Source organism: Lacerta agilis, chromosome 14, assembly GCF_009819535.1.
Source record: "Lacerta agilis isolate rLacAgi1 chromosome 14, rLacAgi1.pri, whole genome shotgun sequence".
Taxonomy (NCBI): domain Eukaryota; kingdom Metazoa; phylum Chordata; class Lepidosauria; order Squamata; family Lacertidae; genus Lacerta; species Lacerta agilis.
Genome location: NC_046325.1, coordinates 3,462,212 through 3,520,478, shown reverse-complemented (window position 1 = coordinate 3,520,478; position 58,267 = coordinate 3,462,212). Strand labels below are relative to the sequence as shown.

The following is a 58,267-nucleotide window of genomic DNA, read 5'->3' as shown; positions in this document are numbered from 1 at the left end:
TCCCATAGAAAGGAACGCAAAACGGATTAATCTGTTCCAGACTTTTAAGAACAACCCCTAAAATAGCAATTTCACATGAATTTTACCATCTAACGAGACCAATAAACATTGTACTGCAGTCACACAGTCAATCAATCAGTGGCTGAACTGGGTTCCACGCGGTCACAAAAACAGAGCCGCGAAAACAAGAACGCAAAATAAATAGCAAAAACAGAATGACCTCAGCGTAGCACTCGAAACGGAAGTGCGGCACTCAAAACGGAGCACGTTTGGCTTCCAAATAAAGTTCGCAAACCGCAACACTTACTTCCAGGTTTGCAGTGTTTGGGTTCCAAGTTGTTTGGATACCAAAGCGTTTGAGAACCAAGGTACCACTGTATACACCTCGAGAGTAAACTCTAAATACATCACTTCTGGCAAATGAGACACCCTAGCCTCTAGAGGGCCATGAAATTTTGCGTCCCGGGCTTTTGAGACCCATGTGCTATCCGAAACCAAAGCAGCACATTAGTTGTCAGATGTGAAATATATTTGGCATTGCTTTCAGTTCTCCTACTCCAGGCATGTCCAACAGGTAGATCATGATCTACCGATTTACCGGTAGATCACCGGACGTCTGCGGTAGATCACTGGTAGATCACTGGCTCCCCCCGAAAGAAGCTGAACTGTGGCTCCCCTAAAAAAGCTCAACATTTTTATCTCCTCCCTGAAAAAAACTCAACAACTTTGACCTGACCCCCCCCAAAAAATGGGCCTAAAAAAAGTTGAATTTGACCTGAACCCCCCCCCAAAGGGGTAGATCACTGCCAGTTTTTAACTCTGTGAGTAGATCGCAGTCTCTTGGGAGTTGGCCACCCCTGTCCTACTCTACTACTTTGAACTACAAACCCCATCAGCCGCTGCCAGTACGATGGTGCACGATTTTAGGGCTGAACATCTGAAACGTGCCAATTTGGGTAGAAAGCTGCTGTTCTCGAGAGGTCTAGACCAAGCAGCTCTCAAATTCTTTTTTTGCACACCCCTCGACAATTGCTCGGTGACTGAGAAGAGCATTTAATAAGCTTTAAAGGTAAAGAGACCCCTGACCATTAGGTCCAGTCGCGGACGACTCTGGGGTTGTGGCGCTCATCTCACTTTACTGACCGAGGGAGCCGGCGTACAGCTTCCGGGTCATGTGGCCAGCATGACTAAGCCGCTTCTGGCGAACCAGAGCAGCACACGGAAATGCCATTTACCTTCCCGCAGGAGCGGTACCTATTTATCTACTTGCACTTTGACGTGCTTTCAAACTGCTATGTTGGCAGGAGCTGGGACCGAACAACAGGAGCTCACCCTGTCACAGGGATTTGAACCGCCGACCTTCTGATCGGCAAGCCCTAGGCTCTGTGGTTTAACCCACGGCGCCACCCGCGTACCTTAATAAGCTTTATCATTTGTGTGTTTTAATGACGGCACATACGTAACTCATAATTTAATAAAATATGTATATATCTGTTCTTCTGCAGTGTGGGCATCATTGATAAAAGCAACCTCTTCCTACGCGAGTTATTGATCCCTTGAAATGAAATTTTAAGGGAGGAATGATTAGGCAGACACAGTCTTGCGGAAACGGCAGGCTTATTTGATAATCCAGCCTTCGAACTCCAGCATTGATAAAACCATCATCATCATCTGCATGGGCAAAACAGATATTCTCAAATCTTCGGAAACTTTTCCAGTTTGTGGATTACCGCCTGAGAAACAGCCTTTCCCCCAGATTTAAGACATGTGGCAACTCTGCCAACTTTTTGGCCTCTGCGGTGGAAAACAGGCGCTCACGATGGAAGTTGAATTGTTATGTCAACGCTTGGGAAGCGAAGATGTGCTTCTTTTCATTTCTTTCTTCATACCTGCGAACATTTGCTCGTGAGGGGAGAAGGCAGCAGAGGGGGGACCGAGTCAAGTGTTCCTCGGGCCCTGGGATCGGCATCGTCCTTGCAGCAGCCGGGGCAGAAGGAGGGGAGGGCAGCAAAAACCCCACTGGCGCAGAGAACGAAGGACCCTCCGACCAGGAACGAAGCGGTGAAGTCTCCCGTCAGGTCCCTCAGGAAACCTGGAGAGGGAGAGGGAGATGGTAGGAGGCCGCCAGATCTTGCTTTCGCCAGAACTCAGAGACCTTTGAAGGCAAGCAGGAGTCCTGGACCAAACAGAACCTCCATATCCAAGAGCAGTGTTATGAGGGGAGGAAAAACCTGCTCCTTTTCCCTTATGGGGTACCCAAGAGCCCGTATAGAGTCCTTTGGTAGGTTCTCTATCGGTAGGAGAAAATAACAGAGGCCAACCAGAGGATATTGAGAAGCAAGCCTGATCTTTATAAAAACTAGTTACAGGTAGGTAGCCGTGTTGGTCTGCCATAGTCAAAACAAAATAAAAAATAAAATAAAAATTCCTTCCAGTAGCACCTTAGAGACCAACTAAGTTTGACTCTTGAGAGTCCCATGGACTGCAAGAAGATCAAACTTATCCATCTTTAAAGAAATCAGCCCTGAGTGCTCACTGGAAGGACAGATCCTGAAGTTGAGGCTCCAGTACTTTGGCCACCTCATGAGAAGAGAAGACTCCCTAGAAAAGACCCTGATGTTGGGAAAGATGGAGGGCACAAGGAGAAGGGGACGACAGAGGAGGAGATGGTTGGCCAGTGTTCTCGAAGCGACTAACATGAGTCTGACCAAACTGCGGGAGGCGGTGGAAGACAGGAGTGCCTGGCGTGCTCTGATCCATGGGGTCACGAAGAGTCGGACACGACTGAACGACTGAACAACAGCAAAGTTTGTTCTTGGTATGAGCTTTGGTGTGTATCTGAAGAAGTGTGCATGCACACGAAAGCTCATACCAAGAACAAACTTAGTTGGTCTCCAAGGTGCTACTGGAAGGATTTTTATTTTATTTTTTACTTTATTAAACTGTTGCAACAGGGTGCTTCCTCCCCCCCCCCACACACACAGGAGGGGGTGGGGAGGGATCCCGAGCCATGTGTGCAAGCCCTTATATAGACATTTTAAACTGCCCACCCTGGCGTCCAAGACCACCCCCAGAAACATCAAACATACACCACAGAAAAGGAGGTCTACAACAGAAATCTGAGTGTGTTGTTTTTATCCTGTCTGCCAGGTTTCCTGATCCTGGCCACTCTTTTGTTACGATAACTTCTCAATCCCTGAATCCAGGTCACAGGCTCACACCCTATTCATATCTTAAATGTGCCCTTGAGACAGGATTTGTGAGCAAAGAGACAATGGGGAGGCTCCCCAGTTCCTTCCACCTTGCAGTCGAATGGTAGGATTGCAGAGTTGGAAGGGACAAGGAGGGTCATCTGGTCCAACCCCCTGCAATACAGCCATCTTTTGCCCAATGTGCGGCTCGAACCCGCAGCTCTGAGGTTAAGAGTCTCATGATGTACCGTGCTTGGAGTGCCGGAATAGAACCTGAGAGGCTGGGGTTCGAATCCCCGCTCGGCCTCAAAGCTCCCCAGGCAAGATCTCGGGGGCCAGCCCCTGAGTCTCTCTGCCTAGCCTACCTCGCAGGGCCGCTGTGGGGATTAAACACAAGGACAGAACCACGTACGCCACTTTGGAGGGAAAAAATGGTTTGAGCCTATTACACCGATTCTGTTCCGACTCCACTGGCTGTCAATTACTTTCTGGGCCCAATTCAAAGTGCTGGTTTTGACCTATAAAGCCTTAAACAGCTCAGGACAGCAAGACCTCAAGGACCGCCTCTTTCCATATGAACCGACCCGGACCCTGAGATCATCTTCTGAGGCCCTCCTTCGTATGCCTCCTCCTGGAGAGGTCCGGAGGGTGGCAACACGAGAACGGGGCCTTCTCTGCAGTGGCTCCCTGTCTGTGGCGTGCTCTCCCCAGGGAAGTTCGCCTGGCGCTTTCATCACACACCTTTAGGCGCCAGGCAAAAAGGCTCCTTTTTAACCAGGCCTTTGGTTGATCTGTTTGACATCCTATACCAGGGGTGGCCAACTTCCAAGAAACTGTGATCTACTCACAGAGTTAAAAATTGACAGTGATCTACCCCCTTTTTTGGGGGGGGGGGTTCAGGTCAAAGTTGTTGAGCTTCTTTAGGGAGGAGGAAAGCAACATTGAGCTTTTTTAGGAAGGAAAGCCTTGTTTTTGCTGGTTTAGGTCATTTTAGGGGTGCAGGGCAAAGATGTTGAGTTTTTTAGGGGTGACACAGTTTTTTAGCTTCTTTGGGGGAGCCACTGATCTACCGGTGATCTACCACAGGCGTCCAGTGATATACCGGTAGATCACGATCTACCTATTGGACATGCCTGTCCTATACCATCTTGGGGGGGGGGGTTATTGGGTTGTTGTTTTAATTCTGATTATATACAGGTGAAACTGGAAAAATTAGAATATCGTGGAAAGGTTCGTTTCTTTCAGTAATTCAGCTTAAAAGGTGAAACTAATATATGAGATAGACTCATGACATGCAAAGCGAGATACCGTGTTTCTCCAAAAATAAGACACTGTCTTATATTTATTTTACTTAAGAAAATAAGCCTATGGCTTATTTTCGGGGGTGTCTTATTTTTTTATTAAGTACTGTATAGTTCTGGGCACCTGCCTCCTCCTGCCGCGGCCGGCATTGCTGCTGCTTGGTCCAGCTGTCTCCGGGCACGCGGCCCTGCTTGGCGCCGATCCGGCAGGCCACCTCCTCTTCCTGCTGGCTCCCGGAGGCTCGGGGCGGTGGGCGCCGACCTGGCAAGCCTCCTCCTCTTCCTGCTGCGGCTTGGCGCCTGGAACTGGCTGTTGCTGCTGCTGCTGAAGTACTGACAAAGTGCCCAGCAGCGCCGCACGGAGCACCCCGAGTCACAGCAGCAGGAGGAGGAGGCTTGCCAGGTCGGCTTCCAGCAGCGCTGCGCTGAGCGCCCCGGGCCTCCGGAAGCCAACAGGAGGAGGAGGCGGCTCTTGCTGGGTCCCGCTGGCTCGTGGCTCCAGGTGGCACGCGCTGCGGCTCTTGCTGGGTTGCTGGGCGTTTTGACGGGGCTGCACCAGCAGCAACATCCGGGTCTGGGTGCCAACCCGACAGGCCTCTTCCTCTTCTTTGGCGCCCTCTAGAACTGCGCCCAGCACTACGGCTTATTTTTGGGGTATGTCTTATATTTTGTGAATGCTTGAAAATCCTGCCATGGCTTATTTTATAGACACGTCTTATTTTATGAGAAACAGGGTATGTCAAGCCTTTATTTGTTATAATTGTGATGATTATGGCGTACAGCTGATGAGAACCCCAAATTAACAATTTCAACTTTGGGGTTTTCATCAGCTGTGTGCCATAATCATCACAATTATAACAAACAAAGGCTTGACATATCTCGCTTTGCATGTCATGAGTCTATCTCATATATTAAACTCCAGTAGCTAATGAAAACAATCACTTACATCAATGGACTATTCCACAATATTCTAATTTTTCTGAGTTTCACCTGTATGCTGTGATCTTTTCTGTGAACCCCCCGAGACCTCCTATTGTAATAATAATAATAATAATAATAATAATAATAATAATAATAATAAAGATGTCCCTTACCAGAGAGAGGCGGCCCCAGCAGCCCCCCGACGCTCATGGCCATCATGCACAGCCCCGTGGCGTTGACCACACGTGACACGCCGACGATCTCGGGCAGGACCCCAAAGGCCACCGTGGCAAAACCCCCCGCACTTGTGCCGTAGAGCAGGGCCAGTCCGAGGGCATCTGCGAAGGACGAGGCGAGCGGGAAGAGGAGGAGGCTGCAGGCGGTCAGGGCACTGCAGAGGACGAGGAGGCGGACCGGGGACAGAAGACGCCGGTCAGCCAGGCAGCCGGCCAGCAGCCGGGCCAGAGCGTCCGAGAGGGAGGCGGCCGACACGACAGCTGCGGCTTCGTAGGGTCCAAGGCCCATCGCCCGCCCGTAGGGCTCCAGGTGGACGTAAGGCGTGAAGTAGCCGGCGGCCAGCAGGGCGGCGCCGAGGGAGAAGGCCGCGAAGCCCCTCTCGGCGAACAGGCCCAGGTCGAAGCGCGACCCCGAGTGCGGGAGGTCGCCTCGCAGGCTCAGCGGGCGCAGGAGGGCCCCGCAGACCAAGAGGTGGAGGCCCAGGGCGGAGGTGGCAAGCAGAGCCCCCCGCCACGCCAGGGAGTCAGCCAGGAGCCTCAGCAGCGGGGAGAAGGCGAAGGAGGAGAGGCCGTTGCCCATGAGCGCCAGGCCCATCGCCAGGGAGCGCCGAGACGAGAAGTAGCGCGAGAGGGTGCCCATGACGGGGGCGAAGGCCAGCGCCCAGCCGAAACCTGCGAGGGGAGAGAGGCTTTGGGTGGGAGAAGGAAACAGCAGGCCCCTGGGGTGTTGTTGTCAACAATAAATCCCTCTTTCTTCAAAGATCTGCTCAGGACTGCCAGGCCTAATGAGCACAGCAACTCAAGGGCAGTTGTGGGGACTGAAGGTGCCCACCTCCCCACAGCTTCCTAAGTCCCCTCCTCTCCAGGGTTTTCCCCCAAGGAATCGGAGACTGTGCCTCCCTGCAGCCAACCGCTCCTCCACCCTTTTCATGCCTCTTCTGGTCCCTGGGGAGACCAAGGGAGAGAGGAGTGGGTCGCAGCAGGAGATGGATACATTACTACTACTACTACTAAAGGTAAAGGGACCCCTGACCATTAGGTCCAGTCATGTCCGACTCTGGGGTTGCAGCGCTCATCTCACTTTACTGGCCAAGGGAGCCGGCGTACAGCTTCCGGGTCATGTGGCCAGCATGACTAAGCCGCTTCTGGCGAACCAGAGCAGAGCACGGAAACGCCATTTACCTTCCCGCCGGAGCGGTACCTATTTATCTACTTGCACTTTGACGTGCTTTTGAACTGCTAGCTTGGCAGGAGCAGGGACCGAGCAATGGGAGCTCACCCCGTTGCAGGGATTCGAACCGCCGACCTTCTGATCGGCAAGCCCTAGGCTCAGTGGTTTAACCCACAGCGCCACTTGCGTCCCATTACTACTACTACTACTACTACTACTACTACTACTACTTTAATAATAATAATTTTATTATTTGTACCCCGCCCATCCGGCCGGGTCTCCCCAGCCACTCTGGGCGACTCCCAACAGAGAACTAAAAACAGAATAAAACTTCAAACATTAAAAACTTCCCTAAACAGGGCTAAACATCCCTAAACAACCGCATGCCCTTCTGGCTTGCCCTCTTTATAAAGACTTGAGGAATGAGATGATCACCCCTGTTTTATTGTCCGTTCCGGGTCACCCAGCCACTGCCACAGTAGCCTTTCTCTTGGCAGATCAAGATGAGCGCATGACAGCAAAGGTTACAAGGTTTTTAGCCGGGGCAATCAGAAGAAGTCCCACTATTTGACTATCGATTCAAAACCCTAAAACGTGTTTTATAGAATTGACTTTTTGTTTCTGTTCTTTGCATATCGTATTGTTGGTTTTATTGCAATGGGCGATGGCTGGCGCAAATAAAGATTTGTTCATTCATTCCCTAAACATCTGTGACTCTTCCCCAACCGGACTTCTCTCCTGCTTCAACCTCTGCCTCCGATTCTGGACTTCTCTCTGCCGCAGACTCTCCCAGCTCACTAAGACCTGTTGCCTCCTCTGTTGCTTGCCTCTCCTGGGTCTTCTCCCTGTGACCACTCACCGTCGTCCCAGACCTCTCCTACTTCCCCACACGGAAAAACAATTCCCAGAGTTCCCTGGAGATTGTTAAACCCTTCTGGGAGTTGCAGCTCTGGTATTGGGGAACGTGGGGCTTTCGCACCTCTCCGGCCGTAATAATATCGTAAATATTATTATTAATTTGGTCATTCATATGCAGTTTAGTCGGGGTAATCTCCCGGCAGCGTACAGGAGACTCGGTGATGATGCAAAGGAGCAGGCGCTATAAAATCAGAATTCAGCCGGCTGGGATTTTTAAAGAGAGTTTCCAGTAGGCGCCAGAAGTTCAACAGGGAGAGAGGCCTGTCCGCCCTCAACCGGAAAGGAGTTCTAAAGAACTGGACCCACAGAACCAGCAAACTGGGCAGGTAGGCTCTGGGAGGCCGGAGCAAGCTTTTGCGGGCTGGAGATAAAAGCGGAACTGTCCACGTACGTTAGACAAGTTCGTGGAGAGAGCGCTATCGATGCCTGTTGGCCACGGTGCTTATGTTCTGCCTCCTCCTTCATGCACTGTGTGGTTAGACTGTGGAACTCCCTGCCACAGGAGGCAGCGATGGCCGCCAGCTCGGGTGGCATCAGCAGAGGACCGGACAAGTTCGTGGGGCTTATCTCGCGATGCTTCTGAATCCCAGTTCCGGGGGGGGGAGGGGAGCAGGAGGGGAAGGTGGACCCCCATGCTCACTCACCTGTCAGAAACCCCAAGGTGAGATACAACTGGAGCAAGCTGGTGCTGAAGGAAGCCCAGAAGATGCCCAGAGAGGAGAGGAGGCCTCCTAACATGACCACCGGACGAGCTCCGAACCGCATGCTAGCAGCCGTACCAACGGGACCTGGGTGGAAAACGGGTGGAAGATGGTTGCAAAGGGTTAGGGCAGCCTCTTGGGGTTGTTTTTTGTTTTTTTTTGGACTACAAGTCCCATCTTCCTAAGTCAGCTTAACCAATATTTGTAGATGATGGGAGTTGTAGTCCGACAACTTTTGGGGAGCCAAGGTTGAAGAACATTGCCTTTTGGCAATATGGTGCCTTCCAGATTATTTTTTTTTTGGGACCACAACTCCCATCATCCTGAGTCAGCTTAACCAATTTTCATGGATGATGGGAGTTGTAGTTCCGTCAACTTCTGGGGAGCCAAGGATGGAGAACACTGGCTTTTGGCAATCTGATTAGTTCCCTGACGTCTTCTAGAGATTTGTTTGTTTGGTTTTATGTTAAACTGAAGATTAAGCCAAAGATTGAACAAGTGGCATATTCTGCATGCAAATCACACCCTGCTAGCCCCTTCCCAGATTTGCTCTCAACCCCCGCCCCCTTTAATTTCATTTTATTAAGTTAGAATATAATTAAAACATAACAGTGATGTGAGATTAACAATAAATGAGGAGCATTGGGAGATTTTCTCCATTAGAAATAAGCTCAGATAGCATCCTAGAGTTGGAAGGGACCCCAAGAGTCATCTAGCCCACCCCTTGCAATGCAGGAATCTCAGATAAATGTGTTGCCTGAGCTCCGGAGGCAGACCAGCTGATTCACTCAAAAATGAAGAGTAACAACAGCCCTCTTTGTCTGGACAGACTTTGTACGGCTTACTGTAATTATTTACCATTTCACCTATGTGAATCCAGCACAGTTTTTGAGTTGCGTTCCAATACAGTTAAAAGGTTTGTTGTTGATAAATATATATAATATTATTCTGTACGTGGCTGTGGCATCACTGATACAAAACTGGGATCCGGAGCAAAGGCGTAAACAGGCGTGGCCTTCTTGGTGGTGGCCCCACCTGGAAAACTTACTAGCCAGCTGCTTTGTTGCCAAGGCGATGGATGTCACCCAGGAGACCTGGGCAGCGCTGGCGTCGAAAGCTTCCACCAGTTCTTCAAAGAGGATGCCCAGAGATCTCAAGACCCCGTAAGTGAGGGAGTTGACCAGGAATCCGGAAAGGACGATCAGCCAACCCCAGCCCCCATCTGGAGGGTTTTCCAGAGGCAGAGACATCTCTCAGGGTGGGATTCCTAGAAGAGTCGAAGGAGAGAAGAGAGCGTTTGCGCAAAACACGGCCGTGACCCACTGCTCTTTATAACTTCCACAAGACTGTCTAATTTATTTTATAGTACAGTACATTATAGGGACACGGGTGGCGCTGTGGTCTAAACCACTGAGCCTAGGGCTTGCCAATCGGAAGGTCGGCGTCAAAGTGCAAGGAGATAAGTAGGTCCCGCTCCAGCGGGAAGGTAAACGGCATTTCCGTGCGCTACTCTGTTTCGCCAACATCAGCTCCGCAACCCCAGAGTCGTTCGCAACTGGGTCCCTGTACCTTTACCTTTACAGTACATTATTATTGCTTTCATTTTATGGATCAATAGTCTCGTTAAAGAGCAAAATTCATGTTAAATTGCTGTTTTGGGGGTTGTTTTTAAAAGTCTGGAACGGATTGATCCATTTATGGGAAAGTGCGCCTTGGTTTTGGAACGCTATGGTTTTGGAACGGACTTCTGGAACGGATTAAGTTTGAGAACTAAGGTACCACTGCATATGGATTTATTTACAGGTAGGTAGCTATGGTTTTCCCAGTAGTAATGTACGGAAGTGAGAGCTGGACCATGAAGAAGGCTGATCGCCAAAGAATTGATGCTTTTGAATTATGGTGCTGGAGGAGACTCTTGAGAGTCCCATGGACTGCAAGAAGCCCAAACCTATCCATTCTCAAAGAAATCAGCCCTGAATGCTCACTAGAAGGACAGATCCTGAAGTTGAGGCTCCAGTATTTTGGCCACCTCATGAGAAGAGAAGACTCCCTGGAAAAGACCCTGATGTTGGGAAAGATGGAGGGCACAGGGAGAAGGGGACGACAGAGGATGAGATGGTTGGACAGTGTTCACGAAGCTAACATGAGTTTGGCCAAACTGTGAGAGGCAGTGGATAGGCGTGCCTGGCATGCTCTGGTCCATGGGGTCAGCAAGAGTCGGACACGACTGAACGACTGAACAACAACAAAGCTGTGTTGGTCTGCCATAGTCAAAACAAAATAAAATACAAAATTCCTTCCAGTAGCACCTTAGAGACCAACTAAGTTTGTTCTTGGTATGAGCTTTCGTGTGCATGCAGACTTCTGCACACGAAAGCTCATATGGATTTATTTACGCATATTACAACCCGAGCATGAGATGGAGCTGCTCACAGAATTAACACCTGGACAGATCTCGCTTCCCTATTATAGTCTCATCTTGGCCTGCAGCGACGCATCAGGAGCTGGGTGCGCCCCCTGCTGGAAGGAACTGGCGAGGCAGGGAATCTGCCCCCCCCCCCTCCCCAAACGCCCACCTGGTTGAATTCTCCAAACCAGCGTTTCCCACGGCGCAAGTGGGTCGCGCAGGCTTCGCACGGGAGCCCCATAAAATCCCCTGTGATCAGGCGGCGTGCTTGCATTCGCGTGAGCAAAATCGCGAATGGGGGACTTTGAAAGTACTATAAATATTTCACCAAATGGCACATTAAATAGGGACGCTTCGCTCGGCTGCCCCGTGTAATGGGCACGAAACAGGCAAAGTTGCAGTTCGGAGGCACGAAATCGGCAGCTGCCAAAAACACACACAGAGAGAGGTCCAGAATTCACGGGGCAATAAATTGATGGGGTCAGCATATCAAAGGATATCCATAGAGCAAAAAACCTGGGAACCATAGTTCTATATGCTGCGCACAGCACCCAGTGTGGCCACAATTCTCCTATAGAGCACCCTCGGGGGGGGTGCAGTGGGATTACTTGAGGGGCGCTAAGAGGTATGGGGGGGCGCAGGAGATGGAAATGACTATCAGGCTTTCAAAAGCTGGCATCATTGGACCAATTACAGGTAGGTAGCCGTGTTGGTCTGCCATAGTCAAAACAAAATAAAATAATTCCTTCCAGTAGCACCTTAGAGACCAACTAAGTTAGTTCTTGTTATGAGCTGAAGAAGTGTGCATGCACACGAAAGCTCATACCAAGAACAAACTTAGTTGGTCTCTAAGGTGCTACTGGATGGAATTTTTTATTTTATTTTGTTATGATCATTGGACCAAGTTCATCCGTTTTGTGGAATTAATGGAAACAAATAGTTTTAATGGGATTTGGAATAAATGCGCAATTAATTGTTATATGTTTTGAAGTTCGATGTGTCCTTCCCTTCCTTGAGAGGGTCGTGCAAAATTATATTCTGAATAGTGCGTTTTTACAGGGGAGGGGGCACTGGAAATGAATTTATGGCACCGAGTTGCGGGGGGAGGGGGCGCGCGAAAAAGTGTGGGACCTTCTGCGGTATAGTATTCATGTGGGGACTCCCCTATCAAAACCTGCATTTGTCAAAATCAACACAAACCCCCCTCCCCGGTCTTAAGCCAAATACCCCCCCCCCAAAAAAAAACGCTGCTCACTTATTATACAAGGCAGTGCTTAAATCTTTAATCCGGAGACTCAAGGGGCAATTTGGAACTGGTTGGTCCAGGTTTATTGTAACCCAACTCTCCTGGGAAACCTAATTTTTGTTTGTTTGTTAAGGGAGGGGGGGAGTTGATGTGTGGTGGCTGAGAAGAGAGGAGCCTTCTGGGCTGGATAAACTGGGGTGGGGGGCAAATCTCAGGACAGGGAAATGAGCACGGGAGAGAATATAAAGTTTTGTAGGGGACCTAGGGGTCGCCAAGACGCAGAAGAGGGGGGGGGGAGCCCATGAGGGGTTTGCAAACAAGAAGGGGGGTGGGTGGGATGCAAGATCCCCATTTTAACAGGGACGGAGGGGTGTGTGTGTGTGTGTTTGTGTAAGAGGGCAGCTTTTGAAGAAAACCACCCCCCCCAAAAAAAAACTGGTGGGATTTTTGTGGGGCATTTTCTGCGATGTGTGCTATAGGTGCAACAACAGCGCATTAGAGATGAATTCATTCTGATCGGTCCACACACACATCATTATTATTGGGCTTGCGGGAGGGGTCACTCTTATCCTAGAAGCGCAGCAAAAGTCAAAAGTGGGACACCGCCCCCCGCCCCCCATTCCCGGAACATTTGCGGTGCGAAAAGTTGCAGGATACCCGCAAGGAAGACCAGCGCCGATTGGAAATGAAGCAGTTGTGTCCACATTGTACATTTCTGAAACAGTGTCCAAAGCGGGATTTACGTGTAACCACCCCGATAGCATCATTAACGCCTTTTTTTTTTTTTAAAGGACGTCTGGAGGGGCCCTGAAATTATGGGATGGGGCTGGAGGGGGGTGTCATGAGTCAGGCGCCAACGGGAGCTCTCCTCTCCATCACATCTGAGGTCTCTGCTGGTTTCCTGATCCTGCCCCCACCCCCTCTTCCTTATCCAAGTTATTTTACCTGTGAAAGGTGGGAGAGGATGCTGCTGTGGGAAGGATGCTGCGACAACGGCCAGCCCCAGAGGTCTCCTGAGCCGTGAGAAGGTTCCCCCTCTTTTCCCCGTGGAGAAGCTGGGACGGCCGCCTTTAAAAGGTGCCAGCCACGGATGGGCATGACTCTGGCTGGAGGCGAAGCGAAGGCGGATCCTGTTCCCGCCCCCCAAGGGAGTTTGTTGCTACCTTGCGCTTGCCAAACAAAGATACTCCTAAGCATTTCTCAGCTGCCCAAGAGGCAGGCTTCTCTCTCTCCTTGCAATCCCCATGTCCTGCGGGGAGGCTACACCTGTTGGGCGCCTGCCTGTTGCTTCCCCGGAAAAGGCAAAAAACCTTTCTGTTCTTTTCTTATAAAATTAGAATATCGTGGAAAAGTCCATTTATGTAAGCAATTGTTTTCATTAGCTACTGGAGTTTAATATATGAGATAGACTCATGACATGCAAAGCGAGATATGTCAAGCCTTTGCTTGTTATAATTGTGATGATTATGGCGCACAGCTGATGAAAACCCCAAAGCTGAGATTGTGAATTTGGGGTTCTCATCAGCTGTACGCCATAATCACCACAATTATAACAAATAAAGGCTTGACATACCTTGCTTTGCATGTCATGAGTCTATCACATATATTTGCTTCACCTTTTAAGTTGAATTACTGAAAGAAATGGACCTTTCCACGATATTCTAATTTTTCGAGTTTCACCTGTACCTTTCAGGTTTATACACTTCATTAATTTTGCAATCATTTTAACCTTTCAAAACTTGACCTCCACCCCCCTCTTTCAGGGCCTCCATAAATTAATTTTTAATACCTTCTGCGTATCCAGATTCAATTAATTTGCTCCTTTATTCGTCTACTTTAAATATATACTCTCCTTAAACTGCAGGGTGTTACAATAATCCTGTCAATGTTCTTATCTGTTTACAATTTATCTGTAAATATTCAATAAGCCACTTCCATTCTGTTATATATGAAAAAGTTTATCTTGATTTCTTATTCTTCCAAAACAAAACAAAAAATAAAAAAAAATCCTTCCAGTAGCACCTTAGAGACCAACTAAGTTTGTTCTTGGAATGAGCTTTCGTGTGCATGCACACTTCTTCAGATACATCTTATTCTTCCAGTAAGTTTCGCCATTTCTGCATATTCCATAAGTTTTTGTATCCATTCTTCCTTTGCTGGGACTTCTGCTCCATTCCACTTTGGGGTGAGTAACATTCTTGGGTGCCTACCTGTTGCCTGTTCTGAATTGCAGGGATGCCAAAGGCCTGAGATTGGAAACTTACCCATATTTTTCGCTCCATAATCCCCGCAATGACGGGGTGAGCTCCCGTTGCTCTGTCCCTGCTCCTGCCAACCTAGCAGTTCGAAAGCACGTCAAAGTGCAAGTAGATAAATAGGTACCGCTCCGGCGGGAAGGTAAATGGCGTTTCCGTGCGCTGCTCTGGTTCGCCAGAAGTGGCTTAGTCATGCCGGCCACATGACCCGGAAGCTGTACACCGGCTCCCTCTGCCAGTAACGTGAGATGAGCGCCGCAACCCCAGAGTCGGACGCGACTGGACCTAAGTGTCAGTGGTCCCTTTACCTTAAGGTGCTACTGGAAGGAATTTTTACATTTTTATTTTGTTTCAATCTATTTTTAGTTTGTCGTTATTTTAACTTTTCGCAAGTTTGACGTTTTTGCTGTTCCCAAAACCATCAGCAAGGAAAATGTCATTATTTGTTTTGCAAATCACTTTGAGGCTTCCCCCCTTCCCAACACTCAAGCGGTGTATAGATTTTATGAAATAAACAAACCCCAGTCCTTTGAAAAACAAACAAGAACACACATACACACAAATATGTAAGAGGCAGAAAATTAAAACACAGAAAAGACCACACTGGTTGCCTTTAGCTTGGTCATTTGGGGGTGGTTTGGCACAGAGATGCCAGTTTATTTAAAATGTCCATACCGCAATTTAAATTAAAGGAAAAAGGAAGTTCCATGTACGTTGAGCTAATTACGAATGAAATAAACAGGGGCAAACCGTGAGGCAGGTTCGCTCTATCTGCAAAATTAGATTTCAACCTCAGGGGGAAAAAACGCCGGTTCCAACCACCTGAGAATTTCAACACACACAGAGATGAAACACACCATTTCCCAAATTCCAGGGAGCTCTTCCTACGCAGCCTTTCCTCGAACCCAAATCCCTTCCCTCCCTCAAGGAGTATCTCCCTCTTCAAGGCACAGGGAAGAAAATAAAACTACTGCAATCTGGTTTTCAAGAGGTGGGAGGGAGGGAAAACAATCTGTAATTTTATCTCTGTGTCCATCAAGGGCCAAGCAACGTGGTACAGCTTTTTACGTCCTCGTCCGTCAGCAATAAATAAAAGACAGGAGTTGTGGAGGGCAAAGAAAACTGGGGAAATCGGTTCTCCGTTCCCCGCGATCTTCCACGAAAAGCCTTTCTTTTTGCCCAACTCCACAGAGTCACCGAAAACACCTTGAGGCTGAAAGGAGAGTCAGGCTCCTACTGGACGGTCCTCCGTTTCCGACTCGAGTGTCACACCAGGAATCTGCACGTGACGTAAGCCCTCTTGTTCCCGTCTCCCTCCTCCTTCGGCGGTTGGGGGGGGCAACGTCGCCGCCCCCGCCAGGCTCACATCGTCGTCAGCTTCAGATCGTAGCTCCGCCGGGTCAGCTTCTCCGGATCGTTGGACGCCATGAGGGAGAAGTCCTGGAAGATGTCGAGGTACGTTTCGTCTCCTGGAAGAGCGGGAAGAATCAGGGGGGAATAATAATAATAATAATAATAATAATAATAATAATAATAATATATTAATTATGCCCCGTCCATCTGGCTTCCCCACCCACTCTGGGCGGTTTCCCACAAAAGATTTAAAATACATTAAAACATCAGTCATTAAAAACTTCCCTAAGCAGGGCTGCCTTCAGATGTCTTCCTAAAGTCAGAGAGTTGTTTATTTCCTTGACAACTGATGGGAGGGCGCCACCACCGAGAAGGCCCTCTGCTTGGTTCCCTGCAACCTCACTTCTCGCAGGGAAGGAACCGCCAGAAGGCCCTCAGAGCTGGACCTCAGAGTCCGGGCAGAACGATGGGGGTGGAGACGCTCCTTCAGGTATACTGGGCCTTTGAGGCCAACACTTTGAATTGTGCTCAGAAGCGTCCTGGGAGCCAATGTAGGTCTTTCAAGACCAGTTTTATGTGGTCTTGGCGGCCGCTCCCAGTCCCCAGTCTAGCTGCTGCATTCTGGATTAGTTGCAGTTTCCGGGTCACCTTCAAAGGTAGCCCCACGTACAGCACATGGCAGCAGTCCAAGCGGGAGATAACCAGAGCATGTGCCACTCTGGCAAAACAGTCTGTAGGCAGGGAGGGTCTCATCCTGCGTACCAGATGGAGCTGGTAGACAGCTGCCCTGGACACAGAATTGACCTGCGCCTCCATGGACAGCGGTGAGTCCAAAATGACTCCCAGGCTGCGCACCTGGTCCTTCAGGGGCACAGTTGCCCCATTCAGGACCAGGGAGGGAGACCCCAAAGCTCACCTAGTCCAACCCCCTCCAATGCAAGAACCACAGCTAAGAGTCTGCAATGGCCCTGGGCAGGGAGCATCGGAAATCTGTTTGCGTCCTGGAAGGAAGACCCCAGATCGCCACCTCAGCCTGCCCTGAACCGCACCAGCCACTCTCTGACATCGAAGCAGGATTTGCACCCGCACTCCCTGCATCTACAGGTGAAACTCAAAAAATTAGAATATCGTGGAAAAGTCCATTTATGTCAGCAATTGTTTTCATTAGCTACTGGAGTTTAATATATGAGATAGACTCATGACGTGCAAAGCGAGATATGTCAGGCATTTGCTTGTTATAATTGTGATGATTATGGCATCCAGCTGATGAAAACCCCAAAGATGAGATTGTGAATTTGGGGTTCTCATCAGCTGTACGCCATAATCATCACAATTATAACAAAGGCTTGACATATCTCGCTTTGCATGTCACGAGTCTATCTCATATATTAGTTTCACCTTTTAAGTTGAATTACTGAAAGAAATGAACCTCCCCACGATATTCTAATTCTTCGAGTTTCACCTGTAACTGGTCATGTTGGGGGAACGTCTGCCAAGGAGCTAATGGATACCAAATGAAGGCGAATGGTGGCAGATTCGGGACAGATAACAGAAAGCGCTTCTTCACGCTTAGTTAAAACTGTGGAACCCCCTCCCACAGGATGCAGAGAATTTGCTGGACAAAATGTCCAGAGCTGGGTCTCCTCAATGTTTTCACAAGAGACAATATTAACTTGCAGCTTAAACCTTCAATTAAGTTCTCTCCTATTTATCAGCCAGGCTCATAATAATAGTGAGATATTGGAAGCACTGAGGGGTGTGAGAGACAGAGAGAGAAAGAGAGAAAGAGAGAAAGAGAGAAAGAGAGAAAGAGAGAGAGAGAGAGAGAGAGAGAGAGTTCTCTGACAAATCGGTACAGCAAAATCTGGCCAAACTGTACTTGTCGAAAAATAGAATGATAAAAGAAAATTGGCTCAAGTCTTGAAGGACAAAGGCTCCTTGGCACAAGTTGGCTAAAAAAATTAAAACAGGGGACTCCCCCCAACATTATAAAGCCTTTTGATTAACTTTCTATAAAAAATAGTAGCCTGGGATAAAAACTTATTATCATACAGAATCGTCAAGTTGGAAGGGACCACGAGGCTCATCTAGTCTGACCCCCTGCAATGCAGGAATATTTTTGCCCTCCTTGGGCCTCGAACCCATGACCCTGAGATTCAGAGCCACATGCTCAGCCGACTGAGCTATCTCAGTTATTTGGTTGTTAATTTTGCACCTGTTGCCTAAACACCAGCTTCTGGGTTAGGGTCGGCCGTTCTGCTACTTATCTGTAACATCAATTTTTTAGCAGTTGTTATGTCCGGGTGTGTAAACACCAAACACCCATCGCTTGTCTGTCCAGCTGTTAGCCATCATTGCCAGATTGTTCCCATTTTACAGATGGAGCAAATGAGGACTGAGAGTGCATGGGAAACTTATTCTGGAAGATTTCCGAGGAGATAGAGCGAATTCTGATGTTCTGATGTGGAATTGTGCTTCCCCCCCCCCACAGGTAAGGGGAAGTGTGGGGTTGAAGACCCCCCTCCATCTTTCCACCTTCACATTACAAGCCTCCATCGCCTCTTACATCCAGCGCCCAAACGGGGTGAGACTCACCTGATTGGCCGAGGGCAAGCTCAGATTCACGCATCTTGGCCAATCGCAATCTTTGAAAGAGGGAAGGGGGGGGCGAAAAAGAGTCATGTGACACAACAGAAAAAAATGAATTTCAGCCCTTTCTCACCTCCCCCCCATCCTACCCCAATCCTCTACCAGTCACAGACCCAATTGTTCCATTTGATTATATATTTCGTAAAATTTATACATACCGCTTGATTGTAAAAAAAAACACCCCCCAAAAAAATCTCAAAGCAGTTTACAAAAAGAATAAAATTATCAGTAAAAGCAATTTAGGAACAGCTATTTAAAAGGTTGAAAGAACAATCGACAAGGAGTTGAAACCAGATATGGGCTGGATCTACACAGGTGTAAAAAAACACTGTGGAAAAAAACGTTGTAAAAGCTCACAATGGAAATGATAACTGACTTGCAATTTCAGCTCGACAGCGCCACCTGGTGCCACAGTGTTATAACACATTTATAGACCAAAAGGCCTGAGGAGAGGCCAAGATTCAAGATGGCCGACGTCCCGCCAACTTCCTCCCAGAATCCCTCTCTTCCCTTTCAACCTCTGAAGAGCTGCAGAATTCACACCCAAGAGCTCACGGGGGGGGGGGGTGTTATTTGGCACCCAAGGGAGACGGTGTTAGGCGGGGGGGGGGAGAATCTCCCTTACAAGGTGACGATATCCGCGTTGGCTGAATCTATGGCGATGCTGAGGGGGTCCTTCCCTTCCCCATCGACGGCATTCATGTTGGCCCCGCGCTTGAGGAAGAGGCAGGCCAGCCTAGGAAAAGGAAGACACATATTCCATGTTCTCACAGGACAAGCATCTCTAACAGCCTCATACATAAATAGATAATGATCCGCTATCAGAAAAAATCCTTTTACAATATTAAGGTTATTCGAACGAATTAATTCACACCAACCAGTTCACTGAAGCAACTGTCCATAAGGAATAGCTCAGTTGCCTGCGTTAGGGAAATTTCGAGGTTCTTCCACACCTTCCTTCCCCGCCATTCTGTTGCCATGCTGGAGTTGGCGCTGGCTGCAGCGAACTGCAACGTGACGACAGCCTTCCATTTCTATTTATATAGGAAGATACATATAGTATAGATACAGATATAGATATATCTACCCGGTGTGACCCAAGATGGTAGCGTGATGAAGGGGGCCTCTGCCTCTGCTGTCTGGCTGGTTGACGCTGGCTCCGTTTTGAAGCAGGAATTCGCAGGCCAGCAGGGAATTCTGGGTAGAGAGAGATAAAGAAGGTTAAGTGGGGGAACGAGGGAAGAGGGTTGGCGTTTGAAGAAGAAGAAGAGAAGAGTTTGGATTTGATATCCCGCTTTATCACTACCCGAAGGAGTCTCAAAGCGGCTCACAATCTCCTTTCCCTTCCTCCCCACAACAAACACTCTGTGAGGTGAGTGGGGCTGAGAGACTCCAGAGAAAGAAGTGGGACTAGCCCAAGGTCACCCAGCAGCTGCATGTGGAGGAGAGGAGACGCGAACCCGGTTCACCAGATTACGAGTCTACCACTCTTAACCACTACACCACAATGGCTCTCAGTTTGAGAGCGTCAAGGGTACCGGGCACCACACATACTCACCGCGGCGACGGCCTGCAGCAAAGGGGTCCGGCTCTCGTGGTTGGCGTTCACCCAGTTGACGTCGGCGCCGTGAGCCAGGGCGTCCGCCATGGTGGGCAGGCTTGGGGGCGCAGCGGCAGCTCGATAGAGCAAGGCTCCTGGGTGCAAGCTGGGCGTGTTGTCTGTAGGAGGTGTGGGGCTTGGAGAGGCCCCTTCCCTTGCCCCTAAAAAGGAGGCGAAATTTACAACAGCACTTTGAAGCATACAAACTAAAATGGCCTCTCTACTTCCCTTTGCATCTGCGTAGGCCTGTCGGAAAAAGGATGTTTTTAGCAGGCGCTGAAAGGAGTCAAGCGAAGGCACCTGCTTGTTCTCAAGCGGCAGGGAGTCCCAAAGTGTCGGTGGCGCCAGTTCCGCCGCTCAAACCAGCCAAGTGGACCAAAGCAGCAGGGTAAGGAGATCTCATAGGTAAACTGGTCCCCAGGTTTTTAATGGCTTTGTATACTGATAATAGTGGGATGCAGGTGGCACTTGTGGTCTAAACCACTGAGCCTCTTGGGCTTGCTGATCAGAAGGTCGGAGGTTCGAATCCCCGCGACGGGGTGAGCTCCCGTTGCTCGGTCCCTGCTCCTGCCCACCTAGCAGTTCGAAAGCACGTCAAAGTGCAAGTAGATAAATAGGTACTGCTCCGGCGGGAAGGTAAATGGTGTTTCTGTGCACTGCTCTGGTTCGCCAGAAGCGGCTTAGTCATGCTGGCCACGTGACCCGGAAGCTGTACGCCGGCTCCCTCGGCCAGTAAAGCGAGATCTAACTGGATCTAATGGTCAGGGGTCCCTTTACCTTTATACTAATAATAACGCCTTGGACTCAGCCCAGATTGGCAAACAGTGCAGACACCTGACTGCCGACAAGAGCAAGGCTCCTCTGCTCAGAGACCTAACATTTTTGTTTAGGCAAGCCTACCCAGTCACTTAGGAACCCGCTGCGAGTTCTAATCTGTTCCTATTCCGTTGTCGTTTTCACTTTTCATTGTTGCTCGTTGCTCTTATTGATTATTTTATTGCTTTTGTAATCTGCTTTGATCGCCAAAGAATGGACGCTTTTGAATTATGGTGCTGGAGGAGACTCTTGAGAGTCCCATGGACTGCAAGAAGATCAAACCTATCCATTCTTAAGGAAATCAGCCCTGAGTGCTCACTGGAAGGACAGATCCTGAAGCTGAGGCTCCAAGACTTTGGCCACCTCATGAGAAGAGAAGACTCCCTGGAAAAGACCCTGATGTTGGGAAAGATGGAGGGCGCACGGAGAAGGGGACAGAGGATGAGATGGTTGGACAGTGTTCTCGAAGCAACTGGCATGAGTTTGGCCAAACTGCGGGAGGCAGTGGAGGATAGGGGTGCCTGGCGTGCTCTGGTCCATGGGGTCACCAAGAGTCGGACACGACTGAATGACTGAACAACAACAATCTGCTTTGAGCTTTGTTTTTTTTCTACAACGAAGCTGCGAATCCTGCAACGCTGGGGGTTGGACTATACGACTCTTGGGGTCCCCCTTCCGACTCTGCAATTCAGTGATTCTATAAGCGGTGTGTGAATTTTAGGAGATAAATGCGTCCTTGCATTCTGGGCTTAGGACTGAACAGCACCTGGGAAGATGGGGGGGGGGGGCTCTCATCTTCCATGTGCGTCCCCACCCTTCCTAAACTGAGCTCAAAAACGAACCTCCAACACCTTTCAAAGTATACCTGGCTTTGAGGAATACATACCTGGGTTTGGGCTTCCTCGGATTGGACTACTTCCTGTAGGAGTAAAAAAAAGGGAAGTGGTAAGAAACGGTATATTCTTTCAGCGTTTGGGTAAAACCAATTGGTTTCCTTTTCGGCACTGCATTACGCAATGCCGACTTCACACCTAGGCTGCAAGGAGGCGGAGGAGATGAGGTAAAAGGTAAAAGGTAACCATAAAGAAGACTGATTGCCAAAGAATGGATGCTTTTGAATTATGGTGCTGGAGGAGACTCTTGAGAGTCCCATGGACTGCAAGAAGATCAAACCTATCCATTCTCAAGGAAATCAGCCCTGAGTGCTCACTGGAAGGACAGATCCTGAAGCTGAGGCTCCAGTACTTTGGCCACCTCATGAGAAGAGAAGACTCCCTGGAAAAGACCATGATGTTGGGAAAGATGGAGGGCACAAGGAGGAGGGGACGACAGAGGATGAGGTGGTTGGACAGTGTTCTCGAAGCTACTAACATGAGTTTGGCCAAACTGCAGGAAGCTCTGGTCCATGGGGTCACAAAGAGTCGGACACAACTGAACGACTGAACAACAACAACAAAAGGTAACAGACCCCTGGACAGTTAAGTCCAGTCAAAGGTGACTCTGGGGTTGCGGCGCTCATCTCGCTTTCAGGCCGAGGGAGCCGGCGTTCGTCCGCAGACAGCTTTCCGGGTCATGTGGCCGGCAGGACTAAACCGCTTCTGGGGCAACGGGACCCCGTGACGGAAACCAGAGTGCACGGAAACGCCGTTCACCTTCCCGCTGCAGCGGTATCTATTTATCTACTTGCACTCATATGCTTTCAAACTGCTAGGTTGGCAGGAGCTGGGACAGAGCAACGGGAGCTCACTCCGTCATGGGGATTCGAACCGCCGACCTTCCGATCCGCAAGCTCAAGAGGCTCAGTGGTTTAACCCACAGCGCCACCCGCGTCCCTACTTAAGGGTGTTGGATCAGGACCTGGGAGGGACCAGGGTTCAAATCCTAATTTGGCCACACGAAACTCACAGGGGGAGGGCAGCTTGGGGAGGCAGCCACTGCCGCTCTCAGCCTAACCAACCTCAATGGGTTGTTGTGGGAATGAAACAGGGTAGAGAACCGTGTACACCATGGGAAGGCAAACTAAGGCCCGGGGGACAGATCCGGCCCAATCACCTTCTCAATCTGGCCCGCGGACGGTCCATGAATCAGCGTGTTTTTACATGAGTAGAATGTGTCCTTTTATTTAAAATGCATCTCTGGGGCATAGGAATTCCTTCATATATCCGCCCTCAAAAATATATATATTCCGGCCCCCCACAAGGTCTGAGGGACAGTGGACCGGCCCCCTGCTGAAAAGGTTTGCTGACCCCTGGTGTATACCATCGCCCCCCCCTTGGAGAAAAAAGTGGGTAATTCAATGCAATAAACAAAATAATATATAATATATAATAATAATAATAATAATAATAATAATAATAATAATTTATTTATACCCCGCCCATCTGGCTGGGTTTCCTCAGCCACTCTGGGCAGCTCCCAACCAAATATTAAAAACACAATAATAAGTTTGCTCAGAGCAGGTCTATTAAAAACAACAGACCTGGCTTAAGGATACATTCGGACAGCACTTTTCCCTGATGATTCCTGATCATTTCCATGTTTTAGGAGACCTTTCGCATCGACATGAAAACCGCTTCTGGAAAACCATCAGGACCTGGCTCCTTACTTCCGTCTCTTAACCCCGCAAATCTCCCGAAAACCGACAGCTATCTTATATCCCCTGCGCTAAGGGCGGGGGTGGGGGGGTGGGGAGGAAGAGAGCCTCTCTCCCTACCTGCGCCCCCTCGGATCTGCCCCGGAGGTTTGGGTTTGGGGAACGGTTTGGGCTTCTCGAGCCCCCGGACATCTCCGCCTCGATGCAGCCGCGCCCCGGCCTTCGGGAACTGGGTGATGAACTTCTTTTCCACGTATTTGGCCCTGATCCAGGCCTCCTTCTCCAACCTTGGCACAGAGAAACGAAAGAAGATTTAATTTAATTTAATTTAATTTAATTTATATAATAATGACAGGTACCAAAGGTGAATTTTGCACATGTTCAGAGACTCCACAACGTTCCTGCACAGAATAGACAAGCAAAGGGGGAGGAGCCAAAGTTTCCTGGTGCATGCTGGGAGTGGCTCTTTTATCTCTGCCCCCCCCCCCATTTAGAGAGTGAGGGGTGGTGCAAATCAATTGTACCTCTGGCACAGTCCTATGCAACAGCACCATCCACTGGGCGACCAATTGGAGGTGCTTTCTGGCCACCATGCTATCAGCCAACCAAGTTGCAGGTACCTGTACACTCCTCCTCCCTCCCCATCCCTCTTTCCTTTTGTGCCGTGTCTACCGGAATGCGTCAGCCCCTGGGACAGGGACCGCCTTATCTTTTAAAACACAGGGAGCGCTTTGAAATTTTCAGGTGCATTATAAAGTACTGAATAAAAAGGTAGGGAATCAAATGTGTAGACAAATCTCTCTCCTTCTGTGCCTGAGCCTTCCTCAGAGGGAAGGTGGGATAGAAATGTAGATAATAATAATTCTTTTTTTTAGGGTGTTTGTAGCAGGCGGGGTGGCGCTGTGGGTTAAACCACAGAGCCTAGGGCTTGCCGATCAGAAGGTCGGCGGTTCGAATCCCCACGACAGGGTGAGCTCCGGTTGCTCGGTCCCTGCTCCTGTCAACCTAGCAGTTCGAAAGCACGAAGTGCAAGTAGATAAATAGGTACCGCTCCGGCGGGAAGGTAAACGCCGTTTCCGTGCGCTGCTCTGGTTCGCCAGAAGCGGCTTAGTCATGCTGGCCACATGACCCGGAAGCTGTACGCCGGCTCCCTCGGCCAGTAAAGCGGATGAGCGCTGCAACCCCAGAGTCATCCGCGACTGGACCTAATGGTCAGGGGTCCCTTTACCTTTACCTGGCGGGGGCTGGGGGGAGGGAAGGAGGAGGAGATGTGGGGTGCTTCAAGGAAGGGGACATCCTCACCGCGAACAGCCCGGCTGGGGGCGCTTCATGTTCATCTCTTCCACCCGCGCCTCGTAAATCTGGTTGATGACTCGGTTCCCCAGTTCGCACATCAGCTGCAGGGGGGGGAGGGAGAGGAGAGGCTCTCAGAAGCTGCACCTTAGCGCCCCCCCCCCCGGGGCACGACAACCCCCTGACCCATCTCCGTTAGGCACCGAGCGGTGAACTTTCAGCCTTCCGGCTTTTGCGAGGCTACAACTCCCATCATTCACTGGCGGAGGAAGGGGAGGTGCGGTGGGGGGCGGTCCACCCCGTGTGCCATCAATGAGGGGGGGGGTGACAAAATGCAACTCGTACCCTGAGCCGCCGGGAGAAGGCAGGGAGCTTTGCCAGCGGCCTCCCCCCCCTTCTCCCTTCCTTTTGTCGGCTGGGGGTAGGCTTAGGAGTCACGGGGGAGGGGGCGGCGAGCTTTTGCCCCCTGCGCTCCTGCGCTGCAGGAGAAGAGGAGGGCATGGCTTTCTTTGATGGGGGGTGGAGGGAGGGAAGAGGAATTTCTTTTTTTTTTTTTTAACAGAAACTTTATTGGTTTTCCACATTAAACAGAAGAAATACAACTAAAAACAACATATAATGACAATCATTCAAAAAGAAAAAAACAAATACACCAACAACATCAATAACATAAAAAGAAAAACAAATACAAACCTTACAAACCGGAACACACCAACCATTAATTATAATCTTGTTCCGAATCTTGTTTGGGGGACTTCCCCCGTTCTCTCTCCTACGTTCAGTTCTAATTTACTTTAGTAACTTTTCTAGTTATTCTATTCACCATCATTATTATTCTTTATCTTAACCTCACATCTCATTTAAATTCTAAATCAAAATGCCACCTCATATTACAAATCTTAATTTCTTATAACCTTTTCTTTTCTTAGTTCCATAAAACTGCTGCTCTTGTTGCTTCTAATTCATACCTTATAAAGTCTTAAACCAGTACTATATCATAAAAAACCTAAGTATTTCTTCACAATTCCAAATCCTTCAATGGGGGGGGGGGGGTTGACAAAATAAATTCTGCACCGGGCACCACCTGACCTTGTTACGCCACTGCCAACATTCCCAACCACTGGCGACCGATGGGGAGTTCAGAGCCCCCCCCCCAACTAGCCCCCCCCATTTACCTTGACTAGCTCAGGTTCCCAGGAGTCGAGCGTCAGCGAGCGGACCTTGGAGAAATGGACGCCAAGACTCCTAATTTGGAGACAGACAGGGAGGGAGAGATCAGGCAAAGGGCACTTCCTGCTCCATGCAGGGCACGGTTAAACTGTGGAACTCCCTGCCACAGGAGGCAGCGGTGGCCAACGACCCGGAGGGTTTTAAAAGAGGATGAGGCAAATCCATGAAGGGCTATCAAATGACATTAGCCACGGTGGCTGGGCTGAGAAATATTTCCCGAATCCCAGTTGCTGGAAGCCGCAGAGGTGGGAAAGGGCTCTTGGGTTCAGATCCTGCTTGCGGGTTTCCCATAATAGTCATTTGGTCGGCCACTGTGAGAGCAGATAAGCCTCTGGGCCTGATCCAGCAGGCTCTGCTTAAGTTCCTAGCCGAGGGGGAAACCTTCAAGATGGGGTGGGAGAAATGGCAGCCCCTCTCCTTGGATTGTACCCAAGCCCCACCCTCTCTTCCCTGGCTCCTCCCATCTATGTCAAGCACCTCCCCACATCATCACAAGCCCCGCCCACTTCCCCAGCCCTGGTGTGCAAGCCCCGCCCCTTCCCTTCACAGGCTCCTCCCGCACCCTCAGCCCCGCCGCTAGCTTACTAAGATAAGATTTCAAAACCCCACCCTTTTCTGCCTCTCTTCCCTGGCTCCTCCCATCTATGTCAAGCACCTCCCCACATTGTCACAAGCCCCACCCACTCCCCAGCCCTGGTGTGCAAGCCCTGGCTCCTCCCATCTATGTCAAGCACCTCCCCACATCGTCGCAAGCCCCACCCACTCCCCAGCCCTGGTGTGCAAGCCCCGCCCCTTCCCTTCACAGGCTCCTCCCACCTCCCTCAAGCCCCGCCTCTTAAGAGCAGGAAAGGGAGCAGCAGAGAAAACCAGGAACTGGAATCCGCGCCCTAAGCGGAGTTTGCCAGCTCACCTGTGGATTCCGGAGCACTCGATGCAAAGCGTGATGCCCAGGTTGATACTTGCCCACTCGGGCGCCGGCTCCCGGCAGTCGCAACACTGGGCGTTGCCCTCTAATCTCTGCACCTGGTCTATGACTTGCTTGTCCACCCCGGCCCGCAGCTTCCGGCTGGAGGGGGACTGCAGTTTTGCGGCAGAAAGGGACGCCGTCCGCTCCAGGGGCTGCAGAGGAGTGGGACAAAAAAGGCTCACATTTATTCCCCACCCCACCCGCTTTCCAGGTTCAGAAATTGGCACCAGGGCGTGAGAATCTCAATCCTCCTTTTGAAATGGCAGCCACCAGAAAACCAAGTTGCTAGTCCTCAATACAGGCTGGGAAGGCAATGACTGCGTAAGCCTCAGGGACTTCAGGGCACAAGAAAGTTTCGAAGGGATGGATTGGCAGGACGGTAAGCAGAGTTGTGCAACGAAAACAGGATTTTTAATATATATTTTTTAAAAATATCCTCAGTCCGGACCTCCCCAGAGTGCCACCTGCGACAATATTTTGGATATTTTAAAGGCGCAGCACCAGAGGCAGGTCAAGAAATTATGACCTTAGTGAAAAACAGCGACAAAAATAGAAATCTGCAACAACGGGAGAGGGTTAAAAAAAGGTAAAGGACCCCCGGACGGTTAAGTCCAGTCAAAGGCGACTATGGGGTTGCGGCGCTCATCTCGCTTTCCGGCCAAGGGAGCCGGCGTTTGTCCACAGGCAGCTTTCTGGGTCATGTGGCCAGCAGGACTAAACCGCTTCTGGCACACAAAGACTTGGTTTTTGGAAGAGGCGTTAAAATTTTCCTTTCCCGTGTATGGCAGACTCTGCACAAAAGTTCTGTACTGTGGCGTACTTTAAGCACGCTTCTATAAGCTGCCTTCATCGCATTTATAGTCAACACACCAATATTCAGTTGCCAAAACTATTATTATAAGCACAATTTATGCAGCTCAAGTCACTTATGTAACACACGCACAAATTACGCACCCATTAATTCCTATGCAAATCCAGCCCCCTCCAGTGAGCTTTATTTTCTACACGTTGCAGAAAATAGGGCTCGGCTGCAGGTGGGAAGCCTCCGGCCCGAAGCTCCTGTGTGGCCGACGCAGCGCAGTCGGTGGCAAGGATTAGCCAGGAGAATCCGACCTGGGCGGATCCACAAGCTTTGCATGCAGGATTCCCAGGTTCGATTCACAACTCCTGCTCAGAGGATCTCAGGCATCGGGGGACAAGGAAAGGCCAACCTCTCTCTTGGCCTGAGATTGTGGAGAGCTGCAAAGGGCTGCTCTCCCAGTCCTCCTCCCGAGGAGGACCTCTCTCCCTGCCCTCCTCGTGAGCAGGACCTCCACCCAGCTCTTCCTCTCGAGTAGTCCTCCTGTCCCCCTCCTCCTCGAGAGGAGGATCTCTCTCCCCTCGCTCCTCACAAGGAATACCTTTGCCCCAGCTCTCCTCCCGAGTAGGACCTCTCCTCGCCCTCTCCTCGCGAGGAGCCGGGCAATCCCTGGCGCATATTGTCTTATCTATATGATGTTAACCACTCTGAGTCCAGCTTTGGCCAGGGAGTGCAGGATACAAATAAAATAAAATAATAATAATAATAATAATAATAATAATAATAATAATAATATCTATTAAAAATGTAATTAACGGAAGGAGTGAAATGTAAATGGGAAAATGTATACCGGTAAATGCTGTGAAGTAATAATGAACTATGGAAACCATGATACAGGAGGGAGGGAATTCGAAGCTCCACTGAGCGAATACGTAAAGAGTATAATAAGGACCTGTTTAAATGTGATGAAATGAAAACTGAGTAAAAATATTATTTTAAAAAAAGAGATTGTGGGGAGCTTGGCTGCTTTGGTCTAGGTGGGCAAAACCCAGCCCAGAGCACAGAGAAGAGGGCATTTTGGAGGACGGCGCTGCAAAACTGAGAGGAGTGCACATTTCAAAGGACACAGCTGGGATTTCATTTCAGGACGTGCGACTTAGGGAGGTTGACCTTAAACGACACACCAAATTTGTCCCCCCCACCAGCCCAATCGCAGGGAAGTCCAGCTAAACGCAATAAGCAAAACGTTGTGGGTGTCTTCCGTTTAGGGCGACGGCTTGGGACCGGAATACTGTGAATTTGCTAACTCTTCCGGTGTTTGGCCACCCCCTACCTGCCCCCGGGGTTCCAGATGCTCCTCGTTGTAAGCAGAGGCGATGCTGTTTTGAACGGCACAAACCCAAGCTTGCTGGTGCCTCTCCGAATCTGCCTGGAGGAAGCAGCTCCTGCCAGGGAAAAACAGAAGGGCAGCAAAGGCTCAAAGAGGGAGAACACAGAATCACAGAACTGTAGAGATGGGAGGGACCCCCAAGGGTCATCTAGCCCAACCCCAACCCCCCCGAGATGCAGGAATCACCGCTAAAGGATCCCTGACAGGCGGTCATCCGACCTCCGTTGGAAAACCTCCAAGGAAGGAGAGTCCATTCTGAGGGAGTCCGTTCCACTGGCCAACAGATCTTACCGTCAGAAAGTTCCTCCTAATATTTAATCAGCATCTCCTTCATTGTCATTTGAATCCCCAGGTTCAGGTCCTGTCCACCAGAGCAGATGAAAACAGGCTTTCTCTTGACAATGGCTGCCTCTCAGTTTCCTCCTCTCCTGGCTAAATTCTTCCATTGCTTGGTTTCCAGTCTTGGTTGCCCTCCTCTGCACACCTTCCAGCTTGCCAATATCCTTCTTTCCCAGTTCAAAGTGTTGGTGCTGACCTTGAAAGCCCTAAATGGCCTCAAAGGATCCAGTATACCTGAAGGAGCGTCTCCATCCCCATCGTTCAGCCCGGACACGGAGGTCCAGCTCCGAGGGCCTTCTGGTTGCAGGGAACCAGGCAGAGGGCCTTCTCGGTGGTGGCGCCCTCCCATCAGATGTCAAGGAAATAAGCAACTATCTGACTTTTAGAAGACGTCTGAAGGCAGCCCTGTTTAGGGAAGTATTATTTAATGACTGATGTTTTAATGTATTTTTAATCGTTTGTTGGAAGCCGCCCAGAGTGGCTGGGGAAACTCAGCCAGATGGGTGGGGTAATAATAATAATAATAATAATAATAATAATAATAATAATAATAATAAATTGTGGCTCCCAGAACTGGACACAGGACTCCAGGTGTGGTCTGATCAAGGCAGAATAGAGTGAGATTATGACTTCCCTTGACCTGGACACCAGACTTCTGCTGATGCAGCCGAGAATCGCATTGGCCTTTTTTGCTGCTGTATCACACAGTGGGTCCATGTTCAGCTTGTGGTCCATCGAGACCCCTGGATCCTTTTCACATGTATCACTGGCAAGCCAGATTTCTCCCACTCTATATATGCTCATGAGTCTTGGATGCCAGACCCTTTTATCGTCTTGGTCACGCATTCCAGCTTCTCCATATTACCATATCTGAAACCTCCCATTCCCCTCTCCCTCCCCCATGGAGATCTGACAAAGTGAATACGTCCCTGTGCAACATGACATCTCGCCGTGCAAAAAGCCACCTTTTGGGGTGGGACAGGCTTGCTGTGGCCCAGTAATAAATTATTATTATTATTATTATTATTATTATTATTATTATTATTATTATTAATACCCCATCCATCTGGCTGGGTTTCCCCAGCCACTCCGGGTGGCCTCCAACGAACGATTAAAAATACATTAAAACACCAGTCATTCAAAACTTCCCTAAACAGGCCTGCCTTCAGGTATCTTCTAAAAGTCAAATAGTTGTTTATTTCCTTGACATCTGGTGGGAGGGCGTTCCACAGGGCGGGCACCACCACCGAGAAGGCCCTCTGCCTGGTTCCCTGTAACCTCACTTCTCGCAGGGAGGGAACTGCCAGAAGGCCCTCGGAGCTGGACCTCCGTGTCCAGGCTGAACGATGGGGGTGGAGACGCTCCTTCAGGTCTACTGGGCCTTAGAGGCCGTTTAGGGCTTTCAATCAAGGTCACTACCAAAGCTTTGAATTGTGCTTGGAAATGTCCTGGGAGCCAGTGTAGGTCTTTCAGGACCGGTGTTACGTGGTGTCGGAGGCCGCTCCCAGTCCCCAGTCTAGCTGCCGTGTAAATATATATATATTTGAGGGCTTAACAGGGAAGAGAAAACTCACTTGGTGGGAGACACCACCTCGAAGCAGAAACGGCGTTCGTGGTCCGGGCAAGGCTTGACCGTGCACAAGCGAAGATCCTCCACAACCACCGTCACGACATCCTGCGCTCAGGAAGGAAAGGGGCAGGATTTGGGCCTGGCACACTCAGCCCCCTGCCTCTCCCTCTTCAGACGCCACCTTCATTCTTTCCATCCATGCCCTGCCCTCATCCCCGGTATTAATCCATCTGAACTCTCCTCCACCCCAGGGATAGAATTAATCTTACACTCACACACACACACCCTTGCGGGTTAGCAGATAAGTCTGCCAAACCTGTTCAGGCTCCTAATTCTTCATTCAACAAAGCAAATTGAAGTGTGTGACAGGGGGAGGAACGTGCTGGTTCTGTTTGGGTGCAAGCGAGCTTTGCAGAAGGCAGGGTTGAAAAGCAAAGAACCGATTTCTCATCTCTCAACGTCAGCCCACGGCTGCGCTGCCAATTCCCAGGAAGCCTTGAATCTTAATGATTTGGATCGCCAGCATTCAAGGGTTTGGGCAAATGACCCTTCTGGAAAAGGAATCTCATAAACTGAAAGTATTCAGAGCTCAAATGACCGTTTTTTCCTTTTTCTTTCAGGGGATGCGGGCGGTGCTGTGGGTTAAACCACTGAGCCTAGGGCTTGCCGATCAGAATGTCGGCGGTTTGAATCCCTGCGACGGGGTGAGCTCCCGTTGCTTGGTCCCAGCTCCTGCCCACCTAGCAGTTCGAAAGCACGTCAAAGTCCAAGTAGATAAATAGGTACCGCTCCGGCGGGAAGGTAAATGGCGTTTCTGTGCGCTGCTCTGGTTCGCCAGAAGCGGCTTAGTCATGCTGGCCACATGAACCGGAAGATGTACGCCAGTTCCCTCGGCCAGTAACGCGAAATGAGCGTCGCAACCCCAGAGTCGGACACGACTGGACCTAATGGTCAGGGGTCCCTTTACCTTTACCTTTATGGCATAATTTTATTTCTTATACAAACATGGAGGCACGGGGTCACTCAGCGGCGCCAGTAAACAGAAACTCATGGCCCATTTAAGACTACAGAAAACCCTTATTCTCAACAATAATGGAACTCACAGGTGGATAATGCTTTTATTTTTAGAAATATTTGCAAAGGGAATCTCTGTATGGATTAATAATGTACGGCCCCTTTGGAACTGCGCTGTTGTCTTTGTAACTTTGTCCTTCGGGGCTGCGGCGCTTTATATTTTAAATTCTTTGTTTTCTTACTTTTTGTTGCTAACAAATCACTAAAATTAAAAGAAGAAGGGTTTGCATGGGGACAGAAGAAGAAGAAGAAGAAGAGTTTGGATTTGATATCCCGCTTTTCACTACCCGAAGGAGTCTCAAAGCGGCTAACATTCTCCTTTCCCTTCCTCCCCCACAACAAACACTCTGTGAGGTGAGTGGGGCTGAGAGACTTCAAAGAAGTGTGACTAGCCCAAGGTCACCCAGCAGCTGCATGTGGAGGAGTGGAGACACGAACCCGGTTCCCCAGATTACGAGTCTACCACTCTTAACCACTACACCACACTGGCTCTCCATGCAGATTCCCAGACTACCCCTGGGCCTATGACTTCCTAGCCGACTTCTCTATCTCTTTCATGTTTAGACTGATACTCTAATGTCTAATACACTTTCAAAGCCATCCAAGTTGTATAATCACTGCCTCCTGTGGCGGGGAGTTCCGTGGTTTAATTTTGCAGTGTGTAAATATTTTAGTTTATCTGTCCTAAACCTTCCAACGTCCAGCTTTATGGAGTGTCCCTGAGTTCTTGTGTTTGACAGAGGAAGAGAAGCTTTTCTCTATCCCCCTTTTGGCAGCTTCAATCCTGCCTTTTCTCCAAACTAAAAAGGCCAAAAAACGCTGCAAACTTTTCTTCCTAGGGGAGTTGCGCTCCCCCGCTCCCCCTCGGTCTTTTCGGCGGCCCCCAAAATTCACACGCATCTCAAAGGCTCACAAATAAATCCATTTCCTATTCCTCACCTTGGCTTTCTTCTGATACACCAGCTGGTTGCTCTGGATGGAAAACCAGCGTCTGCAATTGAGAAAATATACATGATGAGTGCTCACAGCGAGGAATCGGAAAGGAAATAAAACACCGGACAGTAACTGAGTGGCAAAATAAGTTTGTTGAATACGAGGAAACAGCAAAATTGACAGCAGCCATTAGAGGACAATCAAAACGAAGTTTGTTCAAGAGCTGGGAATGCGTGAAGGAATATATAATGAAACAGATGCAGAAATCATGATATGCATATGATGAAGTTTGTAAGGGGGAAAGGAATAAAATAAAGAAAAATTAAAGGTATCTATAAAACGAAACGTAACAGGTAAGTTATATTTCATGTGAGATTTTGGTATTGTACACCGTATAAGGTTAGGGGGAGAAGGGAGTTGGGGAAGAGAAAGGGGGTAGCAGATTTTCCTTCTTTAACATGGTATATGTGCCCAAGTTAAAGATGCTCGACTCGGAATCTCATAGGGCCGTGTCCCAAAGCTCCACCAATCGCAAGGGTCAGGAAAACCCCCTCCCCACGGCTGGTAGCGTCGCAGGAGCGTTTGCAGTACAGGGAACCTCCTCCGTTGTTTACCAGTTTGTCATCCCCCTCCTCAGCCGGAAGCGACCATTCCTCTAGTGGGGAGGGGGAGTTAGAGGCAGGAAGTCGGCGCAGGGGCTCTGAAGGGATCGCAGAGCCTGAGCACCAATGGGAAAGCAGGGAACGGGGTCAGGTTCCCACGCCCCGAGTTCACAGACAGGGAAGACGTGGAAGGGGGAGGCGGGGGTTCAGAATCCCATGCCTCTTTTGCTGGACAAAGGACCGGAAGGGTTCATTCCTGGACTCTGCGGAGGGATGAGATAGACGTTTGTACTTTTGCTCCACTGTAAATATTCGCACAATAAAGAACTTAGTTTTTAGAAGTTCTGCCTTCGGCTGATTTCTCATGAGCAACCACTGAACGTCCTTACAGCAAGCTTCTTCCAGCTCAGAAATCCCACCCACCTCTGGAGCTGATTGAGGCTGAGGAGAGGGTGGTTTGTTTAACATTTCTGGGGGCTTATGGGAGCTGTAGTCCAAAACATCTGGAAGCCAACCAGGTGCACAAAGGCTGAGCCAGACCTAAGGAAATGTAAAGTTGTTCTGGAAACGTAAAGTTGTTCTCGAACTGAGGGTGAGTGGGCAGAGCTGTCCGGACCTTTGAAATTTATTCGGGAGAAACCGACTGGACCTTCGAGGGAAATAACGGTGGCTTTGAGCAATAAAGATTCGGCAGCAATATTTTCAAGGAAAACAAGGCGTTCTTGATTCGGGGGTGGGTCTAGCTCGGACGGGGGGGTGGGGGCGGTAACCTGTGCTTTTTTTTCCAAAGCCTAAAAGTACAGGTGCGTTGTGACCCTTGCAAATACTTTCAGAATAATGAGAGGCTGCAAAAACTGCTCCAGGTATTGGAAGGAGCGGGGAGATTATACGCCTCGGGCACTGACCAATAGGTGCTGATCCTGCACTCAGATAACGTGTATCGATTGCACCACAGACAGTCACGTTGCTGGGGGGCCGGTTATTGCTTGGAGGGCTGTGAAAATCGGCAAATCCTGTTTGGCCACAGGCCACTGAGTTTGCAGGGGAGGGGAGGGACGGCGGCGGAACGTGTGTAACAGGAGCAGTTGGCAACTCAGGCTGCATCCAGCTCATGAGGAATGTAGGGAGGACCTTGCAGGTGGGCAAAGTGCAACGAGACACTCTCTGTTTGCAATTTCCAGCAATCTAACTCGGTCAGAATACAGCAATGCCTTGTAGGTGGAGCTGTCTCTGAAGGTGGTTCGGAAACGGCAGCTGGCGCAGAATTCAGAGGCCAGGTTGCTCATCCGAGCAAGATGGTTTGAGTATTAGAATGACTGCAATGGCTACCATAGAATCCTAGAGTTGGAATAGACCCCCAAGGGCTATCCAGTCCAACCCCCTGCCAAGCAGGAAACACCATCAAAGCATTCCTGACAGACAAGCCTCCGCTTCAAGACCTCCAAAGAAGGAGACTCCACCACACTCCTTGGCAGCAAATTCCACTGTCCAACAGCTCTCACTGTCAGGAAGTTCTTCCTAATGTTTAGGTGGAATCTTCTTTCTTGTAGTTTGAATCCATTGCCCCGTGTCCGCTTCTCTGGAGCAGCAGAAAACAACCTTTCTCCCTCCTCTAGATGACATCCTTTGATATATTTGAACATGGCTATCATATCACCCCTTAACCTTCTCTTCTCCAGGCTAAACATACCCAGCTCCCTAAGCCGTTCCTCATAAGGCATCGTTTCCAGGCCTTTGACCATTTTGGTTGCCCTCCTCTGGACACGTTCCAGCTTGTCAGTATCCTTCTTGAACTGTGGTGCCCAGAACTGGACACAGTATTCCAGGTGAGGTCTGACCAGAGCGGAATACAGTGGTCCTATTACTTCCCTTGATCTAGATGCTATACTCCTATTGATGCAGCCCAGAATTGCATTGGCTTTTTTAGCTGCTGCATCACACTGTTGACCATAGCTGTCAAGTTTTAGCTTTTCTCACGAGGAAGCCTATTCGGCATAATGGAATTTCCCTTAAAATAAGGGAGAACTTGACAGCTATGCTGTTGACTCATGTCAAGTTTGTGGTCTACCAAGACTCCTAGATCCTTTTCACATCTACTGCTCTCAAGCCAGGTGTCACCCATCCTGTATTTGTGCCTTTCATTTTTTTTGCCCAAGTGTAGTACTTTACATTTCTCCCTGTTAAAATTCATCTTGTTTGCTTTGGCCCAGTTCTCTAATCTACCAATTAGTTTCCAGGCTCAAAGTGCCGGTTTTTGACCTATAAAGCCCAAAATGGCTCAGGACCCCAATACCTCAAGGTATTGCCTCTCCCCTTACGAACTGTCCCGGACCCTGCGTTTGCCCCCTTCTTCTTGCCCAGATGACGGCAACACGAGAACGGGGCCTTTTTAGTGATGGCCTGTGGAATGCTGAAGTGGTGGCTGAACAATACTGCAGCGCTAAGACCGCCCGATGCTCTTAGCTGAAATTGCAGCTAGGATTTTTGTAAATGGCTTTAGGCGTTTTAAACTGTGGACGATCAAGACAGAGTCTGTTAAAGAACTGGGAATGTGTGAAGGAATATATAACGAAACATTGCTCAGATACAGAAATATGCATATGATAAAGTTTGTTAAGGGGAAAAGGAGTAAAATAAAAATAAACAATATCTATAAAACAAAACGTAACAACACAAAAATAAAGATAAGAATGTAAAACAAGGTCTAGCATGGATGGAAGGAAGTCATATTTTAGTTCAATTTATGTTGAAATATGTTAGAAGTATATGGCAATGTGGTGGGTGGGAAAGGGGGGAAAAGGTTGGTGTGATCTGTTAATTATTATTTTTCTTTGTTATTTCCGTACCTTTATTTGTGATTTATACCTTTTATTATTAGTAGTAGTAGTAGTAGTAGTAGTAGTATTTTTTGGTATCTTTTTGGCTTTTGGAAAATAAAACTTAAAAAAATAAAATTAAAATTAAAAAAAAAATTTTTTAACCTGTTTTAGAATGCTTTCGGTTGCAAACCGTGTTACCTCTGTGAAGGAAGTGCGGGAGATAAACTCAATAAACCGTGCCCTCGAGCCTCGCCCGTCCCGCTAGAGAGGGTGGGAAACAGGAGCGCCCCGAGCTCCGCGCAGGAGAGGGGCAGCCCCGCTCACCTGCTCCAGGTCTTGAAGGCATTGCTGGCCCTTTTGTACAGGTAGCCTTCCATCACCACCCCTCCGGGCTCCGTACGGACCTCGGGAACCACGTCTTCCTGGGACAGGTCCTGGGAAAGAGTGGGAGGGGGGCAGACCCACATAATTACAGAAAGAAAAGACGCCCACCCACATGCTCAGAAACTCAAAGTGAGTTTTAACCTACTGCTACGATTCTATTCTTCTTCTGATTTTGACTCCTCCCACCCACCCACCAAGCCCCGCCCTGTGCTGTTCCGCCCACTGCCACAAGCCCCACCCCTTCGCCCGCAAGCTCCGCCCAAGCCTCAGACGCTCCCCTGCCAAGCCCAGCCGACTGCATTTCGAAACCCCTCCCCGCCCTCCAAGGCTCCTCCCACCTGTCCCAAGCCCCGCCCCTTAGAACTTCCCCCAAAGCGGAAGCTCCGCCTCCCCGAGGCTCCTCCCTTCCCTGGGCGGCTCCCGTAAGGTAAAACTGAGGCACACACACACACACGCACACCCCACAGTGCTCAAACCTTCTGCTTTATCACAGTGTGCCTCTGTTCCATGTCCCGCTTCTCTCGGGCCGACTCCAGGACCAACTGATCGAGCTGGAGGAAGAGAGGGAGGGGAATTGAGGCCGGACGCCTGGGTCCCTTTCTCTGAGAGGAACACGAATGTTTGCCTGGCATTCCCCGCCCCGCCTCCCTTCCGGCACACTGGACTGGGGAGGGAGGCCCATTCCAGCCAAAACAACAGATCTGGGGTCACCCTGCCAATACATTTTGTCGCTTCCGCCAGGAAGACGGTGGGGAGAGAGATTTTAACTCGGAAAAACCATAACTGGGGATGGAAACAGATTTGAAATGAGTTTAAGGGAGGAGGATGGAAGGGTGAAAGGATGAAGGGAGTCAAGACGAATGAAGATCGCCGGTTCGCCAATCTCCACATGTACTACAACTCCCATCATCCTGAGTCAGCTCAGCCGATTGCCCTGGGTGATGGGAGCTGCAGTCCAACGGCGTCAGGCAACCCAAGGCCAAAGGACGCTGGCTCAGAGCAGCCTTCGCCAACCTGGCGCCCTCCAGATGTTTGGGCTGCGCTGGAGCATGGGACTTGTAGTCCAGCATCGGGAGGCTGCAACGGCCTTCTGGAGGGCTCCCCTGAAATAATCCACACGGTGCCTGCGGGAGTCACTTGCCACTAACCCTTACAGCTGCACCGCCGGCTATGTCAGGGTCCTAGTCCTCATGATGGCTTGGAGAACCCAGAATCAGAAACCCCCGATTGCAGCATTTTCTTCCCCACCGGCATCCTAATCGTTTCCACCCGCCTCCAAGCTTTCCCTCTCGCTCGCTGGTCTCGCGATCATGTGCATTCTGCAAAGCATCTCCTACCGGCCAAGCCGCCTACCTCGAAAAGCCAGAAGCGGAGCTCAGAGGTTGCTGCATCACGGCAGCCGGCGTGGAATCTGAATTCCTGCATCCTGTTTTTATCCGATTCTTTTCTTCTTTGCTGACAGGGCTGGTTCCCCCGGCCTCCCCCCCCCCCCGCCCCAGCCAGCTTCCTCCCTCTCCCTCTAGCAGTTGCTGGGAGGGAGGCAGGAGAAGATCATCATAGCGAGAAGCTTGCTGGATCAGGCCAGCGGCCCATCTAGCCCAGCATCCGCTCTCTTCTCACAGCCAGATGCCCCAGATACAAGCGGAATTCGAACTCAAGAGCAATTCTCCTGCCCTGCGGTTTCCAGCAAACTACACCCAGAAGCTTTTACTGCTTCTGACAGCGTGGGCATTGAGGCTGGTAAACATCCATAGCTCTCGCTGCTCCTCCTCCTCCTCCTCCGTGAATTTATCCAATAAAGCCATTCAGGTTGGTCGCCACCGCTGCCTCCTGTGGCAGGGGGTTCCGCAGTTTAACTAGGTATCTGTCCTAAATCTTCCAACACTCAGCTTTGTCACTTTTGTCCTCGAGTTCCAGCGTTATTGAGAGAGGAAGGAGAACTTATATCTTTCCTGCCCACCTATCTCCCCGCTGTTTCCTCCACTTCCTTCGAACCCTGCTCCTTCCCTGGACTCCTCCGGGTGCTCACCTGAGCCGCCAGGTCCTTCCGATACTGCTCCAGCCACTTCGCCGCCTGGAACCCCTGCTCCAGGTAGAACGACTGAGCCTCCATGAACGTCAACATCTGGGAAAACAGGAAGCAGCTGCTTTTTTAATATTTAAAATTTAACTTTATTATAATTATTAAAATACAAATAAATACAAATGAAGAACAATAATGCAGAACAATAGCAACAACCAAACCCAAACGAAAAAAATATATTCCATAACTTATGTAACTTATAAAAATTTGTAAAAGTTTTCCAGTTAACGAAGAGGAAAGGGAAACAGGGTGGATTAAGAGAAAGAAAAAGGGGGAGAAATGTAGAAAAATATAAGAAAGGAAAAGGAAAGAAAGAAAGAAGAAGGAAAAAAAGAAAGAAGTGAAAAGGGAGGGAGGGAGGAAAAAAGGAGAGGGAAAGAGGAAAAAGAAAGCATACTTATTCTTCCAAATGTACTTCCAGTGCTTATACAACGATTCATTTTCTAATTTCTACATCATTCCATCTGTCATTTTTAAACTATCAACATTCATTATATACAAAATTTCAGGTCTCTTCCGAACCTTCTCATATTTATTTAAACTTATTCTAAACATAACCAAAATCTCTCTTTCACTCCTTGTTTACTCAAGTAATCATTGAGATATTTCCATTGATTTTTTATTATATTTTTTGGCTTATGTCTGATGGTATCTGTCAGCTTTGCGACAGCTGCTTAAGTTATGAGCGTTTGAACCCAGCTCTTTGGCTGAAAAGAGCGTTGTGCTACTATACGGTCGGTTAAAATGAGACATCCCCGACGGCAGGCTTGTTATCTTAAACAAAGAAAAGCACGACACACAAGGAAAGGGGGATAGGGAGGGAAGAGGGGGGAAGCAAACTCAGGCACAGATACCTAAATAGTTTTTTTTAATCATAATCAGCAGGCGTAGAAAACAGTTCAGGGGTAGGAGCCGGTCTGTTGGCAAAGCAGCAGCTATGATTTTAAAAGAAAAAGGTCCGGGGGTCCGGGGTTGCCTAGAAGCCGCCGTTTTTGACTAGGAAAGCCTAGACAAGTGGGAGATGGCTACAGCTGGTTGCCGCGGGGCGGGGGGAACTCTGGGTGTGCTCAGAGATACCCTCATTTCTACATGTGCTTCAGTCCTAAGCCTGAAAATAGGTATGTGATGCTAGAATATGGAGTGTTGGCAGGGAAACAGTTAAACAGGTGACCCAATCGGAACCCAGAGGGAGGCGGAAGGTGGAGTCAGAGCAGGGGCGTAGCAAGGTGAATTGGTACCCGGGGCAAAAAAAAAAAATGTCACACACACACCCCACGAGGCATGGGAAGGTCAGGTGGTACCCGGTGCGGAAAATTTCTTGTCAACCCCCCCATTGATTTCCCTCCCTGCAAAAATGGTTTTACGTTATTTCATATTTACTTACAAAGGAATAATAATAATAATAATAATAATAATAATAATAATAATGAACTTTTATTTATATCCCGCCCTCCCCGGCCGAAGTCGGGCTCAGGGTGGCTAACGTCAGATACGTAACATTGGTATAAAATCAAACAATAATCAAATGACCTCCTAAAAACATCTCAAAATCAAATCAAAGTCTAATGAGATGGCTTTCCACAGGGTTAGGGTTGGGAACAGTAAGTGCTCCACTGAACGGAAATTTCAGCATTCACGACATAGGAAAACAGCCAAGGAAACAGCTATTTTGGTGGAGGAGGGTCAAGATATTAACCGATATGCATGAAATTTCATATATAGCTATAGAATCCCTAGTATAGTAAGATAAGACCTTCGGAGCAGGCATTTTCAAAAAAAAAAAAATCGAATTATTTTTTTTCCAAATAAAATTGTTCCTTGATAATTTGTCACCCCCTCCATTATGGAACCCGGGGCAGCCCGCCCCCCCTTGCTACACCCCTGAGTCAGAGGCACTATAAAACCCACTCTGGGGGAGTTCATTGGGGGGGAGAAGTTGAGATTGGGAGGTTGAGGTGGAGGTTGGAGGGTTGGGAGGCAGGAACAGTTAGGAACGAAGGAGACAAGTAAATAACTGTAATTGGCTGTGAAGGTTTGGAAACCACACACTTGTTAAACTGCACTAAATAAACATAAGTTTCATGTTTCAATTAAACCCTGACTGGACTCGGTATTTTACCAGGTAGGGCCTGGTTGGTGGCAGCGGAGAGAGAGCGTGGTGGCACAGAAGAAGAAGAAGAAGAAGAGTTTGGATTTGATATCCCGCTTTTCACTACCCGAAGGAGTCTCTGAGCGGCTCACATTCTCCTTTTCCCTTCCTCCCCCACAACAAACACTCTGTGAGGTGAGTGGGGCTGAGAGACTTCAGAGAAGTGTGACTAGCCCAAGGTCACCCAGCAGCTGCATGTGGAGGAGCGGGGAAGCGAACCCGGTTCCCCAGATTACGAGTCTACCGCTCTTAACCATTACACCACACTGGCACAGGGATCAATGGGCGGTGAAACGTCCGGGGACCCTGTGTGGTCGCCACAACGGGCCGAGGCTGAATGGAGGGCAGGTGACCCAGTCTTTGCACCTGCCAGCTCCCCACACAGAACAGGTGCACAGCCAAAGAACCAGGATTTAACCCCCTGGCTGGCTGGGGTTGCAGTCCAAGGCTGGCCTACGCTGAAACACAAACCATCAGGTACTCACAAACTTCAGGATCTCAAACTTCTTCTTCGACTGGATCACGTTGATCTGAAAGACATAGAAGCCCGTTCCGTCGCTTCGGTCCTTCATACTTTGCTTCCAACGCCAAGCGTGGGGTTCGGCCAGAGACCCCTCCCAACATTCATTTTATCCTTTTCCAAAAATTTCTTGCATATGTACCCTTGCCTTTCCTCTAAGGACCTCCAGGTGACACACGTGATTTTTTTGGCCTGTCTTTTCTCCGCACAACCACCCTGCAGGGCAGGGCCGAGAAGTGGCGACCGAAGCCTAGGGTCGCCCAGCGAGCTTCAGGGCTGAGTGAGGGTTTTGAACCTGGGTCTTAGGGCCAGGAAATCTTCAAATCCTGGGTCCTAGGGCCAGAGAATATACGGTCTGGGTGTGCAAATGTGGTTCTTCATACCTCTCTGCTTGGCCCTCAGGACTCTCGAGCCCCTTTTAGGTGGCCCTCAGCAACATTTGACGCCTCCCATCCCTTGAGCTGGGAAGTTGGGGGGCTCTAGGACTCTACCAGAGCCTTGTGCCTCCAAGGGCTGGGGGAGCCCCCTCAAATTTTGTCCCGCAGCAAGGCAGTGTGTCACCCACACTGGGACACCCAGGGCTAGCCCATTGAGCAAAAGGGGAAACCACGCCCCTTTGCCACGACCACTTTGCACCTGGCCCCGTCCCCCAAAACGCCACCCCAGTGAGGTTGACCTGAAGGGAACACCCTCCTTGGATTGAGAAAGGCCCTCCAAGCCCCAGACCAAATCAGAAAGGAGAGGGAATCCACTCGATCCTGCCGCCCTTCCCCAGAGCAGAGAAGAGAACCCAGGAGTTCGAGCTGCCCGCTGGCGGCCCACCTGCAGCACGTAGTCGAGGGCTCGAGCCCGGAAGGTTTTGCGGGCGGCTTTCAGGGCGACCATGGCCTCCTCGGCCTCGTGGTGGCGCCGCCGCGGCACTTCGGCATTGTGGTGCAGGGCGCTGGCGAGGGTTTCGCTGCTGCGTTCGAATTCCTTCCGGGTCTCCTTGAACTGCTTCATGTCCCTGAAACACACGTTTTCGTCGTTTTCGTCATGATGCAAAACGGCAAGGAGCCATACAGGATCAAAAAAAACCGCCCTTTCTGGAGACGTGAGGGGGGTTGGACTGGATGACCTTGGGGGGCCCTGCCAGCTATACAATTCCACATGGTTGATTTACATCGGCGGTTATACCCCTCAACTTTTGTAGCTACCCAGAGTGGCTGGGGCAACCCAATCAGATGGGTGGGGTACAAATTATTATTACTACTATTATTAATAATAATAATAATAATTAGCAATGTAAGCGGAGGCCCATGCTCTCCTCTTTCGCACCGTACGTAATAAAAGTATGCCAATCTACCAAAAATGTTTACTAAAATCTATGGGACAATTAGCTGAAAGGTTTCAGCTCTCGGGAACTCCTGGAATCGACGCTGGCGGCTGCCGAAACCGCGACTGCCCACAAAATCTAAAGCTTTACAAGGCTTGCAATTTTCTCTTTCATGGTGAAGGGCTGCAGAAAGAGTCAGCTGGTTGTTTTCAGCAGCTGCAGAAAGCGGAGCTTACAAGTGATCTGCGGAACTCACAGCCACAGGATGTGGGGGTCCGCCCTCGAAGGCCAAATACAGCATGGGACATACAAGAAAGGTTCGACACCCTCCCCTTTGAAACGCAAAACTGCCCCCCACCTGGTCGACCTGTAGCTGCCTTCTTCTGGTACCCCCACCCCCCACCCCACAAAAAACCGACCCTTCGGAGCGGGTGCCCCAATCACAATACGTACTCTTTCACCAGACTCTGCAGCTGATGTTTGAGGGACTGTTGCGTTGTATCCAGAAGCTCCTACGGAAAAGAAAGGGCCGCAGTTCACCTCCAAGTCGGGCTGCTGCCAGTCCGTGTAGGGAATATTGAGCTGACAGATCAGCATAAGGCAAGCTTCCTCTGCTGGGGTGGGAACAGAGCTTACGGATCTCTGCCTCCTTTGCACACGGAAAAGTCCCGGTCCAACCCCTGCTATCGCCAGCCAGGTTGGAATCTCCCTTGCCCGAGAGCTGCTGCCGGCCAGTGCAGGCAATACAGAGCTAGATGGACCGATGGTCTTGGCTCCTTCCTAGGTTCTCACCCTCTCCCCACCCACACTTGGGAGGGTGACAGAGCGGCACCCTTTGGGAAAGAGGAAGGTGCAGGAGGAGGGCGACGGGGGCAAGGGGGGGGGACGGAAAGACGGGTGACGCCACTCACCTCGTGGCCGTCAATCATCTTCTTCAAGCTGTCGGAAAACTTTCAAGGCACTCCTGGAAAACAAGGGGAATCGCAGGGTTGGAAGGAAGGGCCCCCCAAGGGTCATCCAGTCCAACCCCCCTGCAACGCGGGTGCAAATCAAGTAAGGAAGAGAGGCGTTTGGGAGAGGGCACAGAGTCTGGGATCTCCTGGAGCCCCTGCTTGCGATCTGGGGAAGATCTATCCCTGGAGCAGAGATAGAGCTGGAATCTGCAACGCTTTCTCCCCTAACCCCAAAATTTTAAAAAACAACCCAAGTTTCTAGATCTCATTCCCCCCCCCCAAAGTAATTTTATTTAGAGCTCGTTGTGGCTGCAGAAATATCCAAGGAGGCTCCAAATTTAGAGACTGACCTGAGCCCGCGGGCGCCCCCACCTCACCCCAGGCTTAAGCATTTCCCGTTCGCACGCCACAAACAGTCCTCACGTTTGCACATAGGAAGTGCGGTGCCCTGCTCTGAGCCTCGAAACCACAACTTCTAATGCAGAGACCCTTCCGCTCCGGCCATCATGGCAAGTGGCGGGGAGAGCAATGTGCCATCACATAAACAACCCCCCCCCCCCGCAACACGCAGCGGAAAGTGCATGTCAGTAAGGTTCTGGCACACAACTTCCCCCCTCCCGAAAAGGAACCCTGGGAGCTGTAGTTTGCTGCTGCGGGAGCTGGGAGTTATAGTTCCGCGAAGGTGAGAACTACGGTTCCCAAGATTCCTCTCGGGGAAGTCATGTGGTTTAAGTGCACAATGTGCACACAGCCTGTTTCCCATGCTCCTGCTTCAGGATGTCGCTCTGCAGTAGACACATGCCTGGCATGCAGAAGGTCTCGGGTTCCATCCCAACAGCACAGCCAGGGAGGCTGGCAAAGACTTGAAATCTTAAGAGAGTTGCTGCTAGCTAAATGTAACAAAACATGTTTCCATCTCTTTTTATTTCAGCGCTGATTTTACAGTTTTGATTCGGACATTATTAAAAAACTGTTTTAAACAGCTTTTACTGATAGTTCTAATTTCAGGTAGGGAGTCCGGGCTGGTTCTGATGCGGTCGAAATAAAATTTAAAAAAATAACATAAAAATATTGTCCAGTGGCACCTTAGAGAACCAACTAATTTTGTTCTGGTATAACTTCCGTATCTGAAGACGGTGTGCATAGCCACCACGAAAGTTTATAATACCAAAGCAAACTTAGTTGGTCTCTGAGGTGCTATTGGACAATTTTTTATTTTATTTTTTATTTTGATAGTTCTATTGTTTCATAAATTGCTTTGTGGGTTGTTGGTTTTTTTAAAAAAACAACAACACTCAAGCAGCGTGTAAATTTTACAGAGTAAAGTAAGTGCCGTATTTTTCTGTCTATAAGATGCCGACCCCCCATGTATAAGACGCCCCATATTTTGGGGGGACTCAGATTTAAGAAAATGGGGGGGAGATGTATCCGTGTATCAGGCGCCCCCTAATTTTTGACATTATTTTTAGGGGGGGAACCTAGTCTTATACACAGAAAAATACGGTAAATAAGAAACGCCGCGTTAGACAGAACCTGAGAGAAGGGGCTTCCCTAGGCCCCCGGCACTCGCCAGCGAAGGGCACTCTGCACATGCTCAGAGGCATTGCCTTGGCACAGCTAAGCCCCGTCTGTGAAAACAGGTTCTAAGGGGCGGAGAACCGGCTTCAGGTCACCCAGTCGCCTTGCGCTCAAATAAAATGGCGCAATTAGGTGATTAAGGATGTTTACCTGCACCCGGTCACCTCACCACTAAGCCACCGCTCCCCCCTTCCAAAAAAAAAAGGTGTGCCCAAACATCGCAGCTCCCCAGCCTCCTGTCGTGACCCCCCCCAGGCCTCGGCAAAACCCGTCTTTCAAGCCCAGTGGCTCGGCACACGCCAGGCAGGCTAGCCAAGGCAACAAAAGACAAGGATCTGGCCACGGGGGGGGGGGGGCAAGCCGATTTCCCCTTCTCCACCCCACATCCGAACGAGGTGCCCCTCCACCCCAGTATCTGGGCCGCACACCTTTCCTCCCTCCTCCTCCGCCCCTCCTCCAGGCACGGCCGTCCTTCCCCAGAGCAAACTTACGTTCGTCATGGTGTCCGCCGGGGAATTCTGGGACAGCTCCTGGACCCGGAGACGAAATTCTTGCTGTGGGCGCAGTATTGCCTCCCCGAATCCAGCATCGTGGTGCACAGCTTGAGGAGCTGGGGGGGCAGGAGAGGGGGGCAATGAACAAGAAGGTCCGGCAACGCGAGAGGCGGCCAACTCAGCCCACTTTACGGGAAGGGCAGACCCACACACACACCCATGGGGAAATATCAGCTTTCCCTCCTCCCATCTGATTTTTACTGCAAATCCATCGGCCGGACCCCATCGCTCATGATCCATATAGAAAAATAGGCCCACGCATGTATCAGCAGCCCCCAGTGGCTGCAGACATCCCATAAACTAAGGTAACATCTCTTCGCCCAGGCATTCTCTGTCCCGTAAGATCGGACCCTGTTGCTACGAATTTCTGTTTTTGACGTTCAAGTAAGCCACAAGCTTTCACAGCCGTAAACGAGCAATGGTGGTATTTTGTTTATTCGTGGAATGTGCACCCGCCTTTTCCTCCGGGGAGCTCAAGACGGCAGTACGTGGCCCTCCCACCTCCCAATTTATTCCGCACAACAACCTTGCGAGGAAGGCCGCGGGAGGCAGTAAGGCGACACGGAACAGATCGCGTGCGTAACCCCGGGGTTCCACTGTGCAGCGGTACCCCGGAAGCTGAAAGGAATCCGTTCCAGAAGTCCGTTCGACTTCCAAAACTTTCGGAAACCAAGGCGCGGCTTCCGATTGGCTGCAGGAAGCACCTCCTGCAGCCAATCGGAACCCACGGAACCCGCGTCGGACGTTCGGGTTCCAAAGAACATTCACAAACCGGAACACTCACTTCCGGGTTTGTGGCGTTCGGGAGCGAAAACGTTCGACTGGCAAGACGTTCGGGATCCAAGGTATGGCTGTATTTTAAAATCAGGGATGAGAACAAATACAGAGTACTCCCTGTTCCACCACCCCCACTTAATTTCTATTCTGCGCATGCGCAAAGCACAGTTTAGCATTCCTGCGCATGTGCGAGCGCCGAAACGCAGAAGTAACCCATTCCGGTACTCCCGGTTCGGCGCGTTCGTATCCCGCCGCGAATGCAACCCGAGGTATGATTGTATTACCATTTCAAACGATAGTTGTTTTCGCCTTCCAGGGCCTGCACGGTGTGGGCCCCAGATAGCTTAAGGATGCTTCATCCCATCTGACCCCAAAGGCCCGCCCGCTCTGGGTTTTTACAGTCGTGTCAACAAGGTTTTCTGCTCCAGCTTGTGGGGAAGAATTTGCCGCTTCCCCAAGCGAAGGAGCGAGCCCTTTGCAAGGTTTCCCACCGCCCAGCTCGGCTCCCTTGCCAGCAGATCGCCGCTTCCTCACCTTTTCCAGCTGAGACTCCAAGGCGGAGACCTCCGTTTCCACCGTCTCAATGGCAGCCCTGAGGTTGGGGGGGGGCGAGGGAAATAAGAGGGAGGAGGGAAATATCAGCACAGGTGCATAACCAGGATTTAACACAGGTTTCAAGGTCTGCATCAGCCACAGACTCCACTTACCTGGCCTGGGGGAAGCCATCCATCTGCCTCCATTTCCCGCTTGTACGTCTACCAGTGGCTGGAAACTGCAGAAGGCAGAGAGTGCTCTCGCACTCAGGTCCTGCTTGCCAGCTTCTCTATGAGGCAAGTGTTTAGCCACCAGAACATCACGCCGTTCACTTACAATCACAGAATCCTAGAGTTGGAAGAGACCCCAAGGGCCATCCAGTCCAACCCCCTGCCAAGCAGGAAACACCATCAAAGCATTCCTGACAGATGGCTATCAAGCCTCCGCTTAAAGACCTCCAAAGAAGGAGACTCCACACACTCCTCCTGGCAGCAAATTCCACTGTCCAACAGCTCTCACTGTCAGGAAGTTCTTCCTAATGTTTAGGTGGAATCTTCTTTCTTGTAGTTTGAATCCATTGCCCCGTGTCCGCTTCTCTGGAGCAGCAGAAAACAACCTTTCTCCCTCCTCTAGATGACATCCTTTGATATTTGAACATGGCTATCACATCACCCCTTAACCTTCTCTTCCACTCTTTTACATGAGTGGAATGTGTCCTTTTATTTAAAATGCATCTCTGGGTTATTTGTGGGGCATAGGAATTCATTCCTTTCCCCCAAAAAAATATAGTCCAGGCCCCCACAAGGTTTGAGGGACAATGGACCGGCCCCCTGCTGAAAAACTTTGCTGACCCCTGGACTAAATTGTTCAGGAGGTGAAATAAGAATAGCAGAATGGAGAACACAAGACGGTTAACAGGTCTCATACTTCCTCTCGAGAGCTAGATAAGCAAGCGGGTGGTGGGAGACGTTCTGTTGCAGTTTGTTACCGCCAGGTCTTCAAAAGAGTTAAAAGGGACCCCGACGGTCCTCTAGACTGACCCCCTGCAATGCAGGAACCACAGCTACAGACGCTACCTCCATCCAGCTCAGTATTGCCTACACGGATCGGCAGCAGCGGCTCTCCAGGATTTCTGGCCGGGAATCTTCCCCAGCCCTAGCTGGAGATGCCGCTGGGGGCCCTTCTGCATGCAAAGCAGGTGCTCCGAGCTACGGCCCTTCCTTGCCGAGTCAGCTAGCCAAGCTGGCCGCCACAAGGGGTAGCAGGACAGGAACTTGCAAGAAAAGACCGTCTGTACCGGTGCTGGGAAGGGGAGCCCAGGAGCCAAGCTTAGGGGCTGAGTAACATTGTAGAAGCACCTCCGTTCTTCGCTGCCACCCCTGAAAGCTGCCTTGCGGTCGCTTCGCAAGCTTCCTGCCTCAGCCCGGGTTGCAACCACTTCCTGCCAGTTGCCTGGAAACCTTTCCAACCCAGAGCGAACTGGTTTTGCCGCACACGCAAACCTCCAAAGAGACGTTCTCAGAGCGGCAAACGGGTATTATTATTATTAAATTTGCATGACGCCCTATACCCGTAGATCTCAGGGCGGATCAAAACACAAATCATAACTTTAAAGAAAAATGTGTTGTTGTTTTTAAAAAGCGCAATATAAAAGGCCCCATCTGCACCGTGGTTTCCTCCCCCAGGGAATCCTGGGAACTGTAGTTTGCTAAAGGGTGCCGAGGGTTGTCACGGTTTTCAGAACCCACCCGAGTCTTGCGATCGTTGCTCTGTTTTCAATGCTGCGCTTTAACATGATATGAGGGACGCGGGTAGCGCTGTGGGTTAAACCACAGAGCCTAGGGCTTGCCGATCGGAAGGTTGGCGGTTCAAATCCCCGTGACGGGGTGAGCTTCCGTTGCTCGGTCCCTGCTTCTGCCAACATAGCAGTTCGAAAGCAAGTCAAAGTAGATAAATAGGTACCACTCCGGCGGGAAGGTAAACGGTGTTTCCGTGCGCTGCTCTGGTTCGCCAGAAGCGGCTTTGTCATGCTGGCCACATGACCCGGAAGCTGTACGCCGGCTCCCTCGGCCAGTAAAGCGAGATGAGCGCCGCAATCCCAGAGTCGTCCACGACTAGGACCTAACGCTCAGGGGTCCCTTTACCTTTACCTAACATGATATATGAAAATTTTGGGGTTGGCTTTTACAGCCCAACTCTCCATCCAGGGGTTCGTGTCTCCTAAATCCACAATCGGCTAGAGAAGAATGAGTGGAGGCAACCCCTAATTTTCCGTATGACAAATGCTATGACCCGCCCTGGCACCTTGGGGTGAAGGGAAGGTAATAAATAAATAAGTAAATGAGGAACGACCCCCATGCATAGCAGGGGGTTGGGCTAGATGACCCTACGGGTCCCTTTGAACTCTATAATTCTACTATTCAACTCCCAAAGTGGTTCAACAATCAATCCCCTCCTCCCAGGGAACTGTAGATCTGTGAAGGGGAATAGGGAGGACTCCCAACTATTCCCAGCGCCCATAACAAACTAGAGTTCCCAAGATTCTTGGGGGGGGGGGAGAAAAACCTGGCTGCTTTAAATCTTTAGTGCCTATGGGTGCGACTACAATTTCTATTCCATTCTCAAGGAAATCAGCCCTGAGTGCTCACTAGAGGGACAGATCCTGAAGTTGAGGCTCCACTACTTTGGCCCCCTCATGAGAAGAGAAGACTCCCTGGAAAAGACCCTGATGTTGGGAAAGATGGAGGGCACAAGGAGAAGGGGGCGGCAGAGGATGAGATGGTTGGACAGTGTTCTCAAAGCTACCAACATGAGTCTGACCAAAATGCGGGAGGCAGTGATCCATGGGGTCACGAAGAGTCGGACACGACTGAACGACTGAACAACAACAACAACAATTTCTATGTTGCAAGGACAAGGACCGCTGGAAAGAGTCGGGAATAAACTCTTCCAGGTGACGTCTTAAAATTGCAAATGAGCCACTGAGCTATCACAAATATTGGCAAGTTGTCGCTTTTTTAAAGAAACTGCCAAATCTTCCTTGGAACGGGCAACTCTGGATTAAACAGAGGAAGTATACAGCCTGGCATTTTGGTGACAGAGGCATTGTACGGAGGCTGCAAAAAGCCTGCATGGGTGAGGAGCACCCATCCCATAATAAGACACCCACCCTAAGCAGCACACTCATGCGTGGGGTCTGGTAGGCCGGAAGGCAGGGAGGCCGACAGGAGGCCTGATTCCCAAATTTTGCCTGGTTTCTGGCTTTTACTTGAGTTACCTAGATTGGAGGTGCTCTGTAAGTACCTCCAAACTGGGTTAACTACTGGGGGGGGATGAGACAGTGCCCCTTCTCTCTGGGGGGGACGGGACACCTGCCCTGGCTCTTCCCAACGAGGCAAAGCCGCCCCCCGTTTCAGCTGCTCAACACGGCCACCGAACTCAGGCCATTTCAAGATGGCCGACAGGCGCACATCTCCCACAATGCACCGGGACTATGGCTCAAAACGGAGCGGAAGAAACTCAGAAGTGGCTCAGACCAGGAGGGAAGTGTGGCAAAACCACAGGAAGCCAGGAGAAAAAGCAGCAAGACGGACCGGCATCAAACGCAAAACACGAGTTTGACGACGCTGCGACACACCCAAAAACTGTGTGTGTGTGTTTTCATGGAAAGAGAGTGAGACGGCCCAGCCTTTCTCAGCCGGGGAAAGAGAAGGGTTTTTAAAACCACCCACTGGGCTTCCCACCAGAGGAAAGTTGTGGCACGAACATCCTACAAGTGGAAATCGGTGACGCCTGGAAACAGTATCTCATGCCCCAGCCACACACAGCTGGGGAATGGAAACCATGAGGACACCGTCTGTGACTCTCGGGGCCATGTTCACGTTCAAAGCGATACCACTCTGGGAAGGCGTCGCTTCCCCTAAAGAGTCCTGTAGTTTGGTTAAGGGCGCCAAGAGCCATTGGGAGACCCCTATCCCCCCTCCCCATTCCCAGAGTTCCCTGGGAAGTGGGACTGATGTCAAACTGCTGCATGGCTTCCCCAAGGAATCCTGGGAGCTGTAGTTTGGTTAAGGGCGCCGAGAGTGTTGCCAGGAGACCCCATATTTCCCCTCCGAGAGCTACAATTCCCAGAGCTCCCTGAGAAGAGATGTGACTGCTAAACCGTTCTGGGAAGAGTAGATCCGTGAGGAGAAATAAAGGTCTCTCCTAACAACTCTCGGCAGCCTTAAATCCCAGCTCCCAGAATTCTCTGGGGGAAGCCATGACAGTTTGAAGTGTTATCCTATAAAGCAGGATCAGACCACTTTACGCAGTCATGGCTTCCCCCCAAAGAATTATGGGAGCTGAGAGTCGTTTTGCGATAGTTCCCAGAGTTCCCCGGTTGAACTATCATGGCTTCCCCCAAGGAATTCTGGGAGCTGCAGTTCGGTTAAGGGTGGTGAGCGTTGTCAGGTGAGCCCCACTCACAGAGCTACAATTCCCAGAGTGGTTTAATAGACAGTCCCTCTTTCCCAGGGAACTCTGGGAGTTGCAGTTCTGTGCCTAACAACTCTGAGCACCCTTATCAAACTACAGTTCCCAGGATTCCTTGGGTGGGTGAGTGGGTGGAGGGAACCATGACTTTTTTAAAGCAACATGATACTGCTGGTGGGGCCTGGCCAAAGGATTTTGAGTCCCCAAAAAAGCTCTGAAAAATATGCAGCCAACGTCGTCATCCTCTGTGCCAGGAGAAGACCCTGGGAGTTGGGGTTCCCCTCCAGCTGCCCAGCCCAGTGGATTCACCCCTCAAAATGTCACAGCCCCACACGGGCGTTTGGGGCCAGGCCTGAACCGCAATGCTTCAGGGCCGGGTGTGTTTCTCTGCAGAAAGCAGCCCCGAATTTCACATGCATACACCCCAGGCACAGAATATGGGGCAATGATGACTGCCTCACCCTGAAACGTGCCGGCTCAGGGGGCTTTTCGGGCCCAAGCAACAACAGGAACACTTTCTAGCCTTGGCCCAGTTATCACATCCCTCTCGCCCCAGCGTGCTGCCATGTGTGTAGGCCCAAGCCGGAAACTCCTGCTAGTGGGGTTGGGGGGGGGGAAGAGAAGGGGGCACTGCCAAAACCTCACTACTGGAGAAGAAACAGCCCACAGTCTTACACCTGCTCTGACAGATTCTCAAGCGTTGAGTGTGGCACCACCTTCTCCATTATAGTTTACAAAGCCTTAGAACAGCAGCCTCGCTTGCAGCCCTTACAACTGGGGTTGCCAACTTACCGCCCCTCACCACAAAATAACCCCCCTCCACAAGCCTAGCCTGCTCCTGCGCCATTAAGGGCAGGTGGGCAAGCAGCAAGGAACAGGCGGATCCTGCAGCGCTAATTGCTGATAAAGACACAGGAGCAGAGAGCTGGCTGAAAAGTTGGCAACCCCACTGGCAGCTCACTCCTCTTCACACTATCATCTCCCCTGTCCCCCCTCCCCCAATTTAGTAGTATTTTACACACACACCTTTCCTGCCACTTCCTGTACTGCCGGACTCCTTTTGTAGCCTGGTGCAAAGGAGAGAAGTGGGGAGCAAGGGGCCCCAGAAAGGGAGGCAAAACCAGCCACCCCCCCCAAGGCAGATCTCCTCTTATCATGAGATTCCTGCATGGCAGGGGGTTGGACTAGATGACCATCGGGGTCCCTTCCAACTACTGTATATGATTCTATGATTGGATAAATCCGCCTCCTACCCCGCCTTCGGAAAAACGAGAAAGAGCGATTGATTCCCTTTCATTCCTTAATATTTCTCCCATCATTTAGGGTTCGCCACCGAAACCCCAACACCTCTCCCTCTTCCGGACCCCGCCAGTTGGGTCTTTAGCCGCCCCCTCTGCTGTCACCACTAGAGGACACTTCCTTCTTACTTCTCCAACAACGCAGCCCAGCCCTCCCTCCCCAAACGAAAACTCTCTTTCTGAGTTTGTTTGAAAGAAAGGCAGGTCCGGGATGTCATCTCTCCAAGGCCGAAGAAACTGCCGGCTCGTTTCCAACCAGTGGAGGAGGGAGGCGGCGGGCAGCGGAGCCGTGCGCGGAGCGAGCGGGAGCGCCGTCTCTGCAAGGCGCGCCGTCGGGGCAGCTGCGTGGCGGCGGAACAGCCCGCCTGCCTCCGCCTGGCACCGGCCGGAGCGCGATGCGTAAAGGCGCGCCAGCTGCATGGCCAAGAGCGCACGGCGCGGCGCGCCAAGCGGACCCACCTGAAGCGCGGCGAGTCCTTCAGGCACTCCTCGAAGTCCACCTTGACCGTCATCGCGGCGCCGTTTCTCCGGGACGCTCCGGGGAGCAGCAAAGGGCGCCCTGGCCGGAGGTAGAGGCGGCGGCGGCGCTGATACCTGGACCAGACCTGTGAGCAGCCGCGCAGAGGCAAGACGAGCCAGGGGCGCGCGGAGGAGCAAGGAGGCGCCGCCGGCAGCGGCTCCTGCTCCGCCCCGGGGCGGGGTGCGCGGCTGCGGGCGACGCCCGGCGGAGGAGCCATCCTCGCGGCGCCCGGGAGAGGGCAGTAGGGCCCCCCCCTTGGTCTGCGGGACGACCCGGAGCCACGCACGGGCGGCAGGTCCGCGAAGCCGAGCGCGCAGCGCCGCCTGCAGCAAGTCCCCGGCAGCTCCGCCCGGCGGGACGACGCCAGCGCGCAGGGAGGTGGAGGAGGAGGAGGAGGAGGCGGGTTGGCTGGGAAGTGGGAAGATTCCCGGGACGAGCCGGCCTTAATCGGGAGGAGCAGGAGGAGTGGAGGGAGGAGGAGCCGGCTAGATACTTGTAAACCGCTTTGAGCGTCTCTGCAGAGTAAGCAGCAGCATATCCGTTTGGTCCGATGCAAAACGAGCAATCGGATCTGGAGCCTGTCTGGATTTATATGATACATAAACTTTATACTGTATGCCGCTTGATTGTTAAAAAAAAAATCTCGGAAAGGTTTGCAAAAAACAAACAAACAAAAGTAGATAAAAACAACCATATACAGAAGTTGTTGGTAAACTTTCTCAAAGGGGGGTCACAGGCCCCTTGGTTCCATAACTTCATCCCCAGTGCCCCCTTACTCTATGAAAAGCATTATTCAGAATGGTGGTTTGCAGGACAAGCTGAGGAAGATAATAGCGCAGGAAAAATTCCAAACAGGAGCAGTAATCGCACATTATTCAAAATCCACTTTAAACCATTTATTTTAATGAATTGAACAGTGGTGATGTTGGTGGTGGTGTCTGTCTTTGGAGACAGCAGAGGAATGTGTCTCTGGGGTGAGGTCAAGCTGTTGGACAGTTGCAGCGCCAGCTGTGGCTGTAGTGAGACCGATAGGGGAGAGACATGTTTTGTTGCAGCTGGGGCCATAGCTGTCAACTTTTCCCTTTTCTTGCGAGGAATCCTATTGGAATAAGGGAATTTCCCTTAAAAAGGGGGAAAGTTGACAGCTATGGCTGGGGCAGTGGAAGGCGTCCGGTTGGGCTGCTACAATGATATCTGGTGATGCAGTCAAACCTCAGTTGTCGAACATAATCTGTTCCAGGAGACCGTTCGACTTCCGAAACATTCGACAACCAAAAACTGAAAGCGGAAGCCTCAATACATAGGGAAACTCAAAACAGAAGCCGTGTAGCACCAGGTTCAGCTTCCGAAAATCATTCAAAAACTGGAGCAGTTACTTCCAGGTTTTTGGTGTTTGGGAGCCGAAATGTTCCAAAACGGAGGCGTTCAGGAACTGAGGTTGGACTGTGCCAGAATTTAATGCCTGATTGTCATTGACACCTCCCACATCTCTCTACTGTCCCCTTGCCTCTTACCATCCCCCCCCCACACCCCAAGTAATCCCACAGCACACTCCAGGGGGTGGTAGTGCCCACTTTGGGAACAACTGGCTTACAGCTTCTCCATGGAGTAAGCAGTATATAAAAGGTAAAGGTAAAGGGACCCCTGACCATTAGGTCCAGTCCGGACGACTCTGGGGTTGCGGCACTCATCTCGCTTTACTGGCCGAGGGTGCCGGCGTACAGCTTCTGGGTCATGTGGCCAGCAGGACTAAGCTGCTTCTGGCGAACCAGAGCAGCGCACGGAAACCGTTTACCTTCCCACCGGAGCAGTACCTATTTATCTACTTGCACTTTTGATGTGCTTTCAAACTGCTAGGTTGGCAGGAGCTGGGACCGAGCAACGGGAGCTCACCCCGTCGCGGGGATTCGAACCACCGACCTTCTGGTCAACAAGCCCTAGGCTCTGTGGTTTAACCCACAGCGCCACCCACATTTTGTTAAATGCAAAGTAAGAAGTACCTCTGGAATCCTCCCGGATGTTTTATTCCAAAAAAGCTCAAAGAAAAAATCTCAAGACGAATAAAACGACAATTTAAAACTTTTAAAATTTAAAATGCCGCTGGTGTTGCTGTTATGTAACACATGCAATTATTTCCCATCTTTATGGTTACAGCCAAGGGACTGCCTCGTGGATCCATGATATCTTCTTTTTGGGTGATTCCTCGTAGCCGGGTAAGATTGTCTTCCATAAACCTGGTTTTAACAATGAGTCCGTACTGTGTGGAGGCCAGTTCTGGATCTACAAGTCCTTCCTCAGTGGGGACATTGAATATGAACAGCTGTGTTACACCCAAGTGGCCATTGGGTGGCGCTGCAGCACTTTTGTTTCTTGCCAGATGGTGCAATTCAGCTTGCAAGTTAAGAGTCTCCACTTGTGCGGGTGTCTAGCGTTCCCTAGGAAAGCAGCCAGCTTCTGGATTACTCCATTGTCCTGGGTAATAATTATTTTAATTTGTTTACTTCCAAGCATTGTTCTACACTTGCTGGGTTTTTTTTGAACCACAGCATGCAATCCTGTCAATTCGGTTTAAAGTTAAGTCTAGTCGAGAACGACTCTGGGGTTGCGGCGCTCATCTCGCTCGATAGGCCGAGGGAGCCGGCGTACAGCTTCTGGGTCACATGGCCAGCATGACTAAGCGCTTCTGGCGAAGGCAGAGCAGCACACGGAAACGCCGTTTACCTTCCCGCCGGAGCGGTACCTATTTATCTACTTGCACTTTGACGTGCTTTCGAACTGCTAGGTTGGCAGGAGCAGGGACCGAGCAACAGGAGCTCACCCCGTCGCGGGGATTCGAACCGCCGACCTTCCGATCGGCAAGTCCAAGTGGCACCGTGGTTTAAACCACAGCGCCACCCGCGTCCCATCAGTTCGGTTTAAAGAACATTTAAAACATTGCTTCTCACAAGGTATGGCAGGAGAGGATCACAACTGCGACAGATAGACTCCAGGACAATCGAAGAAACATTTGAACATTTTAAGGTATACTGTAGCATCAAAATAATAGGTTCTGGATATACAACCAGAAACAGCCTCCACACCTCTCTTAATTTATTGGCTATTTGTCTGCAGTTCTCTCTGCAACATATTGTTGTGAACAAACATGAAAGATCAAAAAAAGAGAACGGGTTATTTGTGTGATGAGGAGATAAAATAAAATATAATAAAATAATAATAATAATAATAATAAATAATAATAATTTATTGTCTATATCCAGCCCATCTGGCTGTTTCCCCAGCCACTCTGGGCGGCTCCCAACCAAACATTAAAAACACAATACAGCATTAAACATTAAAAACTTCCCTAAACAGGGCTGCCTTCAGATGTCTTCTAAAAGACAGATAGTTGTTTATTTCCTTGACATCTGATGGGAGGGCGCCACCACCGAGAAGGCCTTCTGCCCGGTTCCCTGCAACCTCACTTCTCGCAGGGAGGGAACCGCCAGAAGGCCCTCGGAGCTGGACCTCAGTGTCCGGGCAGAACGATGGGGGTGGAGATGTTCCTTCAGGTAAGAGTTTGTCTCAAATTATAGACCAATATAAATTAGATTACCTGGCAAAAGCAAGCTTACACCTTTCATAACAGTTTGTTTAAGAGGCATGTTCATAATTATATTTTGGGAACGATTCATGTTCCTATGCCGCTGCCTTAGTTTTATACTGTCCCACGGTCATATTATAAAGTAGTTGTGTTTTATGTTTTAAATCAAGCACTGTGTTATAAGTCAAGTTGTTTTTCTTCGTATCTCTTATCAATTAAAAAATCTGGTGTGGCATGAGCATTTTTTCTTCTGATAGTGTGGCCCAGAGAAAAAGTTTGAGAACCACTGATTTAAAACAAGGCAAGGAAAATATCCAAATCTATGCAATGGGCCTGTGGCAAAGTAGTATCCCTTCATCTATGGAACATAACACATAGAATCATAGAGTTGGAAGGGTCCCCTAGGGGTCATCTAGTCCAACCCCATGCAATGCAGGAATGTTTTTGCCCAAAGTGGGACTCAAACCCACAACCTGAGATTAAGAGTCTCATGCTCTGTTGACTGAGCTATTCAGATGGTATAGGAAGTGCCTGGCTGCTGGATCAGGCCACAGGGAACCCATCTAGAACATCACAGCAGCCACCAAGCAGATGCCCTCACAAACTTCGCAAGTTCATAACCTTCCCCTTCATTTCCGGTGCCTGGCACTTTCAGGTATACTGCCTCTGCAACTGAGGCTCTCTTTAGGTATTGGGGCAGCCAGAAGGCCTGCCCACCCCCTCCAGGTCTTCGCCTCATCCCCATGTGAGGCCACAAGACTGCTGGGATTTGCGCTTTGATAGTCTCAGAGAGAGATTGGGAACCTTTTCCAGGCCGAGGGCCACATTTACTTTTGGGCAACCTTTCGAGGGCCACGTGGCAGAGGGAAGCAGGGCCGGAGGCGAAAAGGGAGCAGATTCTTGCCTGTGTGCGCCAGGATACGTTCCAGCCATGAAGAAGCCCAAGTTAAAAACCCCTTTGCCCTTTCGCAACACCTGACAAACCTGGCAGATCCACAAAATTAAGACTACTGAAATTTCAGTAAAATTCAATTAGAAATAAGTATGGGAAACATCTATAGATTTTTTGTAGTTTGTGTAACTTTTTGCAAATGACACGACTTTATGGTAGAACTCTTGCCAAAAAATAAATCTGCTGCTAGCAATAGAATTAAAGATACTTGTGGGTTCAGTTT

The 58,267-nt window shown here is 50.2% G+C and overlaps 2 protein-coding genes across 2 annotated transcripts; both read right to left on the bottom strand.

Moving 5' to 3' along the window:
- Positions 1-1,883: 1,883 nt before the first annotated feature.
- Positions 1,884-9,689, bottom strand: SLC16A11 (solute carrier family 16 member 11). The gene is made up of 4 exons (XM_033170258.1): positions 9,488-9,689; positions 8,383-8,526; positions 5,587-6,321; positions 1,884-2,092 (listed from the first exon to the last, which is right to left on the bottom strand). Exons 1-4 carry the CDS (start codon positions 9,687-9,689, stop codon positions 1,884-1,886), a joined length of 1,290 nt encoding a protein of 429 aa, XP_033026149.1.
- A 5,876-nt stretch (positions 9,690-15,565) lies between these two features.
- ACAP1 (ArfGAP with coiled-coil, ankyrin repeat and PH domains 1) lies at positions 15,566-53,729 on the bottom strand. Its single transcript, XM_033170647.1, is given in 24 exon segments — positions 15,566-15,816; positions 18,296-18,345; positions 18,975-19,085; positions 19,437-19,546; positions 19,908-20,110; positions 21,652-21,684; positions 23,479-23,645; positions 24,661-24,755; positions 25,827-25,896; positions 26,792-27,000; positions 28,981-29,092; positions 30,951-31,051; positions 32,960-33,011; positions 36,699-36,808; positions 37,235-37,309; positions 38,788-38,883; positions 41,476-41,520; positions 42,333-42,516; positions 43,279-43,337; positions 43,737-43,786; positions 45,844-45,891; positions 45,894-45,966; positions 47,222-47,279; positions 53,452-53,729. Coding segments are annotated over 24 exon segments (2,496 nt in total). The 3' UTR covers positions 15,566-15,709.
- Between the last annotated feature and the right edge of the window lie 4,538 nt (positions 53,730-58,267).

What these genes read in the sequence shown, in the direction of transcription:
- SLC16A11 (XM_033170258.1), bottom strand. Translation starts at nt 9,689, where the DNA reads ATGTCTCTGCCTCTGGAAAACCCTCCAGATGGGGGCTGGGGTTGGCTG. An exon ending in GGCAACAAAGCAGCTGGCTA is followed by an intron (nt 8,527 to 9,487) that starts GTAAGTTTTCCA and finishes TTTTCCACCCAG; the next exon opens with GTCCCGTTGGTACGGCTGCT. An exon ending in CACCTTGGGGTTTCTGACAG is followed by an intron (nt 6,322 to 8,382) that starts GTGAGTGAGCAT and finishes CTCCCCTCGCAG; the next exon opens with GTTTCGGCTGGGCGCTGGCC.